At 40.6% G+C, this 69,166-nt stretch overlaps 7 protein-coding genes and 1 non-coding gene across 14 annotated transcripts in view; all 8 read left to right on the top strand.

Annotated features, from left to right (window-relative positions):
- The window catches only part of LOC117489314, a 1,878-nt gene extending 1 nt beyond the window's left edge, over nt 1–1,877 (top strand). The window contains exons 1-5 of the mRNA XM_034138522.1: nt 1–59; nt 133–188; nt 273–350; nt 1,133–1,725; nt 1,807–1,877. The exon at nt 1–59 is cut by the window's left edge and continues 1 nt beyond it. Of these exons, the coding sequence (XP_033994413.1) occupies nt 34–59; nt 133–188; nt 273–350; nt 1,133–1,725; nt 1,807–1,818 (765 nt within the window). The 5' untranslated portion in view covers nt 1–33 and the 3' untranslated portion in view covers nt 1,819–1,877. The remainder of the gene's footprint in view (nt 60–132; nt 189–272; nt 351–1,132; nt 1,726–1,806) is intronic.
- Nucleotides 1,878–4,838: 2,961 nt separating this feature from the next.
- On the top strand, nt 4,839–6,440 carry LOC117489290. Its single transcript, XM_034138500.1, has 5 exons — nt 4,839–4,944; nt 5,018–5,073; nt 5,158–5,484; nt 5,636–6,288; nt 6,370–6,440. The coding sequence occupies exons 1-5, from the start codon at nt 4,919–4,921 to the stop codon at nt 6,379–6,381; spliced, it is 1,074 nt and encodes a 357-aa protein (XP_033994391.1). The 5' UTR covers nt 4,839–4,918; the 3' UTR covers nt 6,382–6,440.
- A 2,553-nt stretch (nt 6,441–8,993) lies between these two features.
- On the top strand, nt 8,994–12,464 carry LOC117489301. The gene is made up of 6 exons (XM_034138511.1): nt 8,994–9,008; nt 10,934–10,982; nt 11,056–11,111; nt 11,196–11,522; nt 11,674–12,311; nt 12,393–12,464. The coding sequence occupies exons 2-6, from the start codon at nt 10,957–10,959 to the stop codon at nt 12,402–12,404; spliced, it is 1,059 nt and encodes a 352-aa protein (XP_033994402.1). The 5' UTR covers nt 8,994–9,008; nt 10,934–10,956; the 3' UTR covers nt 12,405–12,464.
- Nucleotides 12,465–13,999: 1,535 nt separating this feature from the next.
- Nucleotides 14,000–15,636, top strand: LOC117489323. Its single transcript, XM_034138534.1, has 5 exons — nt 14,000–14,137; nt 14,211–14,266; nt 14,352–14,678; nt 14,830–15,483; nt 15,565–15,636. Exons 1-4 carry the CDS (start codon nt 14,112–14,114, stop codon nt 15,294–15,296), a joined length of 876 nt encoding a protein of 291 aa, XP_033994425.1. The 5' UTR covers nt 14,000–14,111; the 3' UTR covers nt 15,297–15,483; nt 15,565–15,636.
- A 1,461-nt stretch (nt 15,637–17,097) lies between these two features.
- Nucleotides 17,098–17,169, top strand: trnaw-cca. The gene has a single exon. It is a non-coding gene; the product is annotated as a tRNA-Trp (tRNA).
- Nucleotides 17,170–29,420: 12,251 nt separating this feature from the next.
- On the top strand, nt 29,421–34,240 carry smtnl1 (smoothelin-like 1). Its single transcript, XM_034136186.1, has 5 exons — nt 29,421–29,685; nt 30,964–31,604; nt 31,696–31,810; nt 31,938–32,089; nt 33,102–34,240. The coding sequence occupies exons 1-5, from the start codon at nt 29,602–29,604 to the stop codon at nt 33,484–33,486; spliced, it is 1,377 nt and encodes a 458-aa protein (XP_033992077.1). The 5' UTR covers nt 29,421–29,601; the 3' UTR covers nt 33,487–34,240.
- Nucleotides 34,241–34,824: 584 nt separating this feature from the next.
- LOC117487534 (zinc finger protein 287-like) lies at nt 34,825–39,372 on the top strand. Its single transcript, XM_034136173.1, has 4 exons — nt 34,825–35,227; nt 36,311–36,417; nt 36,502–36,574; nt 37,414–39,372. The coding sequence occupies exons 1-4, from the start codon at nt 34,933–34,935 to the stop codon at nt 38,178–38,180; spliced, it is 1,242 nt and encodes a 413-aa protein (XP_033992064.1). The 5' UTR covers nt 34,825–34,932; the 3' UTR covers nt 38,181–39,372.
- A 702-nt stretch (nt 39,373–40,074) lies between these two features.
- LOC117487490 (catenin delta-1-like) lies at nt 40,075–61,686 on the top strand. 7 transcript variants are annotated; one of them, XM_034136119.1, is made up of 22 exons: nt 40,075–40,373; nt 45,801–45,922; nt 47,567–47,730; nt 50,119–50,187; nt 50,300–50,419; nt 50,614–50,876; nt 51,068–51,349; nt 51,717–51,957; nt 52,167–52,389; nt 52,873–53,065; nt 53,177–53,294; nt 53,383–53,536; nt 53,752–53,769; nt 54,099–54,170; nt 54,394–54,521; nt 54,729–54,879; nt 55,240–55,432; nt 57,335–57,531; nt 57,625–57,666; nt 57,766–57,833; nt 58,586–58,687; nt 59,988–61,686. In XM_034136119.1, exons 3-21 carry the CDS (start codon nt 47,572–47,574, stop codon nt 58,643–58,645), a joined length of 2,751 nt encoding a protein of 916 aa, XP_033992010.1. In that variant the 5' UTR covers nt 40,075–40,373; nt 45,801–45,922; nt 47,567–47,571; the 3' UTR covers nt 58,646–58,687; nt 59,988–61,686. The 7 variants fall into 7 exon arrangements, with proteins under 7 accessions (XP_033992010.1, XP_033992048.1, XP_033992053.1 ...); XM_034136126.1 differs by lacking the exon at nt 40,075–40,373 and adding an exon at nt 45,322–45,601; XM_034136157.1 differs by lacking the exon at nt 47,567–47,730.
- The last annotated feature ends 7,480 nt before the right edge of the window (nt 61,687–69,166 follow it).

Genomic DNA, 69,166 nt, shown 5'->3' with positions numbered 1-69,166 from the left:
CCTTTGCCAGGTTCTCCAGTGAATGCCTTCATCATGATGACTTCACGGTTTGTTGCAGGGTAAGTATCTGCCGTGCTTTAAGTTGACTTGTTACTCATACAAATGTGTTCATACTATTCCAAATTATTTCAGGGCTTCCCTCTTTGCGATGCTGATTGTGAGCATGTGCTTCCTTCCTGTTCAGCAAGGTGATGTGTCTTTGACTTTGGTAAAATGTTTGTTTTTTCAGTTGAATTAGCTTCCTAGTAAACTTGTTTTTCTCTTGTACCTAGGCTCTTATCCTGGGCACTATGGTGGAAGTAAACCCAACACGGCTCCTAATGTTGGCTTGTACCGGCAAGGGCCCTCTGGTCAGTTTTCACCTGAGGCTGTTGAGTATTACAATGTGCCCGCTGAAGGGATCTACCAATCACCTTATCAGGCTGTACCACAGCAGAAGCCCAGTGTCCCTCAGCTAACTGTTCAAAGACAACCAGAACCTGCTGTTGGCCCTGGTTCTTTTGGACCAGTTAATTCAGGTTACAGGGTAACTTCAGCAAGGCAAAACCCTGACAACTCTGCTCAACCAGAAGATGCTTATCAACCTGCCCCTCAAGGCAATGATCTCATGCTTAAAGGTAGGGTAGGTAAGTTTGAGAAACCGGCTCGAGATACACTTTTTGTTATATTCCATATGCTCTTAACATCCCGATAGCAATGAATATCTTAAGTGCTTTGACAAAAAATCCATAAAATGTCATCTGTGGAAGCCGTAATACTGTAAAAAGTACGACCAATCATTTTAGCCGGCCCGGCTAAAATAACTGGATGGCCTACCTGCCTGTCAGCCTTCCATCTGTGCACAAACTTATCTCGTGCCCTCATTGGTCATGTGCATGTTCGTGTGTGTTGGAGGAGGGGCTCTATAAGGAAGTGGCAGATTTTCTCCAGTTGTGTATTTTCAAATTCTAGCGATCTCGAGCCGGTTTCTCAAACTTACCTACCCTACCTTTAATGTTATGTTCTTTAACTGCCAAATCAGTTTGCAATTGCGCAATCAAAAACAAAAATCATCCCTGGCAAATCTTGTCCTCACTCTTTTCTTGACTACAAATTCATGTGAGTTTCAAACTTCTCTACATTTCTGTTTCAGAAGTTTCCAGTCAACCAGAAAACGTGAGTCCTCCTGGATCATTTTACCAGGCAGGGGAGTTGTCCACTTATTCCCAAATCTTAGAGCAGGGTAACTCTGAGCAGGAGACGGAGGACCTAGTGCCTCCTCCAGGACCTTTTCCTCCAGGACCTTTTCCTCTAGGACCTTCTCAACCTCCACCTCCTAGGTCAGAGTCTGCGGGACAAGGATATGCTAGACCAAGCTTAACCAGCGAACCTCGACCAGAAGCCAACACGGGTGGAGTTGAGGTCCCTTATCGGTTCTACGACTTCTTCTTCCTGAACGGACAGTACCCCCAAGGCACAGTCAGTTTTTCCAGCGACAACTACGAGCAAGGAAGAGACAGCTTTCAAGATGTTCACTATCTGAGCGACTATTTTCCCAATAACCCTGCACCCGTACAGGGGAGCCAGGCCGCTGCTGCTGCACCCGTCCAGAACTTTTACGCACCCAGGATACCTGTGAAGAGTCCTTTGATGGCTGGTTCTGGACGGGATGGTGCAAAGGCTGCTTCCCGTAGAGGCTTCAGGCAGCCAATCCGCAACCAGGCCCCTGGCTACAACTTTGGTTATGTATGTTCCCAAAATGTGTTGGCATATTACTAACTGCATGTTTCTAACTTGTACTAAACTTGGTATTTTCCTGTCTTTCAGGGTGGATACTAGTGACGTGGATGTCTACAGCATGAACAAAGATATCTGCTAAATAAATATTTTTTAAATTACTTTGGCTTCAAGGTTGATACTCTTGACTTGGGAACTCTCTTGCCGAAGGAGAAACCCAATTGTAAGATGGTTTAAAACCTCCTGTGAAATCACTTTAATATAATTTGGGATTGTTTTGGGTATTTTTATTGTTCTCTATTCACCATTTATTTGCAATTTCCATTGGCAAAAGGTGGTAGATGGTACACTATTTATAAAAAAACAAACACATGTATATCAGTGGGCTGAGTACTACAAAAGGGTTAAAAAAAACATTATCTTTTTTTTTGATGGCCCAAGATAAGAGGTACTTTATACCAAATTGTGGAAATGTTTGCGTTGTAGCAGCGTTACAAAAAACAATGCATTGCACAGAAGTAGAAATAAACAATACTAGAATGGCATTAAAAAGTAGAAAATATACAGTAGACTGTGAAGATAAATCTATAAACCCAGATGGCTTAAGAGTAACTTCTGCCTGATCAAAGGCAGTCAAACCTGCGACTTCTGTTGACGTATCGGGTGGTTATAGTTTCTTTGAGCTCTCTATTCACCATGCTGTAGATTAAGTCAGGGGTTCCCAACCTTTATTGTGCCAAGGACCGGCAGATACATTAAAAAAAAAAGATCGCGGACCGGTTGTCAATTTGAACTGATTTTAATATTTACTCACCGGCAGGTAGCAACAGAGGCTAATTGTATGTAACAGCCTGAACAAATACTAGAACAATATCCATCCAAAACATATTAACAAAGTTTAAAAAAGAACCGGTGTCATTTTTTGGTTTTTCGGAAAACCAAAAAACCGACGTTCAGTTTTTAAACCAAAACGGGAAAACATAAATTAACGTTTTGGTTTTTGTTTGTATGATTTACGGATAATCCAGTGAATGCTGGGAAAACGAGGAGAAGCCGCATTATGAACACTGGCATTTGTTTTCAGAAGATATTATGATAGTGTCGTTCGTTCCGGTGCACTCCGACAGCATTTAGCACTACATCGAGATTAAGATTAAACTAATTTATTTTGGGATTTTTAGCCATATGTGTGTAAATTACTGTTCATAAACATTTGAAAACAAATGCCGGTGTCGGACAAACAGACCGAACACACAGAGCTGAGCTGAGCAGAACACATACACACACACATCATGCGCCTTGGTGACTGACTGGACATCTCCTTCATAAAACTAATAAAAGGGGGAGTAATCGGGCAGTTCGATGTGTGTAGAGGTGTGTGTGGTTAACACGTAGCAGCCTGCAGTCACTCTTAAACTGTTCTGATGAAGTTAAACACAGCGAAGGCGGTGCGTAAAAAGGCACAGCTCTTTACCCACTGGTGCTGCACTTCTCAGAGGCGGAGTATACGTCCCGCTGCCTCCTGATGCTGCAGCCATTTCATGAAGTGAAGGTGTTCCTTCTATAAAACAGCTGCGGGCAGCAGATACCATGAGAGTCCCGAACATTAATTCATAGATCAAGGCAGACTGGTTTACTCTTCTGTTTTGTCAATCCGGTGCTTAAACAAATAGCTCTACACCCCTAGCCGACATGTCCTTAAAATGAAGTCAGAGTTTGAAATATATCTCAAATAATGTATGCACCACCATTTCCCCACCCATAAACATAACAGTCTGCAATCAAACGGTTGTCTCCTGTGCGCTCCTCTTCCTACTTGGCGCACCGGTAACATTCTCGTGCGCACGAGAGGAGACCTTAGGCTGAGCCGCTGAATCCCTCGGAACATCATAAAAGCCATTTTCAACGGTTTTCTGGTGAAAGATTAACTAGCTACTGGATGAAATAATATGACTGGTGGCATAGGTGCGAAAATTATTATGATAAAATATTTTTATATATTTATAATTCTGCAAATATTACGATAAACTCACAGCTATTTCGCGGCCCGGCAGTAACACCTCCGCGGCCCGGTACGCGGACCGGGGGTTGGGAACCCCTGGATTAGGTGACACATTAAATGCATCCTTTCAATGTTCTTTTACATACAAACATTTCCTCTCCTGCATCCATCCTCTCTGTGTTCCTGCACTGTCGAAGTCTCGCCTCGTATTGAGCCATCAGTGCCTCCTGTTTCTAAAATGAGATTTGCACTTCAAATAATGTCACCCATGATAAGCAACACAGCTCTGCCATCTGCTGGACGCTTAATTCTCAATGTAGCTGTTGGATAATTATTACTGTGCCAAACTTACTCAATCTCCATCTTTAATTTGATGGTCTCAAAAATATATTATATCTCGGGTGTTTTTAGTGTGTCTGTCAGTAGAAAAATGTTATGTCATGGATTCAGTTTTTTGTATTTGAATATGCCAAATGTAATGATATTCATCAAATTATACAGATACAATTTGTGTCAGGTCAACTTTTTTTTAAAGTGCAACAACTGAAGAGGTTGTCAAGTTAAAATGTTATGAAATATATTTTCAATATGAAAATATAGTGTTGGAATTATTCCCTTTATTTGCCCAGATATTTTTCAATTTCTGAAAAATATTATACACCTGCAGGCAACTGGCTATAACATTTTTTTTATAGAAATGTAATTAATCTGATAAGATATTTTTTTTTAAACAAGGACATTTATGTTTAGCATGATATTCAAATAAAAATGAGATACAGTATGTAAAGGCTTAACTCCAAACTACCCCTGCGTTTTTTGTCCAGTGTTTGGTTGACTGAGTCTGTGTTTTCTGGTGAAATTTGGTTGAGGCTTATCAGAGATTTATCAGACTTTTTATTGTTTGTCAATTTATACACTATTTTTTTAAGTCATGTACATTTTGCCCAACTTCTAAGCTGAATAAAATGTAAATGAATAACATTTTGGTGAAAAAGGTGCAGTATAATATCAACCCATTTTCTTCTTGAGCTGTCCTCATTGGCTCCTGTCAGACTGATTGCTGAGGTTTGATCCACCTGCTGAGTTCTTCACCAGCAGCTGTCTGTCATTTACTCGTTAAGGTCTGATTGGTCCGGGCTGGTCTCTGGCAACACTTATAACCGTCCTCCTTTGCCAGGTTCTCCAGTGAATGCCTTCATCATGATGACTTCACGGTTTGTTGCAGGGTAAGTATCTGCCGTGCTTTAAGTTGACTTGTTACTCATACAAATGTGTTCATACTATTCCAAATTATTTCAGGGCTTCCCTCTTTGCGATGCTGATTGTGAGCATGTGCTGCCTTCCTGTTAAGCAAGGTGATGTGTCTTCGACTTTGGTAAAATGTTTGTTTTTTCAGTTGAATTAGCTTCCTAGTAAACTTGTTTTTCTCTTGTACCTAGGCTCTTATCCTGGGGCCTACTATGGTGGAAGTAAACCCAACACGGCTCCTAATGTTGGCTTGTACCAGCAAGGGCCCTCTGGTCAGTTTTCACCTGAGGCTGTTGAGTATTACAATGTGCCCGCTGAAGGGATCTACGAATCACCTTATCAGGCTGTACCACAGCAGAAGCCCAGTGTCCCTCGGCTAACTGCTCAAAGACAACCAGAATCTGCTGTTGGCCCTGGTTCTTTTGGACCGGTTAATTCAGGTTACAGGGGAACTTCAGCAAGGCAAAACCCTGACAACTCTGCTCAACCAGAAGCTGTTTATCAACCTGCCCTTCGAGGTAATGATCTCATGCTTAATGTTATGTCCTTTAACTGCCAAATCAGTTTGCAATTGCGCAATCACAAAAGAAAATCATCCCTGGCAAATCTTGGCCTTTTCTTGACTACAAATTCATGTGAGTTTCAAACTTCTCTACATTTCTGTTTCAGAAGTCAAATGGGCTGTTGAACCTCCCAGGATGCTCTCCGGAGGTGAGGAAGTGTCGACAGGCACCCGTGCCGTTTTCTCCAGTCAACCAGAAAACGTGAGTCCTCCTGGATCATTTTACCAGGCAGGGGAGTTGTCCACTTATTCCCAAATCTTAGAGCAGGGTAACTCTGAGCAGGAGACGGAGGACCTAGTGCCTCCTCCAGGACCTTTTCCTCTAGGACCTTCTCAACCGCCACCTCATAGGTCAGAGTCTGCGGGACAAGGATATGCTAGACCAAGCTTAACCAGCGAACCTCGACCAGAAGCCAACACGGGCGGAGTTGAGGTCCCTTATCGGTTCTACGACTTCTTCTTCCTGAACGGACAGTACCCCCCAGGCACAGTCAGTTTTTCCAGCGACAGCTACGAGCAAGGAAGAGACAGCTTTCAAGACGTTCACTATGTGAGAGACCATTTTCCCAATAACCCTGCACCCGTACAGGGGAGCCAGGCCGCTGCTGCTGCTGCACCCGTCCAGAACTTTTACGCACCCAGGATACCTGTGAAGAGTCCTTTGATGGCTGGTTCTGGACGGGATGGTGCAAAGGCTGCTTCCCCTAGAGGCTTCAGGCAGCCAATCCGCAACCAGGCTCCTGGCTACAACTTTGGTTATGTATGTTCCCAAAATGTGTTGGCATATTAATAACTGCATGTTTCTAACTTGTACTAAACTTGGTATTTTCCTGTCTTTCAGGGTGGATACTAGTGATGTGGATGCCTACAGCATGAACAAAGATATCTGCTAAATAAATATTTTGTTAATTACTCTGGCTTCAAGGTTGATACTCTTGACTTGGGAACTCTCTTGCAGAAGGAGAAACACAATTTTAAGATGGTTTAAAGCCTCCTGTGAAATCACTTTAATATAATTTGGGATTGTTTTTGGTATTTTTATTGCTCTCTATTCACCATACTCTTATTTGCGATTTCCATTGGCAAAAGGTGGTAGATGGTACACTATTTATAAAAAAACAAACACATGTATATCAGTGGGCTGAGTACTACAAAAGGGTTAAAAAAAACATTATCTTTTTTTTTGATGGCCCAAGATAAGAGGTACTTTATACCAAATTGTGGAAATGTTTGCGTTGTAGCAGCATTACAAAAAAACAATGCATTGCACATAAGTAGAAATAAACAATACTAGAATGGCATTAAAAAGTAGAAAATATACAGTAGACTGTGAAGATACATCTATAAACCCAGATGGCTTGAGAGTAACTTCTGCCTGATCAAAGGCAGTCAAACCTGCGACTTCTGTTGACGTATCGGGTGGTTATAGTTTCTTGAGCTTTCTATTCACCATGCTGTGGATTAGACCCTCCAGAAAAACGCGGGCTAAAATCCTTGATTATGCGGGCTAAAATCCTTGATTATGAGATTAAACATGCGGGGTTTTTATGTGATTTTATGCGGTGAAGTTGCGAAATATGCGGAAATATGCTAAATATGCGGGAGGTGGAAAAAAGGTGATTCTTCTCCCACACCCTGTTACTAGGCTACTACTGAATGAAAGTGAGCCCTTTTAAAGAGTTCCTATGATAAACAAGCATACTAGAAGCAAGCTACATCACAAAGTGTTATTTATGTATTTATATATGGGCTATTTTAATCACTCTCTCTCACGGGCCGTCTCCACGGCAGCGTTAAATCTTGAAACGCTTCTGCCCATTCACTTTGAATGGGGTGACGTCACTTTTTTTCGCTTTCGCCGAAATGCATTGTGGGCAGGCGAGCGGAGATTCTCAGGATTTTCAAGATCCGAAGTTGAACAATGTTCAACTTTTGAGGCTGAGGTGGAAGCGTCAGCCAATCAAATCCCGTGTACGCAAATCTGACAGTTCAAGCTCTAGCCAATCAAACGGCGTGTATGCTGGGAGAGAAATACCGCAGGTCATTTCCTCATATTCCAAAAAATGGAGGAGAAATTAGCGGTAGCGAATCAATCACCCGGTGCTTTATGACCAGGGGCCTCATTTATAACGCCTTGCGTAGGATTGACGTAGGAAGGTTGCTTACGTAGTACAAAGCACAAAAATAGGTACATACATTTTCCGCCATTTTCCGATTCACAAAACATTGCGTACCGGCGAGGGAAGTGCGTACGGCACTCCCTACGCCTGTTTCCCTTTATAAATCACAATCGACTCGTAACGCCCATATTTGCCTATACATAGTCAAAGAAACGCCCATTCATTCATTCATTTTGACTGACTCCATGAAGAAGATCGCAGGAAATTACGATAGAACAGCTAAAAAAGACATCTCACACCGTGTCAGATTTTGGTTATTGTGGGGAGGTCGAGATAAATCATATTGTTTGGTGGATGCAGTTTGAACCAGAGTAGCAGCATGGAGGTCGGATCGTCACCAAAATAAATAAATAAGTGGTCCGAAAAAAGTTAATGACAAAAAAAATACACATAACCTTCCTCAGGCAGTGTGTTTGTCCCGGGGACAGGAGACACCCCCTTGATGAGAAACTGTAAGAAATGATCGGGGAATCCCTCCGGAGTGGAGTCATGACGACTGGATCTGAATTATTTTTGTTGTATTTGGTGGTTTGTGTTCCAGCTGTCGATCAGCAACTATATATCCATAATCCACCAGTTAAAGGAAATACAACTAATGGATTGTGTTATATTAGCTGTACAATTTACCACATATGGTGTTCTTAGTTTCCATACCTCCTGTGTTTTACGAGCGACTTATCAAGTCTTGGCAAACGGCATAAAACACGATTAAACGTGATAGTATATAAAACCATGCTCGTATCTACAACCTATAGAAATGCAAAACGGCGTCAGTTTAGACGTAATTCTGTCCTCCTGCTTACCGCATCATTTATGAGAAAACATTTCATAACATTAACACAACATATTCGAGGTGGTTTTAAATAGCATATCCGTATTTATTTATTTCTCCAAGTTATGTTTTTGTGTGCACTGAGGGGTCTCAAACAGGCGTTTGTTTAATCATTTAAAGATTGGCTTTAATCAATGTTTGAAAATGAATTCTTCATATTTGATAAATGAGAGGTAACATTTTATTTATGGTATTATTTCCACATATTTCTCTCCATTCTTCCTTCTGCCAACGGTGTCGCAGTTTCTCGTCTCTCCCGTTTGTGTGCTTAGTGCGTACGCATGGGTTAGAGTTTGCGTGGAGGACAGCACATTTTCTCGTCAAGTTAGTATTTTATAAATCGCAAACATTGCGTAGAAACTGGCGTACGCCATTTTTTGAGCGTATATCCCTTTATAAATGAGGCCCCTGACCTACCGGGATATAAACCGGAGGAGCCAGGCATGGAGGGAGGTGGCAGAGACAGTGGTAGGTTTTCGCCTGTTATGGGGAGTTTATATCCAGTTTACTTCGGGCTTTTTTGCTTCGTATGTCGCGGGCGGGAGATTCATGTGATTGGTTGCTCGCAAAAAATCCTCAAGCTTCAGATACGCCCACCTCCAAGATTTTTTTAACGCTGCCGTGGAGACGGCCCGTCTCACACACACACACACACACACACACACACACACACACACACACTCTTCTCCGCCTCATTCTGTTTTAATTTACTCGTTCGTTATCTGACCAGCTTCAATCTTGTAGGCTACTCACCTCGTTTCTTTGGAGGTTGATGCCTCGGTGAACCTGAGTTGTTTGACTTTCTTGTCCGCAGCAGCAGAAAGCATTTTAGAATGTTTGAATGAATCAAAGTGGGTCGTCACCGTCGATTTTCTCTTATGCTCCAACACACAGTTGCACGGGGTGCAGAATAGTTTCCCCCCACTTTCGTGCAAGACATCGGGGTACTGCTTTGCCCGGTCTTTAGCAGAAATGTTCGTAGGCAAATGAGATGGATTCGATTTTTTCATCTTGGTCAGAGCCGTATAATAGTATAATAGTATATACTAATAATAATAGTATATAATAATCTATATGGCGCTGATCTTGTTGTTTTCTCTCGTGTGAGTTCCACACATTCATTCTACGGTGTTGTTTACCTGCGCGAGCTGATGACATCACTACTTCACGTTAACTTTTTTTTCCCTCAACTTTGTGTGGAAAAATGCGGGGATTATGCGACCTTTTAATAAATATGCGCCCTTTTAAAAATATGCGCCATTTTGCTGATTATGCGGTAAATTATGCGATCGCATAATCGCGTTTTTCTGGAGGGTCTAGTGGATTAGGTGACACATTAAATGCATCCTTTCAATGTTCTTTTACATACAAACATTTCCTCTCCTGCATCCATCCTCTCTGTGTTCCTGCACTGTCGAAGTCTCTCCTCGTATTGAGCCATCAGTGCCTCCTTATGTTTCTAAAATTAGATTTGCACTTCAAATAACGTCACCCATGATAAGCAACACAGCTCTGCCATCTGCTGGACGCTTAATTCTCAATGTAGCTGTTGGATAATTATTACTGTGCCAAACTTACTCATTCTCCATCTTTGCTTTGATGGTCTCAAAAATATATTATATCTCGGGTGTTTTTAGTGTGTCTGTCAGTAGAAAAATGTTATGTCATGGATTCAGTTTTTTGTATTTGAATATGCCAAATGTAATGATATTCATCAAATTATACAGATACAATTTGTGTCAGGTCAACTTTTTTTTAAAGTGCAACAACTGAAGAGGTTGTCAAGTTAAAATGTTATGAAATATATTTTCAATATGAAAATATAGTGTTGGAATTATTCCCTTTATTTGCCCAGATATTTTTCAATTTCTGAAAAATATTATACACCTGCAGGCAACTGGCTATAACATTTTTTTTATAGAAATGTAATTAATCTGATAAGATATTTTTTTAAAACAAGGAAATGTATGTTTAGCATGATATTAAAATTAAAGAGATACAGTATGTAAAGGCTGAACTACCCCTGCGTTTTTTGTCCAGTGTTTGGTTGACTGAGTCTGTGTTTTCTGGTGAAATTTGGTTGAGACTTATCAGAGATTTATCAGACTTTTTATTGTTTGTCAATTTATACACTATTTTTTTAAGTCATGTACATTTTGCCCAACTTCTAAGCTGAATACAATGTAAATGAATAACATTTTGGTGAAAAAGGTGCAGTATAATATCAACCCATTTTCTTCTTGAGCTGTCCTCATTGGCTCCTGTCAGACTGATTGCTGAGGTTTGATCCACCTGCTGAGTCCTTCACCAGCAGCTGTCCGTCATTTACTCGTTAAGGTCTGATTGGTCCGGGCTGGTCTCTGCCAACACTTATAACCGTCCTCCTTTGCCAGGTTCTCCAGTGAATGCCTTCATCATGATGACTTCACGGTTTGTTGCAGGGTAAGTATCTGCCGTGCTTTAAGTTGACTTGTTACTCATACAAATGTGTTCATACTATTCCAAATTATTTCAGGGCTTCCCTCTTTGCGATGCTGATTGTGAGCATGTGCTGCCTTCCTGTTAAGCAAGGTGATGTGTCTTCGACTTTGGTAAAATGTTTGTTTTTTCAGTTGAATTAGCTTCCTAGTAAACTTGTTTTTCTCTTGTACCTAGGCTCTTATCCTGGGGCCTACTATGGTGGAAGTAAACCCAACACGGCTCCTAATGTTGGCTTGTACCAGCAAGGGCCCTCTGGTCAGTTTTCACCTGAGGCTGTTGAGTATTACAATGTGCCCGCTGAAGGGATCTACGAATCACCTTATCAGGCTGTACCACAGCAGAAGCCCAGTGTCCCTCGGCTAACTGCTCAAAGACAACCAGAACCTGCTGTTGGCCCTGGTTCTTTTGGACCGGTTAATTCAGGTTACAGGGGAACTTCAGCAAGGCAAAACCCTGACAACTCTGCTCAACCAGAAGCTGTTTATCAACCTGCCCTTCGAGGTAATGATCTCATGCTTAATGTTATGTCCTTTAACTGCCAAATCAGTTTGCAATTGCGCAATCACAAAAAAAAATCATCCCTGGCAAATCTTGGCCTTTTCTTGACTACAAATTCATGTGAGTTTCAAACTTCTCTACATTTCTGTTTCAGAAGTCAAATGGGCTGTTGAACCTCCCAGGATGCTCTCCGGCGGTGAGGAAGTGTCGACAGGCACCCGTGCCGTTTTCTCCAGTCAACCAGAAAACGTGAGTCCTCCTGGATCATTTTACCAGGCAGGGGAGTTGTCCACTTATTCCCAAATCTTAGAGCAGGGTAACTCTGAGCAGGAGACGGAGGACCTAGTGCCTCCTCTAGGACCTTCTCAACCTCCACCTCATAGGTCAGAGTCTGCGGGACAAGGATATGCTAGACCAAGCTTAACCAGCGAACCTCGACCAGAAGCCAACACGGGCGGAGTTGAGGTCCCTTATCGGTTCTATGACTTCTTCTTCCTGAACGGACAGTACCCCCCAGGCACAGTCAGTTTTTCCAGTGACAGCTACGAGCAAGGAAGAGACAGCTTTCAAGACGTTCACTATGTGAGAGACCATTTTCCCAATAACCCTGCACCCGTACAGGGGAGCCAGGCCGCTGCTGCTGCTGCACCCGTCCAGAACTTTTACGCACCCAGGATACCTGTGAAGAGTCCTTTGATGGCTGGTTCTGGACGGGATGGTGCAAAGGCTGCTTCCCGTAGAGGCTTCAGGCAGCCAATCCGCAACCAGGCTCCTGGCTACAACTTTGGTTATGTATGTTCCCAAAATGTGTTGGCATATTAATAACTGCATGTTTCTAACTTGTACTAAACTTGGTATTTTCCTGTCTTTCAGGGTGGATACTAGTGATGTGGATGCCTACAGAATGAACAAAGATATCTGCTAAATAAATATTTTGTTAATTACTCTGGCTTCAAGGTTGATACTCTTGACTTGGGAACTCTCTTGCAGAAGGAGAAACACAATTTTAAGATGGTTTAAAGCCTCCTGTGAAATCACTTTAATATAATTTGGGATTGTTTTGGGTATTTTTATTGCTCTCTATTCACCATACTCTTATTTGTGATTTCCATTGGCAAAAGGTGGTAGATGGTACACTATTTATAAAAAAACAAACACATGTATATCAGTGGGCTGAGTACTACAAAAGGGTTAAAAAAAACATTATCTTTTTTTTGATGGCCCAAGATAAGAGGTACTTTATACCAAATTGTGGAAATGTTTGCGTTGTAGCAGCGTTACAAAAAACAATGCATTGCACATAAGTAGAAATAAACAATACTAGAATGGCATTAAAAAGTAGAAAATATACAGTAGACTGTGAAGATACATCTATAAACCCAGATGGCTTGAGAGTAACTTCTGCCTGATCAAAGGCAGTCAAACCCGCGACTTCTGTTGACGTATCGGGTGGTTATAGTTTCTTGAGCTTTCTATTCACCATGCTGTGGATTAGGTGACACATTAAATGCATCCTTTCAATGTTCTTTTACATACAAACATTTCCCCTCCTGCATCCATCCTCTCTGTGTTCCTGCACTGTCGAAGTCTCGCCTCGTATTGAGCCATCAGTGCCTCCTTATGTTTCTAAAATGAGATTTGCACTTCAAATAACGTCACCCATGATAAGCAACACAGCTCTGCCATCTGCTGGACGCTTAATTCTCAATGTAGCTGTTGGATAATTATTACTGTGCCAAACTTACTCATTCTCCATCTTTGCTTTGATGGTCTAAAAAATATATTATATCTCGGGTGTTTTTAGTGTGTCTGTCAGTAGAAAAATGTTGTGTCATGGATTCAGTATTTTGTATTTGAATATGCCAAATGTAATGATATTCATCAAATTATACAGATACAATTTGTGTCAGGTCAACTTTTTTTTAAAGTGCAACAACTGAAGAGGTTGTCAAGTTAAAATGTTATGAAATATATTTTCAATATGAAAATATAGTGTTGGAATTATTCCCTTTATTTGCCCAGATATTTTTCAATTTCTGAAAAATATTATACACCTGCAGGCAACTGGCTATACATTTTTTTTTATAGAAATGTAATTAATCTGATAAGATATTTTTTTTTAAACAGGGACATTTATGTTTAGCATGATATTCAAATAAAAATGAGATACAGTATGTAAAGGCTTAACTCCAAACTACCCCTGCGTTTTTTGTCCAGTGTTTGGTTGACTGAGTCTGTGTTTTCTGGTGAAATTTGGTTGAGACTTATCAGAGATTTATCAGACTTTTTATTGTTTGTCAATTTATACACTTTTTTTTAAGTCATGTACATTTTGCCCAACTTCTAAGCTTAATAAAATGTAAATGAATAACATTTTGGTGAAAAAGGTGCAGTATAATATCAACCCATTTTCTTCTTGAGCTGTCCTCATTGGCTCCTGTCAGACTGATTGCTGAGGTTTGATCCACCTGCTGAGTCCTTCACCAGCAGCTGTCCGTCATTTACTCGTTAAGGTCTGATTGGTCCGGGCTGGTCTCTGGCAACACTTATAACCGTCCTCCTTTGCCAGGTTCTCCAGTGAATGCCTTCATCATGATGACTTCACGGTTTGTTGCAGGGTAAGTATCTGCCGTGCTTTAAGTTGACTTGTTACTCATACAAATGTGTTCATACTATTCCAAATTATTTCAGGGCTTCCCTCTTTGCGATGCTGATTGTGAGCATGTGCTGCCTTCCTGTTAAGCAAGGTGATGTGTCTTCGACTTTGGTAAAATGTTTGTTTTTTTCAGTTGAATTAGCTTCCTAGTAAACTTGTTTTTCTCTTGTACCTAGGCTCTTATCCTGGGGCCTACTATGGTGGAAGTAAACCCAACACGGCTCCTAATGTTGGCTTGTACCAGCAAGGGCCCTCTGGTCAGTTTTCACCTGAGGCTGTTGAGTATTACAATGTGCCCGCTGAAGGGATCTACCAATCACCTTATCAGGCTGTACCACAGCAGAAGCCCAGTGTCCCTCAGCTAACTGCTCAAAGACAACCAGAACCTGCTGTTGGCCCTGGTTCTTTTGGACCGGTTAATTCAGGTTACAGGGGAACTTCAGCAAGGCAAAACCCTGACAACTCTGCTCAACCAGAAGCTGTTTATCAACCTGCCCTTCGAGGTAATGATCTCATGCTTAATGTTATGTCCTTTAACTGCCAAATCAGTTTGCAATTGCACAATCACAAAAAAAAATCATCCCTGGCAAATCTTGGCCTTTTCTTGACTACAAATTCATGTGAGTTTCAAACTTCTCTACATTTCTGTTTCAGAAGTCAAATGGGCTGTTGAACCTCCCAGGATGCTCTCCGGAGGTGAGGAAGTGTCGACAGGCACCCGTGCCGTTTTCTCCAGTCAACCAGAAAACGTGAGTCCTCCTGGATCATTTTACCAGGCAGGGGAGTTGTCCACTTATTCCCAAATCTTAGAGCAGGGTAACTCTGAGCAGGAGACGGAGGACCTAGTGCCTCCTCCAGGACCTTTTCCTCTAGGACCTTCTCAACCTCCACCTCATAGGTCAGAGTCTGCGGGACAAGGATATGCTAGACCAAGCTTAACCAGCGAACCTCGACCAGAAGCCAACACGGGCGGAGTTGAGGTCCCTTATCGGTTCTACGACTTCTTCTTCCTGAACGGACAGTACCCCCCCAGGCACAGTCAGTTTTTCCAGCGACAGCTACGAGCAAGGAAGAGACAGCTTTCAAGACGTTCACTATGTGAGAGACCATTTTCCCAATAACCCTGCACCCGTACAGGGGAGCCAGGCCGCTGCTGCTGCTGCACCCGTCCAGAACTTTTACGCACCCAGGATACCTGTGAAGAGTCCTTTGATGGCTGGTTCTGGACGGGATGGTGCAAAGGCTGCTTCCCCTAGAGGCTTCAGGCAGCCAATCCGCAACCAGGCCCCTGGCTACAACTTTGGTTATGTATGTTCCCAAAATGTGTTGGCATATTACTAACTGCATGTTTCTAACTTGTACTAAACTTGGTATTTTCCTGTCTTTCAGGGTGGATACTAGTGACGTGGATGCCCACAGCATGAACAAAGATATCTGCTAAATAAATATTTTGTTAATTACTCTGGCTTCAAGGTTGATACTCTTGACTTGGGAACTCTCTTGCAGAAGGAGAAACACAATTGTAAGATGGTTTAAAGCCTCCTGTGAAATCACTTGATATAATTTGGGATTGTTTTGGGTATTTTTATTGCTCTCTATTCACTATACTCTTATTTGCGATTTCCATTGGCAAAAGGTGGTAGATGGTACACTATTTATAAAAAAAAAAGTATATCAGTGGGCTGAGTACTACAAAAGGGTTTAAAAAAAAAAAAAAAACATATTTTTTTGCTGGCCCAAGATAATATGAGGTACTTTATACCAAATTGGGGAAATGTTTGTGTTGCAGCAGCATTACAAAAAACAATACATTGCACATAAGTAGAAATAAACAATACTAGAATGGCATTAAAAAGTAGACTGTGAAGATACATCTATAAACCCAGATGGCTGAGAGTAACTTCTGCCTGATCGAAGGCAGTCAAACCTGCGACTGTTGACGTATCGGGTGGTTATAGTTTCTTTGAGCTCTCTATTCACCATGCTGTGGATTTAGGTGACACATTAAAAAAACTTTTACTTTAAGTAGCCTATATTTTGATGTCAATACTTTTGCACTTTTACTTTAGTAACATTTTAATGCAGGACTTTTACTTGTAACAGAGTAAAGGCTATTCCTACATTTTAGGTACTTTTACTTAAGCACAAGATTTGAGTAGGCTACTTCTCCCATTTCTGTTCTTGACACAGTAACGTGTCCACTGGCACAGCTACAGACTTAGGCAACTGCTAGTGGGCAGATGCCACTGCTTGCTCTGGCAGATGCCACTACTCTGTGGCAGGTACTTCCGGCATCTGACACAGATGCCACTACTTACCGGGGCCGTTTCTCGAGTAAACCTGCTGCAGAGCCACTATTTCGAGAAGCTGCCGGACCGAGAGACGAGCATAAGTTTCACTTTCCTTTTTTATTTCAATTCCAACTTTGGTCATGAATATGTTTCTCTGTTGTACACGTTCATAAAGCATAAAACAGCATCAGAGCACGGTGCAGAGTCTCGAGATGAGTTTACAGTAGTCCGTCGTTCTTATTATACATCCATGTTGTAGTCCGCTGTATAGAAAACCATAGTTTCCCCACAGCCGCAGACGCACTTTTATGACGTCTGCTGGCGCATCATATTCACGTCGGATAGTGAAAGTGCAGTCGGATTCTCTAAAGTAGCCTACCGCAGTCTCTTCTAAGTCCTTTTGAATTCTCCTATCCACTATCCCTTAACCCCGTGACGTTTCAGACAGAGGTCAAGGGACAGACATTGTGGCGCAACTGTATGGTGCGTCTGACTTCGGATCGGAAAAGTATGTGATCAAATCACGTTATGGCCACATTTTTATATTATGTGTCACTCAAAAAATCCGTTTGTGATATATACATAGTGATTAGCAGGGATAGTACACCTCTACAAAATACATCTTTCACTTGACTCTGTGGCGCAACGGTAGCGCGTCTGACTCCAGATCAGAAGGTTGCGTGTTCAAATCACGTCAGGGTCAGTTTTTAAGTTCCGTGAAATAACATAAAAACCGTTCACTCAAGCAGAAAATGGCAGAATTTATATTTGTATCTAAAGATAGGGTAGGTAAGAATGGAGAAACCAGCTCGAGTAAGCCAGAATAGAGAGGCGAAGTCCCTCCCCTTCCGGTTGAGCTCCATGGGACCTTATTTCGGAAAAGTTATGCATTGAAGTCAATGGAGAGAGAAAGATTATCTTTCGATCCCGTTTGAATTGTGCCACGAATTACACATATGATGTTTGTCAATTTAAAAGATAATTTTACAGGTCAAAAAAATTAAAATGTGTCGTAAAACTGTGAAGTAACACTTTTTTTGTGTGAAACCGCTCAATGAACTACATCTCCCGTCTCGCACCACACACCAAGACGGCCGTCACGTTGGCACATTTAACCTCTTTCTTTCAGAATGAGGCGAAAAGTATTAAAAGAGGTGAAAATCACTACAAGTCTGGGCATGTTGAGAGCTGTACATACACAGTTAGTCGGTTCTGTAAGAGCCAGCATGCTGGACCGGGATTCTGGGATTTGTAGTCTTTCTAGTTGCGTATTTTTCATAGTCTTATATTTCAACAGTTTTACGACAAACTGTGACTTTTTTGACATGGAAATTATTTTTTAAGATTGACAAACATCATATGTGTAATTCATGGCACAATTCAAACGGGATCAAAAGATAGGTTTTCTCTCCCCATTGACTTCAATACATCATTTTTCCGAAATAAGGTCCCATGGGTCGGAAGTAGATGGGCGGGACTTCGCCTCTCTATAAGGGCACAGGAGATACGTTTGTGCACGAGATGCAAGGCTGACAGGCAGGTAGGCCATCCAATTATCTGCCGCGGGCCGAGGCAGATAATTGGACTTGATTTTTACAGCGCCACGGCTTCCACAGATGAAATATTTGTATATATTTATTGTCAAAGCATTTAATTTATTCATTGCTATCGGGATGTTAAGAGCATTCCATGGAATATAACAAAAAGTGTTTCTGAAGTGAATTACCTACCCTACCTTTAAATCAACTAATCCCTCAAATTTAGGCTAGCTACTATTAGGACGGAACATGACATAAGTATAAATTAATAAATGTATGAATAAATACAGGAATAAATAAATACGGAAATAAATACAGGAATAAATAAATATAAGAATAAATAAATTAGGAAATAAATACTAGAATAAATTCATAAATACATGTGGAAATAAATACAGGAATAAATAAACACTAGAATAAATGTATAAATAAAAATATATAAGTTGAAAAACAGAACATGTATTTCTACATTTATTTTTACTAACATTAATATATTTATGAATGTCTGTGTTTGTGCGTGTTTCACACAGTGTTGTTCTGCTTGGTAGCCTTGTATTCTGTGGATACGACAACATTTATAACAATTGTACTTTCAATTGCTCTGAAAGTTGTGCATGTTTCTTTAACAATATCTTTGAGTTGCTATAATATTTAGTTTCACTTCCTCTGACCAGTCCCCCTTTTATTTGGAAGCTTTGTGTCAAGGTGTACACTGTGCGAGGAGAAACATAGTAGGAGACTCTTCTCTCTTCAATACATATTTTAAAAGCTTATAGCATCGGGAATCTCTGTCGTATTCATGTTCAACCTTAAAGCCCCCTGAGACAAAAGTACAATTTGTGATATTGGGCTGAATAAAAACACTTTGATTTACTTTTATTGATGTATTTGGCGCAATAAGTACACTTCACTTCAGAGCCCCTCAAGAGCCAGATATAAATGTTTATTAGAGTCAAAAATGGTGTTGCTATCAAAGGTTTTGCTCCTACCTAAAACTCAGTAACAGGATAGTAAGGGATGGGATTTCTAACAGGTTTGAGATTTTTGATTTTGAAGCTCTTCTCAACTAAAGCAGTGAGATAAAGCACACATTTAACAAGCAGCAAACTACACACTGGGATAAATCAACATGATGACTGCAAGGCTGGGATTGAACCCACCACCTTCTGACTCAAAGACAACAGCTCTTCCCCTTAGCTACAGCCTAATTACGGGCTGTTGTTCAGAAATGATCAAGTGATGGCCATCTGTCCCAATCGAGATAACCGTTTTGTTGTTTGAATGGAGGTTTTTTTAAATGGGAAAAAAACCCTGAAGTTTGGTAAAGTTGGAAAGGTTAAGGCTTAATTCCATTGTTTATTTTATTTTTTTATTGAGTCAGGCACAATGAGTTTACATTTATACAGTCAATATTTTTCCCTTCCCCCCCCTCCCCTCCCCTCCCGGTCCTAGCTAGTAAAGTAAATAAATAAATAGATACATATATAGGTAAAGATAAAGTAATGTAAAAGATAATATTAAAAGAAAATGAATAGATAAGGAAATAAAGAATAATAACAATAATACTACCCATATACTCACATATGTATACCCACATATACACATACACATATATATACATGTGCATACCTACACACATATACACATACACATACATACACGTACATACATACATGTATATAAAGACAGAAACAGGGAGGCTGTGCCGCAGTGGACTAGTGCGTTGGTGCTCGGATCAGGGGAGCACAGGTTCAAACCCCACTGCAGTCAGCATGTCGTTGTGTCCCTGGGCAAGACACTTCAGCCCAAATTGCTCCTGTGGGGATTGTCCACAGTATTGAGTATGTAAGTCGCTTTAGATAAAAGCGTCTAACAAGTAGCATGTAATGTAATGTAAAAACTCAAAAAAACACATACATTCATAGTTCCCCCCTTTCTTCTTCATTTAGTGTCTTAAGTTCAGCTATGTAGGCTATCATAGAGCCCCAGACAGATTTAAATAGTTTTGAAGAGCCCCTCAGTTATATTTAATCTTCTCCAAGTTCAGGTACATCATTAGATCTTTGAGCCATAGAGATGCTTTAGGTGGTATCGAAGATTTCCATTCTAGGAGTATTCTTCTACGTGCTAAAATAGATGCAAAGGCTATACTGTCTTTAGTTTTCCTCCTCATCATTCGGTGGCCACACTGTAAAAATATACACCGTGAATTCACAATAAATACCTGGCCAAATTTTGCATGACTTTCACAGTAAGATTCACAGCAATTTACTGTGAATGTCTTCACAGTAATGTATTGTAATTTCACACCCATGATATTACAATACATTGCTGTGAATGTCTTCACAGCAATGTATTGTAATTTCACACCCATGATATTACAATGCATTGTTGTAAAGGTAAAACTGTATACTGTAACTTCACAGCTTCAATGACTAAGGAATTACTGTGATATTACAGTATGTTACTGGGGAATTACATCATTTTGTTGTACATGCATTACAACAAGGGCCTGTACTTTTACATTTCTATTGTGAAAGCAATGCAGGAGTTGCCAGTAATTTACTGTGAATTTACAATGTGTACTGTGAAAGTAATGCAAAAGAGTTGCCAGTAATTTACTGTGAATTTACAACGTGTACTGTGAAAGTAATGCAGATGAGTAGCCAGCAATTTACTGTCAATTTACAATGATAGACGTGCATAACTGTAGTCCCCAGCTCCGGTACTTCCTGGAGGAAGCTCATACAATGGTTTCCTGTCAAATACTATTGGATGACGTGACTAATCACGTCATCCACATACAGCAAGCAAAAATGCACAAAAAGCATCTCACCCGTGAGTCCAGTTGGGTCAAATCAAATAGGCTGCACTGTAAAAAAGAAAACTGCCAAACAAAAACCCTTAAATTAAAGTAAAATACTTTCACTGAAATAAAGTGCTAAAGCAATTAATAAACAGGAATTGTCCTTAAAGATTTTACAGGAAAACACTGTAGTGTTACAGATGTTTCCTCTCTTTTCAAAATCCATTGTCTTAAAATGTTACATTCAAATACCTTAAATAAAGTTCTGATGAGAAAAACTGTTTTTTACATTTTTTTTATTAGATTTTTATGATCAAACACAAAAGTAAATGCAGAACCTAAAGTTCTACAGGTAGAATACTGTTATTTTACAGCTTTTTTCTAACATTTTCCAATCAAAGACGTTCAATAAAAAGACAGCACAAAATGTTCTGTAGGGAACAATTACTATAAAAATGTTAAAACTTAAAATATAAAAATATTTGTAGAATTATACAACCATTAATGAATACAGCATTTAATATTTAAACATCTACTTATAAACAGTATAAACAAAAAGTAAGTTTAATTTTTTAAGATTACTTTGAAACATTCTCAACTGAAAATAACAGAAATTACAAAATGGCGACATATGTTCACATTGTCCATTTGAAGGAGCAGTGTGCAGGATTTAGTACGTCTAACAATGGTAGGTTCCAACCAATGGATAACTTGTTCACTCACCCTCCTATCCCAAGTTTGTAGGAGAATGTATATTGGCTGCAAAAAACTTGAGGCCCAATCATGTTTCCTCTGTCCATTCTGCGCTACTGTAGATGTGGCAGTGCAACCTAGAGGACAAAAAGACAACAATTAGTAAACCATAATGATGAATGTTATTATCAGCAGCTGCCAATAGATCCCCCATCTTTTATGATGGACCTTTGAAGCAGGGTTGGAAACTTAAACACACTATTGATTGTAAAACAGTTCTTGATAGCATCCCAAGGGAATTGATCAAATGCTAAACCCCTTCCAGAAAAAACAACTTTCTAATACCTTAGAAACTACAACTAGGCGCTGGCACGAATGCAATGCTTCAGCTTCCTACAACTTTAAAGCTGTGTGGGTGTGGCTCTATGAAGAGTTGTTCATATTTTTCTCATTCATTTCATAAGGGGGGAACATAGTCTAACAACAGTTAGCTTTTGTTAATGTTACCTCGAGGCAAACTTGTGAGACTTGTTTCTGAAATCCCTTTCTCTTAAAGTGAATAAATAAAAAAACAAACAATGGAGCTTACCCTAAAACTAACCACTGGATTGCTTGTCTAACATGACCTAGTCCATAAATGAGGTAAGGGTGGGAACAATCAAACGCACTCTCGCAGGCACTGCGTGTTAGCGAAGTACAACTGGGATTTCGAAGAGGAAGATATGCTTGGTCAATTCTTAATAAAAAAGAAAAACCAACAAATTGAGCACTTGAGTTTTCATTAGCAGCGCTTAGCTACAGCTGCGGAGCTTCGGTCAATACCGCTAACAGTCTATTTCCTTAAAATGGTACATATCGCTGAATCTATATTTTCATCTTCAGTTGATGAAATCTGCATAATGTCCCTGTACAATAAGATTCGAGCATTTTGTAATCCAGTGAGGAAATTCAAGACCAGTAAATATTGATTGATTAAACAACACTGAATAAAATTGTAGGGTTTTCTTCAAACTCAGACTCTCTGCTGCGGCTGTACCTCAAAAGACAAAACAATTGTCTGATGATCTTTGTTGAAAAAGGTCTGATTGTCCTGTACATGTACAATGTGGGGTATTTTTAAATACTTTACTAAACCACATTGAATATTATGTTAGATACAAGTTATTACTCACATATCAAAGTCTTTTCATCTGCAAGATGGAAGAATAGCTGGGTGCTGCCTGGAGAAACTGATGAGGGACACAGGCTGGCGTCAGCAGCTTTCCACACAGCCATCACATCTTCTCTTCCATAGTCTTTACTGTCCACTGGTGCTCTGTCAAAAGAGTGAACATTACAGCTGTCATGTTAACCCTTTGTTACACAACATACAACCAACATGCGTCAAAAGTGACCCGAATTAGTTTTAATTGTAAATATCTTTGCAATAAATTACTTTAATCATTCAGGATTCCAGGTATTCCTCAATTAACTTGTTTTGGATCAACACCAAATTTTAATCTTTCCTTTCTTACTTTTTGAATACAAATCATGTTTGTATCACTACACTTCACAACATGGGTCAAAAATGATCCGTATTATTTTGCTATGTTATTTCATGCATGGCTGAGTGTTTCTTTACTATACATTTTCAAATCTATACCTTTAGTCATTAATATTGAAAGTATTAATTAAATGCCTTGTTTTTGATTACCACAAATCATTATTTTCATTCTCCCGTTCTTAAATGATGAACTAAAATAGTTTAGGCCAAGTGTGATAAAAATGCAAAAAAAAATACATACTATAATTTTAGCAGTGATTTGGACCAAGCATGTATGATGTAGTAATACAAAAACTATTTTAGTTCACAGTGTGACATTAGCTAGTCATGTTAGCTTGTAATATATAGAGCAGAGCTAACTAGCAAGTTAGCTAAACGTTAGCGGTTAGCCGTTTATGCTATGCTAGTTGTAACTAGAACATAACTATAACTATAACTGAACATTAACTAACTGGATACCACTGTAAGAAAGCTGTGAAACTTTACAATAAACTTGGCGACAACACTGTGACACCCTGCTGCATGTTTATGTGTAATTCTCCCGTGTTGGAGATGAGGGTGGTGCAGCAGCACTGCAATAAGCTGTAAACTAACGTTAGCTGCCACCTGTTAAGCCCGGTTTCCCGGGCGCAACATCTTGCAAGAAACAGCATCTCAGGGCTTCTTAACATTTAACAACCTATTACTCATAACGGGAAGAAACTCAGCTAACCAGAAGAAGAAACGTAACCTTAAATAAAAAATAAAACATTCACAAACTAAGGATATTCTAAATACATGTTTAACTCCATTACAGTCGCAGGACTCACCAGATCTCAAGTCTTCTGTTCTTTGTTGACGACGTGCCGATGCTCATATTTAACGTGTAGATGTAAAACGATCCCGATATTAGAAATACAGGAGACCCGCTCAAACTGACGTGGATGTTTCAAATGTGAACGACAGGCGCAGACAGTTCTCATTGGCAGGTTTCTTCGATGACGTTTATATTAACCAATCAGGAGTGTTGTGGACTCATTCCAAACATGCCTGACTTGTCTGCCGTGTTTGGCTGAATTCTATTTCAAGTGCCGTAGCTCTGGCTGTCGGCCAGAATCCGAAAACCATACATTATACTGCATGTAAGACTATAACTAACCCTTATTACTGTATATTGACCAATGGGAAAAAAAACACAGCAACATAACACATAAATAAAACAAGGATAACTGTGACTTATTGTTGAGTAAATAACAGTGTGTGTTTTAAACCTTGGTCCTTCCTGCAGAGATTTCTCCACTTTCTATGATTTTTTTTTTTTTTTAATGATATTGTCAACTGTAGATGTTTACAATATAGTAAGTTAGGAATTTCATGAAAACATATTTATTTACTTTTGTTTCAACATTGGATATTTTGTGTTTGTGGTGGATTCAATCGAATATTGAGAAAATGATTTACGTAAAAATGTTTGACAATGTTTTTTTACAGTTTCATGTGTAGGTACCTTAAAATGACAAAGAAATATCTTAAAGTCTTATAATAGTAATACACTTTTATATTACGAGGAGTTACATATTTAATTGCAGATAATAATTTTTATTTTACATACATCTGCATGTATTTTCTGAAAGTGCAAAAATACTGTAAATATGATATAGTACATTTACTTTAAAAAAAAATGAAATAAATGTTATTTGTTGTTGTCAAAATACTTAAAATAATGTTTTGGGTTGTTAATTTATAGTTCATATCTATAATTTTATGGGATTTTGCAAGTTATTTAAAAAAACATAATTACTATAAAAAAATAATTATTTCCTGTAAAATTAGGATCTTTTTTTACAGTGTATAGAATGTCTCAGTTCAAATCTTCCAGACGGTTTGAGAAGTAGGCTATGCTGCAGGACACACGCCGGTTAGAATAGTCTATTCTGCACATGTGCAATGCTGCACAATTCAAATTTTACAGTAATGGGTTGTGCTATTACAGATGATTTTGAGTACAGTGCTTTACTGTGAAATAATAGTTAAATAATGTCAAATCCAATTTTACTGTAGTTTTATAGATATTTTGTTGTGATATTACAGGGGCTTTTTATTACAATATTTCTCTGTAATATGATACTTATTACCGGCAGTGGCTCAGTCAGTAGGGGCTTGGACTGGGAGCCGTAGGGTCGCTGGTTCAAGTCCCCGACCAGACCTAAATATGGAGTGTGGACTTCTACTTGGAGAGGTCCCAGTTCACCTCCTGCCCTGCCGTGGTGCCCTTGAGCAAGGCACCGGACACCCCCCTTCCCCCCCCACTCCCATTGCTCCCCGGGCGCTGTACAATAGCTGCCCACTGCTCCTAGTACTAGACTCCTTGTACTAGGATGGGTTAAAAGCAGAGGCCAAATTTCACTGTGTGTGCTGTGTGCTCTGCATGTGTGACCATTAAAGAGGGTTTCATCCCTCCCTATTCTATTCTAATACTCTTAAATGCTGTGAAATCCTTGCAATGTTTACAATGTTGTTGTGATATTACAGAGGATTTTGATTGCAGTATTTTATTGTGAAATAATAGTTAAATGCTGTGAAATCCAAGGATACAGTCCTTTTTACATGTATTTGTTGGGATATTACAGGGGGCCTTGATTACAATATGTCACTGTAAAATAATACTGTTAAATGTAGTGAAATGCTGGTAAATTTTTACAGTGCAGGTAGTACTCCAAAAATGGCAGTTTCTGCACATGGTGTCAATACCACGTCCAAGGCCTCAGCGAGGTGTTTGAAAATGCTTGTCCAGTATCCTTGTATAGGTGAGGACAAGACCAAAACATAATGAGTCATGTTTGCTGGTGACGTGTGACATCTGTTACAGGTATCCGTGACATTTGGGTATATTTTGGAGGGTTTAGAGTTGGTGTAATAGATACGGTGGACAACTTTTAGTTGTATAAGATTGAGCCTGGCACAGGACGTACTATTGTTCACTCTCGCTAATGCGCCATCCCAGACCTCATCATCTATTGCTTGGACTAGTTCCTCTTCCCAATCTTGTTTGATTTTACCAAGAGATGTTTCTGTGAGACGGGAGACGGAATTGTAAATTCTTGAAATTAAACCTTTTTCGGTTGTTAGAGTGTCCAGAATTGAGTCAATTATTGAATCCGGAGGGATATTGGGGAAGGAAGGGTTATTTAGTTTAACCCAGTTACGGACCTGGAAGTAGCGAAATAGATGAGTGTATTTGTTTAATTTGTTGGGAAGCCGACTGGCTCTTAATTTGGTGTGCTAGGAGACGACCCGCCTTCTCCCCATGTTCATACTGAAATCCACGCGATCTTAAAAGCAATTTCTCAGTCTCTTGAAAGTCGCGTTGAAAGTAAATTGTATTCCATCTGAAGATTTTGCCTTTCTTTATCTAGTTCAGGGGATGGAAATGTTGAGAGTTTGCTATCTAGTTTTGCTATACTGCCCAAAAGTTCTAACTGCTTTTGCTTTTTCAATTTGTTTTGCCTTGCAGAGTAAGAGATGGTCTCTCCTCGGATCACAGCTTTTAACGTCTCCCACAAAAGAGATGGTGATATCCCATCAGACATATTGGTTATAAGGAAATCATCAATAGCTTTAGAGATTGTTTCACAGAATCGATCATCGTTTAACAGTGTACAGTTCAGTCTCCAGGGGGGACGTGTCTTTTGTAACAGTGTGAATGAGAGGTCAAGTATCAATGGGGCGTGGTCTGATATCACTATGGGTGAGTATTCTATGCTTTTGACAGCGGGAAGAAAATAGTTATCGATAATAAAAAATAGTCGATTCTCGAGAATGTTTTGTGAACCAAGGAGTAGAAAGAAAACTGTTTTGCTTTGGGGTAGAGAAAACGCCATGGGTCCACACATGGGTCATAAATAATGAGATGAGAGGGGGAGTCCCGTTTTGGACTAGATTTGTCTCAACGTGGGTCCATTGTACAGTTGAGATCACCGCCCAAAATCAAATGGTGGGAGTTTAGGTTGGGTAATAATGATATCACCTTTCCCATGAATGCTTCATCATCCCAGTTGGGCGCATATAGATTGGCGACAACAACATTGACATTATTGAGGGAACCAGAGACTATCACAAAGCAACCTTGAGGATCCGCTATAACCTTAGTCGGGCTGAACTGTATTTTTTTATGCATCACAATAGCTGCGCCTCTTGCTCTACTACTAAAATTGGAATGAAAGGTTTGGCCAACCCATGATGCCTTTAACCTATGGTGGTCCTTGGTGGTCAGATGAGTTTCTTGTAAAAAAGGCAATTTCAGTTTTAAGGTGTTTTAAGTGGGAACAAATTCCATTGTTTCTAAAGGACATATTAAAGACACCTGACTCCAGATGCCCTGGTAGCCTTGTGTTTCTGAACAGATATAAGAAATTGGACTGTCACTTCTTGTGATGAGTTTCAACAAATGTTTTTACAATATCTCCTCTGACAAGTCCTCTCCTCCTCATGTCAAAGTGTACAATAGTTTATATGTAGGAAAATAAAGGAAATGTTTGCGTTGCAGCAGCATAAAAAACACAAGGCAATGTACATGAGATGAACAAGGATGCTGCAACTTTGATCCATTTAGACCAAGAAGGAGCAGACAACAGTAATGGTTGTTCACCACAACAGATTACAAGATGAAGCATAAAAGGCAGCCTCTGTTGTGTGCATGTAACACACGCACGCACGCACGCACACACACACACACACACACACACACACACACACACACACACACACACACACACACACACACACACACACACACACACACACACACACCACACACAGATGATGGTCATTAGATGAGTGAGTAGAGTATGGCAGGCATGAGGCACATTAGTCAAACTAAAGACAATAATTTGAGATGAACCCTGACAACAATGGTAATCACCCAGCAGCTTTAGTTTTACCATTTGACTCCACCCACGGACACACACGCGCGCACACACACACACACACACACACACACACACACACACACACACACACACACACACACACACACACACACACACACACACACACACACAAAAAGAGCAACAGATGCGTAGTTGTGTTTTGTTGACTGAGCAAGAGGGAGGGGAACAGATACACAAGAAGGCCGTGACATATTTATAGCCCCCAAGACTAAAACACGAGGGAGGAGGAGAAGAAGGATGAGGGGGTAGGAGGAGATAATGACAGACAGAGTGGGAATAAAGATAGACAGTTATTTTTAACACCATCTGTTTTGTGTTGAATGAGAAGATACACAGTTCAGATTGGATGCCAACTTGAAAAGGTGGACTAGATAGTTTAACCATGTATCTATTTCATATCACATTTTGTCAAGAACTACAATGTGTGACAGAGGGCTTCAATTAGTACATTCAAATAAAAAGTTGAGAAAGTTGAGACATGTGAAGTTATTTATAACTATCAAACTATTAATTATAATATATTTAATGAAGACAAAAACCAAGAAATGAGTACAAAGTGATGGAAGATATTGTGATTTTCAGTTGAGCACTTTTGGACAAGTGATGAATGACTTGTTTAATATATAATCTTAGCTTGAGGCATACGTAATTGTAATATTACCAAAGAGCGTGTGTAGTTTCTGTTCTTTTATGAACTCCTTCGTTGCTGATTTACTGTAGGAATTACAGTAAAAGTGCTGTGCTGTAAGCATGGCAGACTGAGGGAGAAGAGTACTCATTTTTTGTTTGCTTAGATGAGAATATTGATACTTGGAAGCTGCATCCAAAAGATAGTCAGCTTAGCTTAGCTTAGCTTAGCATGTTGGGGTAAGTGGAACAAAAATCGCTAGTTATGTTCTTGGAAATAAATATTAATTTGTATCACAAATATAAGAGGTTCTGGTTTGCAGATTGTGTTACTTAGCCAGAGCCGTGCTAGCTGTTTCCCTTGTTCCAGTCTTTAGGCTAAGCTAAGTTAACCAATCGGGGTTGAAGTTTAATTTTTACCATACATATGAGAGTGGTCTCAATCCTCTCATTTAACTCTTGGCAATCAGGTGAAAACATGTATGTATCAAAATCAACATTTTATTTTAATAGCAACAATTAAGGGACAGCTTATATTTCTGTGAGCATGTTTAATGGACTGCATGCACCCGCATGTGTTTAAAATGTGTACAACCACGGTTTCCACAGCAGACGCAGCTGTCTGGCCCATTGGACTGTGCCTATGTCACTGTGGCTCTATTTTTGGACTACGTGTTGTTCAAAAGGTCAGATAAAGAAGCTAAGGCATCCTCACAAAGCAGTGGGTGGGGGTATCTGGTGAAAGAGGGTGAAGGCGGATATCCACAAACCAACCCACACATCACAAACACAGGGGCAGTGCTGACAGAGACGGAGAGAAAGGGAGACAGGGAAGCAAAGTGGAGCATTGAGAAGCAGAGAGGGAGAGACATTGAGCAATGAAGAGGATTCAACTTTGACTGAATTAAAAACGTTTCTATAAAGAGTCCTGGGGCATTAGTTGAAAAGAAAGTCTGATTTGACCTTTGATCCAGTCATTAAACTGACATTTCTGGACATCATGGATGGAGAATCGCCCAGCCAGGAGACATCTGGGTATACAGATCCAACCAGCCAGACCGACACCAACAACAACAACAACCAGGTTTGGTGTTTTTTTCATGTCATATTAAATTGCAGCGTAAAGGTTTTCATGTTCTGTGAAATCCACGATGTGACAATCCGTACCAGGAATAGGCAGTGAGTGTATTTGTGACTGTGGCAGGTGGTACGTTAGGACAGCAGGACAGTTGAAGTGGTTCTGGCTCCTGGCTCACATGTAACACACAGATACACACAAGTTATGTAAAGTAATGCACATGCACACACACAAACCTCCGATGAGGCCTGACCCGGGGTGACCGTTCCTGGAGTGCCAATATACAAGATATACAGTATTTTAAATAAGATTAAATTAATCTCTAAACAGAAAATTCTGTATGCTACATTTCATTGAGATGAGATCTGAAAACCTTGAAGATTCCATGCAGTGTTAAGAAATGATTGTATGACCTACAATACACTGATGACACATTTCCTTCATAAAAACGAGTTAAAGCACTAATTCAATAGGAAGCAACCTGACATTTACATGTATTAATAAGTTGTTTGTTTCATTTCTCATATGGAAGAAGTTGACCTGTATTATAGGTGATTTAAAAAGTACAAAAGACAAACTTTCCATCTGACAGTCCAACCACTTATTAAAATAAGTGAGATACTCAACAAGTCCCAGAGTAAAGCTTCAGGTCTCACATTACATTATGCTCTTTGGCTCAGGGACTATGTCATCCCTCAAGTAAAGTTTGAAAAGTAATTTTAGCGCATGCGACATAATGGTACCTTACAATCTGAAGTCATGCTTAAATCCATCTTGCAGACCAGGATAACAATATTGTATTAAGCTTCCACCCATGCATGTCCTTTATTTGAGCAAACGTTATTTTAAATTGTTTTGAGATACAGCTCTACTTTCCCCATGGTGCTAGTAAGTTCTGAGTTTCCGATTTATTTTGTCTAAAGTAGGTTAACACTCTTTGCTTTTAAAGTCATTTAAAAGACCTAATGATGATAAGAGGATATACTAAATAGGAAAGAAGCACAATTACAAGATAAAGTGACATGAGTTTTAAGATGGAAATTGATTACATACATTATATAAAGTTATATAAAGATATAAGCCTTTTTCTATGTATTGCATATGACACCCTAATTGGTCAGACCTCCTCTTGGTCAAATCTGAACAATGTTAACAATATTTTTTGGTAAGTATGGCAAGTGTGAGATGTTAAATAAATGTGTGTAGATACACACACATGCATTGTAGCTTGTAACTGCTTTCAGATGGATGACTAAACTCTATTTTATGCTGCTTGTCCTGCAGACAGATGAGCCACAGCTGGAGGAGAGTAAAGACCCAGGGAGAGAGCCTCCAGCAGGGGAGACAGTGGAAGGTCAGGGGGTAATGGAGGTGGGGGAGAAGGGGGCAGAGGAATCAGTACCAGAGCAGGGAGAGGAAGAGGAACCCAGAGATCCAGACAATCCCCAGATTCCTCCATTAAAGAATGTCGAAGGGGATGCTGAAGACGCTGAGGACAAAGTCTCCGCTGATGCTGACGTTAAGGATCCTGAAACAACAAGTGAAAAAAAAGATGGGGAGGAAGAGAGGACGGAAGATGAGAAAGGTGAGAAAGTGAAAGAGGACAAACCATGCGAGAAAGAGAGAGATGGAGAGGAGATGACACACCAAACCAAAGAGAAAAAGACGACAGAGCAAAAGGCAAAAGAAGCAAAGAAGGATGTGAAAGAAAAAGCAGCAAAAGGGGCAGAGAAGAAAAAACAAGTCGAGGCAGATGTAGAAACAACAGACAGCGGAAAAATGAAGGAGGTAGAAAAGCAAGGGAAGCCAAAAAGAAAAAGTGCTCCTCCCTCTTCTTCTGTCTCTCGACCAAGACAGACCGCGCGCTCAATTAGAGCAGCCGCTAAAAATGACATCATTGCCAAATTCCAGCAAGGTGCTCCAGAGTAAGTCATGGTACGATACCCAGTGCACCAAATAAGTGACAGTAAATATGGTCTTATAAAGGTTTCATGTGCAATATTGTGACTTCTTTAGGACACCAACACCCCCCAACTTCAAAGTTCAGAGGTCATCTTCAGGTTTGGCTACAGGAAACACAATCAAACAGAAGATGCTTCAGTGGTGTCGCAGCAAGACTCGCAACTATGAGGTGGGTTCAACACACAATCTTCACCACCAAATTTCAAGGTTTGTCGGCTAGATTTGGGACCAGAGAACTTGCAAAATAATATCATTAAGCTTTGATGTGTTTATCTTCCTGTCCTTTGACCTTTTAGGGTGTCAACATAGAGAACTTCTCATCCTCCTGGTGTGACGGGATGGCGTTCTGTGCTCTGATCCATCGATACTTTCCTGAAGCTTTTGACTTCAGCACCCTGAATCCAAAGCAGAGGAAGAAAAACTTCACACTCGCCTTTCAAACTGCAGAGTATGGAGCTTTTAATTCTCTACCCTTATGGTCAGATGTTGACCAGATGAGTGCTTATTACACATGGGATCAAATGAGGACTGGATCCTTCTTCCCCCAATTTGTCAAATTCCTGAAAGAGAATAGTTTCATTAGGCGCGTTCACACCGGAGTACTTTTCCCCATACTTTTCCCGTTTAGTTCCGTTAGTACCCCTTATGTCGCGTTCACACCAAAAAGAGTACTTAGTGCCGGGAACTTTTCCCCCTATTTGTAGTGCCTGCTGAGAGGTGGTACTCTCCTGGGGGAAAAAAGTGCCCCAGTTCTGATTGGCTGGGCGAATTGCAAACCACGCCCCGTAAAACTCTGAAATGTTTTGTAGAGCCGCCATTTTATTATCCTCGCATTAGCATTATTAGCATTAGCATTAGCCCAGTGCACCAACGCAGAGAGACTAACTTATGGCAACACAAAAGAAAACATGGGAGCGGTGGAGATGAGGAGGTGTCGGCGTTCTGGCGATTTACTCGGAAGGCTTCAGTAGAAGCTGCTGGGAGTCCCAGCAGCTTCTACTGAAGCCAGTCCCCAACTCCAGGGACTTCCGGCCGGGGACTTCGGGTGGCAGTATACGCCGTGAAGTTGTTTGCGGCCTGCCAGTAAACCCAAAGCAGAAGAAGACGAAGTGACGTCAGCGGCTCATTTGCGTAATCTTCCCTCAGGGAACTTATTCCGGTGTGAACACGATCGGCTCTTAGTTCCATAGGGGAACTAAGTGCTGGGAACTAAGTACGTCAAAGTACTTGGTGTGAATGTAAGTTGGGTTTAATGTAGCTTTGAGTGCAATATCCCATGTGAAAGTCTTTCTCAAAGGTGGCTGCTTCTCACCAAGGAGTTTACTAACACAAACTAAGAATACTAACAAAAAATCTGTTAGAATATCAGGAGTCTCTTTTTGAACCATACCACTGCTTTGTCTCACCTCAGTGCTCTCCTTTCCTCCCCTCTGTCCTCCTGTCCCATCCTTCCCCGGCAGGTCCCTGGCCGACTGCTGCCCTCTGTTGGAAGTGGAGGACATGATGTTGATGGGTAAACACCCGGACCCCATGTGTGTTTTCACATATGTCCAGTCCCTCTGCCACAACCTCTCCAAAATAGAGAAAGAGAGGAAGGACAAGGAGGAAAAGGAAAAGGAGGATAAAGACACCAATAATGACAATGAGGGAGGGGAGAAGGAGAAAGGAGAGATGTCCCCAGAGAAAGACGGGGGAGAGTCACCTGCTGAGAACAGTATGATGGAGAGCCAAGAGAAGAAACAGGAAGAAATTACAGAGACAGAGGGTGCTCAGGAGGAAGATAAAGCACCAAACAAATGTGAGAACGATGGAGATGGTGAAGTGGTAGTCGAAGGAGACTCCTAAAAAAACACTGACAGCGAACAGAAAGACTGGAGACCAAAGGATTGTTGACGGTTGTTTGACTTCAATGATTATGTCTTAGTTTGATGTTGGATTAACTACGGGCACTGTGTTATTAGATGTATGTTTGAAAGTGCACTATGCTTATGCTTTGTTTTTGTTCCACGTGTTTTGACCACATAAATCAGAAAAGTTCAGTTCCTCTATTTGCTGTGTGTCTATAGACATATTTATTAAATGATGGACTTGTGAAAATTGAAATATTCTAATTGCAGGAATATGTGATGCAATATATTCCTGATGTCAAGAAAAATGGGTATTCATTATGACAAAGATATAATGAAGGACAGGTTGTCTTTTCTGCCAGAAAGTATTTTGTGCTACAAAAGAAATTGACAATTTTTAAAGGCCCTAATGAGAAGTCTTAAATAGCCTATTTAATGAAAGTCGGTGAGAAATTGATAAATGTATAAGGCTGAAAAGCTTACTTAAAAAGAGTAAATAACACTTAATTATAAATTGCGACCTTTGTAGAGTATGAGCCAGTTGAATTTGCTCTTTTTAAAATTTGTTTATCAGTAATAAAGCTGTGATTGTATGTTGTTTAAGGGTTGGATCCAAGGTCTATACAGAACACAGTTGTCCTAACATTAGAACACATATACAGAGATGGGAGAAGTACTATTGTACTTGGTCCATTTCAGAATAATATATATTATATGTTTTGATTACAATTATTGATGCATTAAAGTGTTATCAAAGCTGATAAAGGTACAGCTAGTCCCAATAACTTTGTATACTGCAGGGTAGCTTGTGAATTTACTCCAGGTGTAACTAAAGTCTTATTTGATTATATTTCACATCATTAATCCAAATCTGTAAAGTGGGCTAACTGAAGTATTAAATAAATGTAGTGGAGTAAAAGTACACGATTTACCCCTGAATTGTAGTGGAGTAGAAGCATGAAGTAGCATTAAATAGAAATACTCAAATCAAGTACAAGTAGGCCTACCCAGGGCACCAAATCATAATCTCGCCTATAGGGCACCAAATCATAATCTCGCCTATAGGGCACCAAAATGTCTAGGGCCGGCCCTGCAAGTACCTCAAAATTGATGTAGGCCTACTACAGTACTTCAGAAAATGTACTTAGTTACTTTACACCTGCGCTCATATATTTCTCGATTAGGCAATAAATCAAAAATAATTGATTGTGCTTTTAATTACAAGGTGAATTGTTGAACATTTATTTTTTATCAATAAAGCATATACACGGACCATAACAAATAGCCAGGAAAACGTGAACCAAAACTGCCCCTGCTTCCCATGGATTACGGTAATCAGCGCCATGCTACCGGAAGAGCCATTGTGTTGTCGCTTTTGTGAGCTAACACAGCCACTGAGTTGCGCTTCTTTCCAACATAATTCACGGCGGCAGCAAAGTGAAACATGTCTGCAAGCATGCCGCCGGGCAGCATGAATTTAGAGTCGCAGCTTTTGTCCATAATGGATGTGCTGGTGAAAGCGGCGGTGGCAGAAATCAGTCAGCTGTTCTCGGAGAACTCGTCGTCTCTCCGGCTGCATCTCAGCCAGAGCCTGAGGGAGAACGAAGCGCTGAGGATGAGGATGAAGGTGACCCGGAGTGAGCTCTTCTCCCTCCGGCTGCAGACCAGGACCAACCGGCCGGTCAGCCGCTTCTCCCCGATCCGAGGATACACCCCCAAACCCCGGGCTAAATCCCACGGTAACTCTAAATACTTTCTACTCGAGTAACAAGTTGTCTCCTCCTGCAGGTTTCAATGTAAAATTTGCTTTTGTTAAATTCAGATTCAAACCAATATATTATTTGATTTTTTAATTAAAAAGTGCTTTGATATTTCTCCCAGCCTACAATTATAAAATGTCAACAACTGCTCATTACCACCTCACGTGACAGTCCACATCAACAAGGGTTGCCCTAAAGTGGGTCTCTTAATATAAGCCTCATCTCATTCACTGTGCATGACATGTTTAACTGTATTATGACTGGTTTAAATTGTGTATATTTATGGCAAATTGAAGATATCACTTTTTTTTTAATTTATTTGGCTTACAAGCATGGATGGATTACTGAATACCGAGAACAGACTAGGGGACCAATGTGTCCGGAGCCCCACTGGCCTTGAACTACAAAATGTAATTGAAAGTTTAATGTACCGAATAGGAACAGGCCCAAAATGACCACAAAGAAACATAAAACAACTACAGAGAGACGCAAACCGACTACAGAGAGACTAAAATAACTACAAAGAGATGAAAAGCAGCTGCACAGAGACACAAAGAGACTAACAACTATGAATAGGATCAAAACAACCACAATGAGACACAAAGCAATTTCAAAGCAACTCGAAATTAGCACAAAAAGACACAAAACCACAGAGAAATGTTTAACAATAACAACGTGAAACAAAACGACTACAATAAGAGACTAAACAACTATAAAGTCTGTGTTTTTTTGCACCAATGTAGTAGATGTAGTGAGGCCTTTTTGCTCATCTGTGACCAGGGGCCCTTTTGTTTCGTAATCCGGCTTCGTTATGGTGCACAAGCAGAACATACAATAATAAAGATGGCACACAACATGGCTTAAGCACAATTAAAGGGTACCTAGTTTAGAAATAACTTTGGCATGTATTTTTGTAATAACAACATTGAAACATAGATACACCGTTTAAATATACTTTTTCAAAACACACAACAATACATTATTCAATATCTCATACGTGATATGCATGTTAAGAAGGCTTGTATTAATATTTTTGTTATTGGTCTTTTATTCCCCTTTTAGTGGTTACTAAGCCACCAATGCCACAAAAGATGGAAGCTGTTGTGGAAACTTCTACTGTTGCTCTTCAATCAGAGAACGAGCCTTCCTTCCCTGCCCCTCAAGTCGAGGTTAGTACACTTCAAAGAATTCCAGAAAATAATAGTTTTGTTTGATTTTGATTTTGTTCATGCATATGTATTATTTTTGGTTAGTGTGCAGTGGAGACACCAGATGTCATCCTGATCAAAGATGAAGAAGACGTGGGAGGATGTGTGCGAGTTGGAGGTGAGTTGTTATCAGATGTGAGAGTAAGGCAGTAGCTACAGAAAAAATACTTAGATGGTATTGCTAGTTTTACAAATTAAATATTGGATGGACTTTTCTGGAGATTTGTTGAAATAAATATTTATGAAGGAAACCTTTTAGCATACATAGTATTCCGCACCTCAACTGGAACTACTTGATGTTTGGACCGTTATATTTGACCTCTATTCATCCTTATTGTTTTAAACTAATATTAATCATTATATGTATCTATCAATATAATGCACCATCCCAAGCAGATGCAAATGCAATTTTGTTGTGTTTGTATAGTGACTATAACGTTTGTTTATGTTGAGTCTTAAATTAACATGTGTCTGGCACTGCTGAAAGAAAACAGCCTTCAGTATCCTGCCTCAGAAGTTTTTTTGAAAGAGTTTTGATATTGACTTAAAATCTTACAATCTACCTTTTTTATTTATGTTCAAACACTGTACACTTTGTCAAGTCAGATCATCATCACTTGAACTTTTAATTATTTTACTTAATGCATGCTTTAAAATATTCAAAGCATGTGTCAGGTTGGATATTTGTTGATGGGTTAATGAGTAAGCTTTCAAGGTGATTTATTACAACACAGTGTGCATTGTGGCATGATGAGTGGCATGATTCAGCCATGACTCATACGTGGCTGATTCTGTTCTAGAGGAAGGGAATTTTGGGTAGACTTTACTCATTGTTTTTAACCTATAGTGGGTATTTAACATCACACTTTGCTTTGTTGAAGCTACTTTAGGTTCTTGATGCAATGATTTGTATACACAAACTGATTCATGATGTATTTTTGTGACTTGACCTTTTAGGTCAGGATGACTTTGGAAACCACAGTACGCAGGGTGGTGTTTCTACAGAGACTCCGAAATTGGACTCCTGCCTGACGGATGATAATGAGGATCTGAGAATCGTGAGTGTTCACGGACGAGGGGAAGGGCCTCTGCAGGAGGAGAGTGACACCCTCTTCACTGCCTCTGAACTCCAGGCTTTTATCTCACTGTCTCCCCACCACAACGTCCACCATGACAGTCTCCTGAATTTCACCACAGGTGCCAGCGACAGAGTCCCGATGAGAGGGATGCAGGAAAACAGAAACCTTCAACTGGCTTCAACAGCATTGAATCCTGCTTTAGAAACACAAATAATAGGAGGTGATGTTCTTGTGGGCCAGCCCAGTCATGTTAGCCAGTTCACCCAGCAGCCAAACATCTACCCTCACGGCATCAACAAATCTCTGGACTGTACATTCTGTGGTGAGCGCTTCCTCCGCCGTGAAGACCTGATTTTGCATAGAGCAAGTCACACTGGAGAGCCGCCAGTTCTTTGTACCTTTTGCGGCAAATCATTCTTCTCCAAGACCACGCTGAGCATCCACATGCGCATTCACACTGGGGAGAAGCCGTACGCTTGTAATCAATGTGGGAAGCGCTTCACGCAGAATGGCAGCCTGAAGATCCACCTGAGGACTCACTCTGGAGAGAAGCCATACACGTGCAACCAGTGCACAGCCAGCTTCAACAACCCCAGCAACCTGCGCAGACACATGATCACACACATCAGTAATGGGCTGATCTGACAATGAAAGATACAAAGGCTTAAAGACTTAACAAGACATTTTATATTTTTAAAGAAGTTACTTTTACTGACTGTGCTGCATTGTGTTCGTGTGCTTTTGTTTCTATTTTTGTCACAGCCAAAATAAGTTATAGTGGGTCTAATGCACTCCATAAACTACAGATACACTAATGTGTTGTCAGCTTCCCAGTAAAATAAATAGATTTGTATTAATCTTTTTTTATACCATCTGAAAATCAGACAAATATATGACTCTTTCATAATTCAAGGAGTAAGTAGTGCCTTCATTTTAATCAAATTGATAAATACTTTAAAATGTTTTACCTTGTCGTAGCCAACTCTGCAAATTATACAACTATAGCTTAATGCTATAAGTAATCATTCAATGTGGAAGATACGCTCATTATTAAAGACTCACGCATTTGCTATGTTAAATAATATTACACCACAAATGCCTGTAAACTGTAGTGGAAACCATGTGAACAACCGTGATTTGGACATTGGATAACAATGTACTTTATATTGTAGTATATATTGTGATATAGTAAATACTCAAGAAAAATTGTTTATCTATAATCCAATGAATTCAACGATATATTAAAAATATTCACTAGAAGGTATCACACTGATGCAGAAGCCCTGTCTGTCTATAAGACAGTTCTGCTCATTTATCTGCAAATGTTACAGATACTAAAGATACTAAAGGGGTCACATTTGTTTTATGTTCTGGAAAAATCCAGTTATGATCAGGTTATGAATTATGATATGATTCACACATTTCTGTTTATATTGCCATAGCGCCAAACCCTAGGTACAACAGAGCATGTTATGATGCTAATTTATTGTTGACAGTTATGAAAGTCATACAGTGGACAAAGAATCCCAAATACATTGAGTAATCATTTGATTTGGAATAATCAAACTCAACATTATAATTTATTATCAAAAATGTGTTTCTTACTGTAAGCTTAATATCTGTTAAAGGAAGAGAGACATTTACATGTGTTTTATTTTGTTCTATGTGTGTGTATAATTTAAAAAGCAAACTACCTCCACTTTTATCTCTGTTTCAGCTCTCTTCTCTGCTTTTGCACTTCCCAGAGGGTTAAAGACTGGTCATTAATACTTTAACTGTGGTTTCTGTTTGTGGATTTGTAATCTGCATATGCAATTATAAATAAATACGGATTTGTTTAACAGCTTTTAATGTCCGACAAGAAACCTTTCATTTTGCCCCTCTAGGGTGCAGCATTGTTTGTGTTCCCAGTGATCATTGTGACTCAGGTTTACTCATACTGTGGCACTGTGGGGGACTCGTAAGGAAACTGGGGGAAATTCCTTGCATTGTTCCTCTTTCCACCCTGCCCACTAAATCATTGTTTATCAGCATCCATCTGTTTGGCTTTTGGTTCACCATAACTTCTGTAAAGTCAGAAATATATCAAACACTAATAGGCAGGACTAAAAGTTCAATAATTACTGTAATATCAAGAGGAAACGTAAAGTTTGACACTAAAGTTAGAGTTAGGAGGGATTCCTAAATAGTTTGGTGGTCAAGCATTATACCAATAAATCAAGTGATTGCAGAGGCTGTTTACCATTAAACTATTTACTGACCGGGCACATGCAGAGGATGTGATGGTAACTGGTGGTGGTTTAATGTGCCCAAAAGTGTTTTCATGTTGATGCGAAATGCGTTTTTTGAACTTCCCTAAGAAATGCAGCTTCCTCTCAGGCTATTGTTCTTGGGCAATCAATGAAATGACATCAGTGTGTGTGCGTGTAAATGTGAGGGAGAGGGGAGCGACAGGCGGAAATAAATGGGAGGAGAGAGGAGGTGGTGGGAGGAAGCCTATTTTATCTACTAGTGCAGCAGAATTTAAATCCCCCTTCTCGTCTTTTATATTCACATGCTTGCTCATGCAAGTTCGTGTGAGCGTTATCTATATTCCCAGTATACTGAATAACTGCGCCCTTCTGGAAACGTGTGACAAACACCTGTATGAGAAGAGGAATTCTACTTGCGCCGTATTTACGGTAAAGCCGATTGTTGATCCCGCCCTCTCTTTGATAGAAAACTCGGCGATGTCGCTTCGTCTTTAAAGAGCTTGACCCAGAACCCAGGGAAGGAGGGGAAAAAACACAAAAAACGGAATAGTCTGTAAGGGGTCCGCAGAGGTTTTCCACAAGCAAGGTGAGTTAATTCATAAATGTTACCAGATGGTTGATACAGCGGCGGGCGAGTGTTTCTTTTCTGTTTTTCACAGATAGTGGGTGCACTGCAGCGTTGGCAAGGAGTGGTCACATCATCGACAGATCAGCAACACGACTCTCCTAGATAGCGTTAGCTCACGATGCTAACGATGCTAACGTGAAAAGTTCATACCGAGGCCCACGTTACCGTAGCCTACCGTGCACACTGTTACACCTGATTCACAAGAGACCTAGATACCACTGAAGGAAATTGAGAATACCGTCTAAATTAGCTTCAAATGCCCCTTTAGCCAAACACACGCTAACTTGCGGCTAATCTGTGTTTGCTAAGCTAACGCTAGCCTCTCAGTATGTAGGTTATTGTGATGCTAACGTAGCTAGACAGCCAAACCAGGTCACACGGGAGCGGAGTGGAGAGCTTTCTGGCTAACGGCTGAATTATTTTCCCCAAACATTAACATTTATCTGGGCATTAGCGGATTCACAAAAATTAGCCAACGCTCAAATATCCAGGTCTTTGTTCGTTAGAGTAATTTTATACCCACGTCTTATTGTGGTTTAGCCAACGCGCTGTTCTTTGCTCATGCCCTACCTTGTTATATTACGTTAGCAAATCAATTACGACAGTCTGTGGGGTTTTGCTAACTAGATCAGGGGAATGCTAACAGTTATTTGGACTTACAACAGGGAATATAGTGGCATGACAACGTGACGGCCAGGCGGGTTTACAGCACTGAAGTAGAGCTCGTCTTTACATCGGAAGCAGACCGTTTTATCAGTTTAAGCAGATAAGTAGATTTCCACAACTAGACGCTTATCGTTGGTAAGGAGGCCCAAAAGAGAAGAGTGTATTTTAAGCAATGATAAACTGTAAGTGTATTTAGCATTGAGTAGTTTAACTACAATGTAAGGTACTTTTAACTTATCCTCCACTCCATGTTTACATAAAGTGAGGTTTACACGGCTACATGTATTTTGCAAGATACTACAAATTATAATAAACTATTTATAAAAAAAAAAAAAATTCTAACTACCTAGCAGTATTTTATAAATCGAAATAACCTCCACCTTCTCCAGCAGCAAACATTAAAGTGAGTGAACAACTATTATACAATAATGTGCATTATTCTGAAATGGGCCATTCTGCATGCTGTTTACTACGTACATTTACATTTCTAGTGCATTTATCCTTTTCCTTTAGCAGCATTTATTTTACTTGTATCGTAATACATATTCCAAGTAAAGTTATTTATTGGAAACCTAACAACTTGTTTGACAGCGCATTTAAATGTTAAGCCTGTTTTGTGTATTTGAGTGTGTGTGTAAGGGTGGTGGTCCTCAGTAGTAGGAGTCTATCACTCATGGGCTTGGCTTTTAAGTTTGTCCTTGTGAACCTGTTGGGTGGGTCATGTGTGGACTTGTTGTGGTAGGAAAATGCCTGGGTGGGGATAACTGTCAGCTTCAGTGTGAACAAATAAACTAGCTGTTTCTCTTGTAAACATGTGCTACATGCAGGTACACATTTCAGTGTAAATTAGTGTATTCTCTACTGTCTTTACGTTGTATTGTGGTTTATGTTGTGTACAGCATGTGTGTAGGGATCACTGGGCCAGGGCTCTAGTTAATTCAAAGTGATGCAGGTCCCACCACTAATAACACCATGTGTGACTCTGATCACACAGGTATCAGCCCTTCTCGACTACTTGTCTCGAAGTCGTTGTTTGATTGTTGATGTATGCTCCAACGCCGACTGTAATTGTGTCTGCTCCCTTTAGGTGTGCAGGTTAATCCACAAAGGGCCTAGCCTGTGTGTTTGTCTATGTACGTGCGTGCACGTTAACGTCATGTGTGTATGTGTTGGGAGGTAAGTGGATTAGCTGGCTAAAGCTTCAATCCCATTACAAACCACGCTCAGTTTAAACCAGCTCCGGTGGCATCCCACTGAGCTATCAGCGAACAGCGTGTCTGTGACCTCGAGATGCACGAACAGTTGTGCTCTTTGACAGTGAATGTGTTGTTTCAGTGGGAGTTTTTGCTGATGATGGCAGGTGTAGGGGCTTATTGAAGTAACCAGAGTTTCATTAACTTAACAAAGACTGCATTGTTGGTTACGTGTGCATATGATCTCGGATGTCTTCTGACAGGGTTGAGTGATTCATGCTGACTGATGGCCACAAAATCAGATGTAGATATGTGACTCGTGTTGTGTCGGGGCTCGATCAGATGTTTGAAGCGTATGTGTATGTAGTTGACCTTAAGGCATCATGCTTGACATTTTTGACCATTTGTTGGCGTCATTTTTTTGACAGCGAAATGTTCGTCTTTCACTGTGTTTTTGTTTGCTGCTCATGATACATTTAACATGTGGATTGAAGGAAGGCTTATGATCTTTATGTATAACATGGTTCGATCCATTTCTTTACCTGAAATAAACTTTTGTGATCTTGAAAATATCTAGGACAGAAAGCAAATCAGTATGGTTTTTAATATTTATTTTTGTTATTCTTTATTACAATTGGAAAAAAAACTTGTTTGTCTTTGATAAACAGCCTAAAACCTACAGATAATCAATTATTGTACAGGGAGTGAAAAAAACCAAACCTTTTCATATCCGAGACTTTAAAACCAGCCAATATTTCAACGTTTTAGCTTCAATCGTATGACTTATCAGTTATCAAAATAGATTTTACCTGCTAGTTGACCAATACATCTTATTTCCGGTATGAATATTCAGAAATTAGGGAACAACCTAAATATAATAACTTTAATTAAAAGATTATGAAAATGAGCTCATACTGCCAAATTCACATGGATACTTTATGAGAAGTCATGATAGCAGAACTGAAAACTTTGGATGGAGAACAATATAAGCAAAATGGGAAATGGTTTGTGGTCTTGTGATCAGCATATTGAGCATAGGGAATTTTCACAGCAAAAACTTCCTTTTAACCATCAGAAGGTGGTTAATTAAAGTGTACTTCCTATAGGCTCTTGTGGTATTGCATAGAAGCAGGTCTGTTGAGGAAGATGGTCTCTGGTGAGCTTAAGTGGCCGCATCGTCCCTTTACTCATCTCTGATGTCCAATCCATAACATCCTGTTTCTCAGGAAGTGGGTTAGAGGGGAAAGGGGAGGGAGTGGTAATGGGACGGCTCTGATTGTTTTCATTGTTCAACGAAACTAACCGCTGACTTTCAAGGCCAAACTTACAGCTGTGAGAGGGGAAGACGTGTGGAGAACAAAAGTCAAGAGCGACATTAACTTGACCCCGGACAGTCACATTCAAACAGATGCAATGGCACTCAAATGTTTCAAATGCTAATTATTGCTCTCCATCTCTTTTCACACATGCCTTTATGCTCTCAGTTGCACAAACTTCTTATTGTTTCAAAAACCTCCCAGACTGACAGCTGCAAATTCTCTCCTCTGACTGTGGCTAAAACACACACACTTACAATCACATTCCCCAGTACAGTTGCCAAGAAATATCAATCACAGTTTATCATTCATCTTGCATGAATGACAGTTGCACTCATTAGTGAAACACGATAGTGGTTAGCCTGTATATGATGATTATTTGTTCCAACTGAGATTACATGAGGAGCGAGGCAGTCTGTGTTTACATGTGGCATAACATTAAGGAAAGATCTCAGCTGAAATGCATTTAAATAGTTTATTCCTTTGGGTAATTGCGACCAGTGAACTTGACTCGACAAAACTTTATCGGTCAACACAGAACACTAAAGGTTATTAGCCAGTGTCCTGCTTAGGTTGCTTTACAGCGGATGAGTGGGAGGGCTGCTTTGCTGAATTGGCAGGAGACAATGGTAGGAATGCAAGATTAGCTTTTATCTTTTATTCAGCTCTCCTTTCCTTATCTCTACCCCCCCTCTTACGCTCCAGTTTACACTCCTGTGTATTTCACTGCCTGTCTTTCTCCTTGCTTGATTTGTTTGCAGCTCTTGGCCTCTTCATCTCTGTCTGTCTCTCTGTAGGGTATAATATCAGCCCTGTCCTGGCTATGACCATATATAGGCATTTGTGGCTCAGGACTGCGGTGTGTGATTTGCTCAGGTGGGAGGTTATAGCTCTGGGGCACCACAGCCACTACGCAAAGGATAGTGGGAGTGTGTGTATGTGTGACATCATGTCTTCCTGTCAGTCAGACTTAGCCCGCATGCAAATCCTGGTTTTGGTTCTGACAAATTCCTTTGTCTTGCGAAATAAACTGCAGCCACTCCTTGTTTCCTCAAGCCTTCCTACTTTCCTCCCTTTTTTCCCACACTGGGAACACCCCAAGAGAAACCACAAGTAATATAAGTGTGGGAATGTTTTCTTTGTCATTAATTTGACCGACATACAGGATCAGACGCAGCCTCTCCCTGCTTCATTTTACAAGCCAAATGGTGTCGTAATAGTCTGTCTTATCAGTTAAACAGTGCGATCACCATGTCTGTCTTCTTAATTCGTTTGCACAATCTGATGCAGGTGAAACTGTGAGTCATTCGTCACCATCTCTACATAATCTTATTACACCTATGCTTGTTAACACTACCTGTCGTGCACACAAACACCTGTTGCCTGAAATATAAATGCAGGTCCTTGTTTGCAGCCCAAATGTCTCTGTACCAGATTGTCAGAAGAGTACATCTGTGCATGTTTGGGAGACAGAGAGAGCCATTTAGAAACTGAAATTCAGTCGCCCCTCCTCTACCTTGTCCAACCGGTCATGCAGGTGTGTGGGTGGCAATGCCTGTGTTTATTCACCTTTCAAACCAGGGCCGAGGAGGAGCCAGGGTGCTACAGCAAAGAGTGTATCAACAGATAAGAGGATCTGAGTCTCCACTTGTTTGGCTCCGGTATAACAATGTATTTTTCTCCGAGCCCAGCCAAGATAACAAAGAGACGTAGGGGGAGGGATAAAAGGCAGTTGAGTTGAGCGAACACGAGTAGCGGACTGAAAGAGCTAGGCCAGAAGTAGATGAAAAGAGGAAAGGCTGGGTACTTTAAAAAAATGCAAGGTTAAGAAGGAGAATAAAAGATCGAGTCGATAAGAAAACATATGGTTCTTGAAGAATGTTCCTATCTCTAAAATCCTTTTTCTCTTTATGCTGACGGTCGATGTTCTCTGGCCCAGACAAAGCTGCAGGTTTGGTCAACTTCCCACAGCCTGCTGCCGTACGCAGGCCAGATGTTGAGTAAATACAGGGTGTGTCTAAAGGCTGAAGCTACTGTATGCCTCTGTCTCGTGCTGTGTTTTTTTTTCTGCTCACAAAGCAAACACTCCTATTGACACACTTGTACGGTATTCTCACCAAGTTGCTGTTTTTCCACCCGAGGTGCTTTCAATCTCAAACAGTTCTCTCTTTCTCCCTTTTTCCCCTCTTCCCTCCCCTTTCTCTCTGCAGTCCATTCCTCCTGTTTCTGGGCTTGGTGGTTCGTTGACCATCTACTCATGAGCAACTAGAGCTCAACCTCTGACCTTGGTGTGATCTCTCACCTCTACTACCAAACCACGCCCAAGGTGAAGGTGTGTATTTCAGATCTTCTCTGCAATGAGCTTTGATAGTATGTTTGTGCTTAACTCTCCTTGGAAATAAATGTTGTGTTTTTGGCGTGAGGCTCCAAAATATATTGTTGCTCCTCTTTATGTTGAACAGGCCTTGTCCTCTTTGTGTTTTTTACCCTGAAGGTCTCTATCATTATAAATTGGCGCTTGAATGGTTCAATTTATGATGTAGGACCATGGTGATTCCTTAACATCCTCCCAATGCTATGGAAACCACAATTATCGCATATAAATGTCATAAAATAAACATGTACATAAAGGCGAGACACCTTATTTCTCATAAAAGGAACGTGAGGTTTTGTTTATAGTCTTCTGTCAATATGCCAACAGTGTTTTGCTTTGCAAAGTCAACACACTGCAGAGGATTTATCCCCAAAATCTCTTTGTCTGCCGTTTGTAAGACGGTATTTAATGTTGTGTATGAGAGGGTGAAAAGCCTAGAGGACGCCTCCATAAATGCCCTAAGTGGCAATAGCTTTATTGATCTGCATGTTGGGGATGGTGGTATTGATCAATGTAATGTTGCAATTACTCTCTCCATATTATCTTGTTCAATTTGTTGCTTGAAATATTAATGATCAATGCAATAACCAGGGTTCAAAGACTCCCTCCACCATCACTACCCCCCTGCTACAGCTTTTGTCCCGTACAGTGTCTACTGTCTGACGTGAAATGTACAGTATCATGTGTCCTGTGATTTATGCTTTTAATAGTACCAGTTGAGAAGTCTATTATTATTCTACTTTATTTTATGTTCACATAGTGCCACTCTGAAATTATTTCATTGTTGGCAGTTATTCTTTCAACACATCTTGTAATGTAGGTTTATTCGGTGCTGACATGCTCATGTAACCGTATCCCTAACGGCAGCATGACATTTGAGCAAGTCAACCTCCTTTTTACGTCTGTGTGCTGGGAAAAGCTTGAATGAATGAGTCATTGCACTATGACAAGTTTTCAAAGGAACAGACTTTGAACACAAGAACACAAGCGTAGTCTGGGAAGGTTTCCTGCCTGAGGTTTAGCCAGAAACCCGCCTTTACTGTTGGTGTGTAATTATTAATCACTGTGTTTGAAGCATTGTGAAATCCCTCGATGACCGTTCCAAGAAAACATCTCGATCTCAGTCACCAAACAAATCTGATTTATCAGATTGTGTAATAGTAGGAATACACAAAATGTGATCATCACAACACAAATCTTTTTCATCTAATTGCAGAAAACATCTGTAATCGTGAGGGCCCACTAGCAGATGCAGACATAAAATGCAATGCTTTATAAAATATACACATTCTCTGGGCATAATAAGAAAAACAACTTCAACTCAGATAACATGTAAACATGCCATATTTATAAAATCTTCACATATTATAATTTGTATCTGCCAATACCAATGTCATACCACTATTATCGGGCATCCTTAGTTGATAGCCCTTCCTATTTTTTTTATCAGCCCAAAACAATCCAGCAGCTGCCGAATCTTGCTATACTTTCTTTGGAGAGGTGTGTCTGTGTTTCCATAGCCACCCTCTCCCTGTGCTGTAGTCGGTACCAGGCTTTATGGACGTGAGTAACGCCCCCCCTCTCTCCCATGGGGCCGTGTAGTGTGTATGGAGCAGTGTGAGAGCGCAGCGGCTCTGCTGGAGTCGGTCAGGGAGCAGGAGGTGCAGTTTGAACAGCTGACCCGGGCGCTGGAGGATGAGAGGAGGAGAGTGGGCCTCCCCGCCACCAGCCCCTCGACCCTGGGTCGCCCCCTCCCTCACACACAGGTAACACTCCCCAACAAACATCGCCACCCAGAGTCTCTCATTGACATCTGCATCCCCCATTTTTTTTCACTCAACTTCCAATCAATGGATCATCACTTGCTCCATCCAATCCTCCAAATGTTCTCCATCCATCATTCATCCCTTCTCCGCCTGCCTCGTTTCCACCAGCGCCCGGCCACTCTGTGTCTGTGTGTGTGTGTGAGTCATGATGAAACGTCTCGACTGTAGTCCGTCTGTCTCTCAGCCCCCATCTGCAAACACATCCCTGCGCATCGTTCCACTTCTTTTAACATGCCTGAGATGGCCACCCTCACATTTCCGGCATGCCTTCGCTGTCACTCACCGGATGACAAACACAAATACACTTTTCAGCGGCCCCTGCTGAGGAATGTCAGTTATTCTCCGCTCTGCTCCAGCATGTTGTGTTATCACGTGTGGTCATCTATCGTGCATGTGTCGCATACTCCTGCATCCCTCGTGGTTTCTCATTCAACCTGAAGGATTTTGTTTCTTTCCTTTTTTAAATGTTTTAATCAAGCTATTTAACTGCTTCTGTTGTTCTTGCTAAAGACTGAGTATTCTTGTTTGCATGAAATCATATAATTGTTGGTTGAACATCAATGATATTGCAAAATCCTTGATGAAGTTGTGTAATAAAATGACTAGTGCTTATCGTGTTTGTATGGTTGCGCAAAGGAATGATATGCATTGACTGGGCTTGATGTAATTCATATGCTGTTTATTTTCTCAATTGTATTTTTTATTTTTTTTTCAAGTTCCTAGAGTTATTTTACTTTGAAATGGTCCTACCGTATCCTTCTTCCATTGTATTTATCAAAACGCTTGACAATCACAGACTTATAAACTTCAGTTGGGTGTCTGTAGGCTTGTGAAGCGCAATTAAAGAAGACCCATTATCATTAACAAAGACGGGCAGGCAGTTTAAGCACTTTGTTTTTTTGCATTTGACATACAGAGTAAACTAGTTTAAACTCTATTCCTAAATATTTGTCTTCCTTAAGGGCTCTGTGACATAGATTAGATATCATGTTGTGTCTCTTTGAATCCTTGGAAGTTTTAGATTAGTGTGCTGCAACTGGAAGATGAAGGCTAAAGATACACTATCTTAGTTTTTGGCCTTGACGAGAAGAAGAGTTTGTAAATGAGCAGGTATTATAGGAAGGTCCAGCTGTAGAGGAAGTGTCCTTTTCTGCTATAAAGGTACACTTCACATTGCTTGTTAATAACAACCCTGCCTCCTTGTGGACATTATGTAAAGTGCAGTATGACATACTGCAAATAAAAAGAGAAAGTCAGTGTTTGATAAGGTTCATAACCTAGTTTTTAATTGTAATAGTCTGTAGTGTCAATGCAACCGTACACAGTAAACCCTGGTTTTTGAGACACGGTTATGGTCAGAGTTCAGTAGCGGCAGAAAAAATGCATACATATATGTTAATTTCCATTTGTATTGAAGAGAGACTTCTATATAACTCTGCACAAACACTTCCCCAAAGGCAACATGTCACAACGGGCTGAACATAGAAGGAAAAAGCATCAATTAAGCAATGAAATGCAACATAAAAGTTGTGCATTAAGTGTGTTTCATTCAGTTTCTCCTTGACCATATTAAACATTCAAATCACTGAAACATTTATCTGTTGGTTGGAAATGTGTAAAGCAGTGAATGGTAAACTGGGAAGAAACGCACTTTCTTCTTCTCATACACAATGTGACAGTGTACCGCTAAAAGTATCTCGACAGCTCCTGCATTTGTGAGCTTTAGTTATGCATTATGTGCAACAATCTACATACCGTGTGTACTGGACCGTGATTGTAAGGCAAAAATACACAAACCTTTACAGTCATGACCGTCGGTAGTATGAAAGAAATGCTGAAACTGAAAGTAACCCAGGGTAGTAACACAGTCTTTTCCCTGCTGGGGATAGATTTTCAAAGTATCCCCCATTGCATTGTTCACATGTAGTTCAGCTGGAGGCTGTTGCTGATAGCTGAGGCGGTCGTATTGCATGAGTGTTACTCAGGGTTAGGTAGAAAGCCTCCAAGTTATACAGTGTGACAGTCATTGGTTATGTAACGGAATACAGCAGGATGAAGTAGGGTGTGAGGATGAGTGGCTGTACTCCAAAATGTCCTCCCTCATGTCTGGCAGTGATTCACAGACCATAAACATGCAGGGACAGTTTGGTCAGCAGTGAATGTGCTTCAGCAGCAGTAATATCATCTGGGAGGTTGTAAGAAAGTAGACGGCATTAGCTACTGTGAATCATGCCTTGACCTCACTTTTTTATGGTGTCTCAGCTAAACTGTAAGATATTTCTTTATTTCTTATTTTAATTTCACATGTGTCTTTCTCTTTCTTACCAGAACGGGCGTTTAGGTGATGCAGACATAGAACGACTCAAACTGATTGACTCGTACATAAACGGCACACAGGTTTGTGTTTTTGTGTAGTTTTTCATGAAAATGTATATTTGTCTTTATTTATAGCAGTAAGAGCGAGTGACTTAAAAGAGCCAATGATTAAAATGAACTTTTGCATATACAGTACAGAATGGTGGACCCTGCACACGGCGCGCTCGACGAGAGCTACACACCAGAAGACGACTCACAGGAAGTGCACTCAGTCTTTTCTGACGAGGGAACCACACGGCGGCAGGATAATGGCGTAAGTGGTTATAAAACTATCACCGTGCGGTCATCAGGCTTTGCCTACAAAGGCTTGTGTGGATCAAGTTCACAAAATGTAACCCTTTTTTATTGCGGCTGAATTTGTTATTTTGAGAGACCCCAAGTGGCATGGCATATCAGATTGTGCAATTAAACATACTTTGATACAGTTCTCATGTTGCTCTCCTGCAGATGAAGAAGCCAATCTCACGCACAGTCCTGCCCTCTGACTCCATGTCGATTGACGGGGGCTTGTCGGTGTCTGGGATGGGGGGTTACAGCGCCACACTGGACCGCTCCTACAGGCAGGCTGTCCCGTCAGACTACCCCACGGCCACAGTGCCCAGAAACTACCACTACGCCCCTGTAGGGGGATATGACGACTACCGGGGGGGCCCGCCATCAGAGGCATACACCAGCCTGAGCAGGGGCTCGCACATGGACGAGCGCTACAGGTATAAGACCCCTGAACATGGTGCTCTGAATGATTTATTTGTTCGGGAATTATTTCCTTCAAGCCATACAGTACATTTACTTTATTTTATGAGTGGACACAAAGCATATTTCCCTGTTGTTGTTCTTCATCAAAAACACGGTTAATAAATACAGTCTCACTTAACCACTCCTCACCCCATTCTTCCCCCAGGCCAGTTGACGGCTACCGGACCCTGGACTCAGGCTACCGGGCCCCCAGCCGCCAGCAGCTGGACCCGTACGCAGCGCAGCCCCAGGTGAGCCGGGGGATGAGGGCCCTGGGCTCGGCGCTGGAGGTGCGATACGGCCACGGCCACTACGGCCTGGAGGACGACCAGCGCAGCGTGGGATATGATGACTACGGCATGGGGCCCCCACCCATGCACCCCGGGGGCTACGGCACCATGCCAGGCCTGGGTCGCGGCCCCGCTGCTATGGACAGAAGAAGACTGAGGTAAAACACAAAAGCAAAACCTGATTGTTTTATAATCACACCATGTATGTGAGTAATATGAGGCAAGCTCTACTTTAGACCTACCTTTTACTATTGCTTGTAATGCTTTTTTTTTTAAATGTTATAGTCAAAATTAAATGTTAGTTTGTTCTTGTAAGTTTGATATTTCTTTCCCATTTTTGTTTTATTGTTTAACTCAGTAATCTACTGCCGGTTTGCTTTTATTTCAATGCTTTAACCTGTAAAGAAAGTAAGAAATGTGCTAAAAGTGCCTTGCCTTGCTTTGAGTTAATGTTAAACTCCGAATATGTTTCTAGAAACTCGCCTAACAAATGTGTCTCTGTTTATTCCTGTCTGCTACATGCAGGAGCTGTGAGGATACTTTGGACGGTGACGTCGTTGGAGTTGACCCCTATGCCTGGGGCGTTCCCATGACGATGGAGAGGGGCAGCATGGCTTCACTGGACAGCACGCTGAGGAAGGGTCCGCCTGGTACATGGAGACAGCCGGAGCTGCCGGAGGTCATCGCCATGTTGAACTTCCGCCTGGACCCCGTCAAGATCAACGCTGCCGCATTCCTGCAGCACCTCACATTCAAAAATGATAAGGTGAGCAAGAAATGCCTGTTATTTGATCTGAGGAAAAACCCATGGATGACTCGGTGCTTAAATCTAATAAATGTGTGGCAACCTCTGATAAGTCACTTAACCAATGGTCTGTTTAAAAAAATAAAAATAATGGAATACTGTTTTTTGCATTGTGTCTATATGGCAAATCCTTGATGGCAGCTTGATTTATATTGCTTGTGTGTGTCTAGGTTAAGTCAGAGGTGCGGCGCCTGAAGGGCATCCCATCCTTGGTGTCGCTGCTCGATCACCCCACTAAGGATGTGCACCACTCGGCCTGTGGAGCACTAAAGAACATTTCATTTGGGAGGGACCAAGAGAACAAGATCGCCATCAAGAACTGCGATGGAGTGCCCGCTCTGGTCCGGTTACTGAGGAAAACCCACGACCAGGACCTCACTGACACTATCACAGGTATCATGTGACGCTAGAGTAGATCAATTGTGTTTTTTATTATTGACTTTGTTATGAGTTGTAGCAAGGAGTTATTCAAGGGAAAACATAAGATGAATATGTTATTTAATCAAACATGGATGAGACATAAGGTTTTATCATGACTACAGCTATTGATTATTATAGCAATGAGTATTTTACCGATTATTCAAACATGTTATCGGATAAGAAAATGTATTGCAAAGCAATAATAAACATGAGCAAGAGAATATAAGAAAAGTCGCTTTAAGTGAATTAATTGGTTTTCCTATTGGCACTAACCCATTTCGTGCCATTTTATACTCTGGGTTTAAAAAAAAAAGTGTTTTCTGAAATGTATAATATGGAGTTTTTTAAGGAATGAGTTTAGCCCTAAGTCACTTTAGTTATTATTAATTATTTGAAGGGCCACGTACTCTTTTTTTCATTGCGGTGAGGGTAACAAGGTTTATTATTTCGTCCCAGGCACATTGTGGAACCTCTCGTCCCACGACTCGGTAAAGATGGAGATCGTGGACCACGCCCTGCACGCCCTCGCCGACGAGGTGGTCGTTCCTCACTCCGGCTGGGAGCGAGCGAGCCACGGTGGGGAGGAGAGCTGCAAGCCTCGCCATCTGGAGTGGGAGACCGCCCTGACCAACACTGCCGGCTGCCTTAGGTATGCAAAGGGTTCAATGGATTAAAAGCCAACAAAGTCAAAGAAGAAAAATAGCTATTTTGAATGGAAAGCATGCAATTATGTGCTTAAAATTCTCCCTCTGTCCGGCAGGAATGTGAGTTCAGAACGCAGCGAGGCCCGGCGAAAATTGCGGGAATGCACAGGATTGGTGGATTCTCTTATGTATGTTGTCCAGTCACAGATAAACCGCAAAGATGTGGATAACAAGGTACCCGTTCACTTCAGTTTTGACAGATTTTCCCGCCCCCTGCTCTCTACTTCTGTCTCCATTTTGATCTTCTCTTCTCGCCCTGCAGTTGGTGGAGAACTGTGTCTGCCTCCTGAGGAATCTTTCCTACCACGTTCATCGTGAAGTTCCTGGCTGCGAACGTTACGCTGAGACCGCGCCCGTTAACCAGGGGCCGGTCCCTGCCAACAAAGGGGGCTGCTTCGGCTCTCGAAAGGGCAAAGGTCAGTGTGAGACAGCTGCGTGTTGCATTGTGTCCATTTGGTGTTGAAAAAGTGGTTGCGTTGCTGGTGGCTTTGAGCTTGTTGGTGGTGGAAGCACCTGTGGCTGTTTTTCAAACTCTACAACTCTTTCCCCCCTACTCCTCCTCTTCCTCCTTCCTCCCCATCTTTCTTCCTGCCCTCCTTCACTTCACCTCCTCTCTCTTTGCTGTATTTAGATGAGTGGTTTTCAAAAGGTAAGATTCTCCTCTTGGTGTTGGCAAACTTTTGAAAGTATTGACCACTCTGTCATCACTCATTTCACTTATGGAAAATAGTACTTGTTAGAGTATTGAGAATGTCGAATAAATAGGATTTCACATCCCGTTCATAAGCATGATCACCTGATGTCACGTAAACAACGTTGCATGTTCACAGTGCTTGTTCCACTGGTTGCATGGTTGTATTTCCCATACTAATGAGCCAGAGTAAAGGAATGAGGATAACTGAATGCTATCTCAACCAGCTGCACACAAAATCAATATTTCATGTTCTCCCTTTTTTTTTTAAATCTAACTTCTTGCAGCAGGAAAGAAGGATGGAGATGATGGGAGCGGAGATGTGGTCGACATTCCAAAGAGGACAACACCTGCCAAAGGTATCGTTTCTCTTTCCCTTCAAAGCATTTTATAATTGATCAGATAAATAAGGGATCATTCTTTAAGATAATACAAGTCTCATCCCAAAATGTGTGTTTACAGATAAACACTTTGGGCTGGTAGGAATATTGTTTGGAAAAAGGCTTATATGTGGTCAGCACTAATGTTGCATTTTTTCAAATTTGAAATCCAAACCAACACCCCTCTCTCTGTTGGTGTCAGGTTACGAGCTGTTGTATCAACCAGAGGTGGTCCGTGTTTACACATCGCTGCTCAGAGAGAGCAAGAACCCCTCGGTGCTCGAGGCTGCTGCTGGGGCCATCCAGAACCTGTGTGCCGGCCGGTGGACTGTAAGTATCTTTCGTTTTTTCAGCAAACTGAATCAATGCTCTAGGGATTTTTTTTTTTGTTGCATTTTAGAGTAACACAGAAAAGTAATCTGATTGTTTTTGTTCTGTCGAAGCAAATATGATTAGTTAGTTGTAGGAAAGGTCCATGAAGTTACTGGAATGTGTGCTGTCAATGTAAAAGATATTCATTTCTCCATGTGTTTTCAGTATGGTCGCTACATCAGGGCCACAGTGCGTCTGGAGAAGGGTCTCCCCATGATAGCGGAGCTGCTGGCTCATGGCAACGACCGCGTGGTGCGGGCAATGTCCGGAGCTCTGAGGAACCTCTCCATCGACAACCGCAACTGCCAACTGCTCGGTACGGATGTGTATTGTGCTACCAAATGAGTTACAAAATACTCTGTTGTTCTAATAGAATATAGCTTGCACTTCTCTTTTGTCCTCCAACCTTGAAGTTTGTATTGCCCCTTGTTCTGTGGGCAAAAGCTGTGCTTAAAACATACTTATTTCAGGCATCTCATCGAAGACCATTGACTTTGAGAGGAGGAAAACAGAAGTGCAAACATGCCGACTCATTTGTGTTTCAGGACTTCCTGCAGCATTTTGTTTATATGTATTCCTACTACTATAAACGATGTGTGACTTTGTTTTCGGCCTTTGATTTTGGATGTTTGCATTGGTATTACTTTTTTCTCACCTCGCTGCATGTGTTCTTTAGGTTTGCACGCCGTGCCTCACCTCGTGGCCAACCTGCCCGGAGGCCAGAGTCAGTCGGGGCGAACTCTATCGGAGGAGACGGTGGTGTCTGTACTGAGCACGCTCACTGAGGTGCTAGGCAACAGTGTGGATGCAGCAAAGACTCTCCGAACCTCACAGGGCATCGAGAGGCTGGTGCTCATCAACAAGGACGGGTGAGTGTGGGTGTTTCTCAATCGCGAGTAAAGCTGCTGCAGAGCCACTATTTCAAGCATACTACGTCATCGAGTGCCGCCGAAGTACTGTTCCAATCTCCAGCATACTTGGAAATCGACCGAGCCCGGCGTACTTCGTTCGGAGACATTTCGAGGCTGCACATGTGTAGACTCCGCGGTCTTAAAATCCCCACAATGCTTTGCGCACGGACCAATTTCCCCAAATCTGTGGCGGAAAATGTAAGGCGGGGCTCTCATATGACGCACACTTGCTAGCCTGTTCCACTCTTTGTTTTCCGAATGCCAGGAAGTATTCTTGCCTCGCTTCTGAAGCAAGATGCTCGACAGACATGTGCTACCAAGCAAGCGTACTCGCGATTGAGAAACACCCAGTGTCTGTAAATAAGCTAAGAATAGAGTAAGTAGAAAATGGAGCATTCAGGATGCAGCTTATTGCAAACCCAACATTTAATCTTTAATATACAACGATGCTTTTATGATGGCAAGACAGATACTTGAGCAGTGTATAACAAAATCAATTTCCATACCTTACTGTTATTGCAAACAAATATTTGAATGATTCTTTAACAAAGCTGAGACTTGAAAAAAAAACTGTTTTTTTTTTTCCAGCTTTCCAACTGTGTTGACTGATTAGATCAGGGGAGGGGAACCTTTTTCCTCTCAAGGGCCATTTCAATTTTTACAACATCCTCCGAGGGCCGTACAAAATATTGAACTCAACCTGCTTAAAAAAACAAAGATCACAGCCCATTCTTTTCGCCTTTCTTTCATGCTGTGCAAAGAAAAAGCAACCTCTTAATCCAGATATCTTACCATGACTCGCGCGCGCATGCACGTGCACGGTTGTGGCATGACCACCAAAACAGAAAGATATGGACACAAGATGTGTGCAAATGTATTTAGTTTCCTATCCATGTGAACATGATTTAAGTGGGGGGTGACCTAACCTCCTCTAGGGGGGTCCGGGGGCATGCTCCCCCGGGAAGATTTTTTTTTAAATGTTGAAGTTAAAAGCATCAATCTGGTGCACTTTGAGAGCTAAATTAAGAGATCTATGGATACATCTCTCAACAGCCATATGAAACAGAACTGTAAACAGATTTTCTTTTTCTTTATGGATATTTTACAAATCACTCCTTTCAAACTTTATTCTTGTTTATTACAAATTTGTTTTACTGTCATATAGTATTTTATACCAGTTTTTCCTTTATTCTCATATTTTTGTATAACTATAAGGATCATATAGAGATATGCCTCACTGCACATTTACGTGGTTGTAGAAAAAGCTTCTTATATTCGTTAGCATAGCTAGCTAACCAGATGCTAATAACAGCAAAGTTATTGACTGTATGATCAGTATGACAGATGAACAGATCGCCACTGGGCTTTCAACTAAAGACACAGCCACGCAAAAACTGGGGCATGTGTACGGCTCCTTGTGGGTACTGCAATGTTTGAAGTGTCGGAGCGGCGTTCTTGTGCTCTCTGTCAGCACTACACCCCTGTCAGTCGAGACATATACCACGTGATGACAGGTTAGGCTCGTGTTGTGTTCAAGAACCCTGACCTTGGCCAGGAAAAACAGGCACTTTTTTGCGGCCTACATTTTTTTTTTTTTGCTTGTGTTTATAAATTACCTCGAGGGCCGTATCAAATGGTCTCGCGGTCCGTATACGGCCCGGAGGCCGGAGGTTCCCCACCCCTGGATTAGATAATAGCCTCAGTCAAAGATGGATTTGAATAAAATGATTTGTTGATCACACATTTCCGAAGTTAAATAGCTCTTTGTGAAAATGCCTGAACTGGCTGTTGAAGACAACTGTGCCAAGATATAAAGCCAACACTTTGCTAAATGTGTGAGTCTCTCTGTGCGTCCTGCAGAAAGCGCTCGGAGCGGGAGGTGCGGGGGGCTGGCCAGGTGCTGCAGCTCGTCTGGGCACACAAGGAGCTCCGCAAGCCTCTGGAGAAGGACGGCTGGAAGAAGACTGACTTCATGGTCAACCTCAGCGCCACCAACGGGCCGAGCACCCGGGCCAACGGCACCTATGAAGACAGCACCATGCCACTGCTGGACAGAGGTCGGTGTTAGGAAATAGTTCATGGTATTCCAAATGTCTTAACTTGAGAAGAAAGTTTAGTTTGATTCGTGACTCTGTTTTGTTTCCTCTTAGGAGAAAAGAGGGACATGATTCCTCTAAATGACCTCGGCCCTGGTTAGTATTTATCATCACTGTTTTTGTCAATAAAAACATCAAGATCATGACGAGATGTTGTATGATTTCCTTCTCATTCTCATCGTTTTGTTTCCTCAGAGGCGTACTCTACACTGGACCAGAGGGAGAGGAGACACACTCTGGATGAAACCACAGACACTTTACCGGTACCTTAAATCTTTCTCACGCAAATACACAATCTGCTCAAGTTGGATTGCTCACTTAACTTCACTAACCCCTAATCTCCTGCACCATTATGAATATTTCCTGACTTTATAGGGATAGTTTGGATGTTTTTGAAGTGGGGTTATGTGAGGTAATTATCCTACATATCCATAGTCAGTACGATCACAGAAACAATGCAATGTATTGCCGTTGAAGGAGGCAGCAGCAGAACATATTTGAGCCGTATTTAAAAAAATAAAAAAAATAAAAAAAAAGGCCTACCTAAAAACAGTTTACCCTATATTTAAAATATTTGACCGCTTTATCTTAGTGCCAGACATTCCTTTTTGATGGGGAACTAAAGCTATATTTGCTCTTTTAAAAGCCAGCAGACTCTTTGGACAGAAATGGTCTGGTTTACGGGTCAGCTAATTCCTAAATTGGTTTGTGGGTTAGTCTGACTTTGCACTAACCAAAATTAACCAAGTTGGCTAAAAAGGTTTCACTGCTGCCCGCATCAGTGCATTGCTTTGCTTGTGTCTATTACATGCGTACTGGAGGTTGTGTAGACCCCCATCTACTGTACACAGACCTTGGATCAGTATCTAACACAAACCCCACTTCAGAACACCCAACCCATTTCCCCTTTAATCTTTCCTTTGGCAGTTGCCTTTAAAAAAAACTCACATTTACTGACATTTTCTTTTCTCACTCACTTCCTCTCCCTTTCTCTTTCTCTCTGGTCGTCTCTCAGCGAGGGGTGTATGGGGGCAGAAAGGGGTCCTTGCCCCTGTTGGACTCCTACGATGGTTAGCCCTCCCACCTCCCCTCTACCCCCTCTGCATGTAACAGCATGGTATGTCCAACTCACCTCTCGTCCTGCATGGACTCTGAGCTCTGTTCCTCTGTCTGATGACACCGGACCCTCAGTGAAACCTGTCTACATGGTGTACTGAAGTAGCTTACTGTCATGTTTTTTAACTTTATGATGCCCCTATGTGACCTGTACATGCTAGTATAGTATGGTGCAAGGTACTCCTTATGCATTGTGGTCCATGCAGTCCTTTTTTAGTTTAAGACTTTAATCCCTTAGAATTCAAACTGTTGTAAGTTCAGTAGTGCCGTCACAATACCAGAACTTGTCGTTGCTACCAAAGCTAGTTTTAGTGTTAGAAATATTACAGTTACACAATGTCAAGAATACATTACTCTTGTGAAAAACATTCCTTAAAACAGCTTTGTAACCGTTGCAACAAATATGTTCACTCTTGTGATCTTTGTCCCAAGTTCTGTTGTTTTTAACTTTGTATAGTACCATCAGTGTTGTTCACATGTTGCTCCATGCCACATGGGTTTATTGAGAACAACATTAATCCAAGTAGACTCTGAACACAGTCAATAATGAACCTTTGTGGCATTGAGCCAGCGTGCAGGGTTGCCTTTCTTTTTATTAACACTATATTTTTCGGATAGCTTTACACCAAAGTGATGTTTAAATAGCCACACCCCTTCAGGTTTATGGTACTATTGCCCTTAATTGAATAGATGTTGCCATTACTCCCAGGACTGAAGAATCTTTCCTCAGTGAGCTCTTGTGGCTCTGCAGGGTATTACAACAACATACAGTATGTGCCAGGAAGATTATTGATTGAAATGGGTAGTAACTTCATGTCAGCTTTAATTTTGTATTATTTAATCTTCTTAATATTGGAGAGGTTACTCTCCAGTAACATCTTTGATTATTTGTTATTTTTCAGAAATTGTAACGCATCTAATTTAATTTGGTTTTCTTTTGAGTTATTCTGATCACAATGTAGTACATGGCTGGTAAGAGATTATTTATACACATTTGAACCAATGCTCCATAGGATGATTGTGTTTTTAATTCAGTGTTTTCATCAGGCAAGGCTTGGATAGCCGACTATGAAACTTGATGTGAATTACAACGAATTAACCAGGGAAAACCAAACTTGAGTTAAACTTGTTTTAATTAAATGTTAGATTGTTAAAGTATTATTGAACACCTGGTTATTGTGATGTGCAGTGTGCCATACGTATACCACATAATGAGTCTCTGTTGTGCCTCCATGTTTATCCTGTAAATGACCAGCTTTAATTTGTCATTCTAATCGACGTAATTTGCTCTGTTCCTCCAGAAAAATTGATAGTGTGCATCACCCAGACGGGGCCGTCCCTGCCCTACCACTGCTACTGAAGAGAGAAGATCCAGATGCACAGTCTCTCCCTCTCGTCTCCCCCCCCCTCCCCTCTTCTCTTTCTCTATCACCACACAGATGGGATCAGAATATAAGGGTTGGCATCCAAAGAAAAGTGGCCGTGTTGCAGGCAAAACGTTTCATGCAACACACCGTACAGAACCATACAACTACTTTTTACAAACACATTCAATTGTAGCAGCAGAAGTATATGACATTTTAAATTATAATTCTCCTGTAAAGGCAATCACCTTTGTTGACAATCATTTAATTTCGGTGTTGTCCTCTTGCTTGTTTTTATTATTTTCTTGCTATCGCCAACATTTTGGTAAATGTTGTCCTGCCAACACCCGCATCCTGATGATGACTTTGTACGTAGAGTAATGTAGGGTATATACTGTATATAAAAAGAAAAATGGGATGACTGCATTAGTTTTGGCTCATTAATTTAAATCGTCCCTTCACTGGGACCGTTGGGAGCTTTGGGCCGACCTGTAGATTGAGAATGTTTATAGGGAGTTATTTTCCTGTCTAGAGTTATTTTCTCTCGGTTGGGATGAGCACAGGTGTAGACCAGAAAAGGGCAGGTGTGTGTATATTTCTCATACAATAAGCCTGTGGCCGTGTGTGTGTGCGTGTGTGGAAATATGGACCTTGGAGTGAGTGTGTTTTGTGTGCGTGTGCACGGACCAGACCCATAAGACCATGTGTTGATAATTCATCTGTTCATGTTGTCTGTTTTTCAAGGTTTGCTTCTACTCCTGTGACAAAGCTTTGTTTGGTTTAATGTACCAGCTGACTCTTCAAACCTTCATTTCCAACTAAAAATGTACAATTTTAGCCGCTGTCTTGGATTTTCAGTCTGGATTTAGCCGACGAGAGCAGTAAAGACTTGACTCTGAAATGACAAGCTGGTAACATCATAAACCACTAAAACATTTTTGACATCCTGCTTCAGAAAACATTCCTTGCTCTACTGTAAAATATTCACGCTATAGACACAACTTACCATACCTAGTTTATTCATTATTTAGAAATGAACAAACGCATCGGGAGGGTCTCTCTGGAATAATGATTTCCTCTTAACATTTCAAAGAAACCACTACTTTCTTATTTGATCAATATATCTGTTCATATTGGCGTTCTTGATGTGCCATTTTACAAAAGAAAACACTTAAATATGGGACACTAATCCCTCCAAGGAGACTCAAGTTTTAACAGACAGATCTGGGAGATATACTGATGTTTAATTTAATTAGGGAGGTGGACAAAAGCACATTTTGGTCTATAATCCATTTGTTTTTACCTTCTTTTTTTTGTATTTTTTCCACTTTTATGTCAGGTTTGTTTGTATTTTATTTCGGGTTTGTATGTATGGGAGTGGTGGGTGAGAGAATTATGCAATGTGTTTTAGTCCCAGTTTCCCCCCTGAGTTCTTGTTAAGGCAAAATAGACCAAACATCTTTGTTTTGTTTCGTTTTTTACTCTCCACACACAGTATATTTGTAATGTTGCCTATCCATGTAAAATGATGATGTACCATTCATACCGGCCTTGGCTCTGAGAAGTTGCTTTTTTCAGTAAAGTATGTAACTGGTAATACTGTTGTTTTTATAAATAAAGATCTTTTCTTAGACAAGATTTTGCACCGTGTGATTTATGTGGCTGTGTGTTGAGGAAGGACTGCTGTGATAAACGTGTCTAATAAAAGAGGAAAGTAATCATATCCCTCACTCTTAAGGCAAACGCACAGACCTGACACTATGAGATATTCATCCTCTAACACCAATGTGCTCCATTAAGGATGCTCTAATTGTGAAGATATCTGTAGTGAAGTCTTTTCTGTCATCACACCTTTTTTTTAACTCACAAACGCATTAATCTAACTATCGTGTTCATGTCTGCGTAAAGCCAATTAACTTTCCAACACCGCAGCACAGTTTAAGAACTGTTGAGTGTCGACGTTCTCGGCTTTGCTGTTGTCTCTGGTTTCACATGCTGGCAGGGAAGAGTGTGTGTTTGTGTGTGTGTTTTCCAGGGTCATGACATGTTGCAGAAACACGCGAGGGTTGTACCACGATGTGAAAGTGTCTTGCTGATTCCAGTTATGCAACACATGTGAAATTCATCCCACCAAGATTGAGAAGCAGCTGCTGGATCACGAGGGCTGTAGTCGCAGGTCAGTGAGAAAGTTTGATGTTAGTCAGGATCCGTGTGTGTGTGACTCAGAAAGAAGCTAATAATCTGTGGGTCATCCCCATTTCCTCGTGGTTTTACCAACAGGTGCTTTTTTATATTCTGCAATTATAACCATTGAAGGTCCTTGAGAAGCTGATCCAGAAGACAAACTTACATTTGATCAATTATTATGTACATTATTTTCTGAGTTATGAAAGTATTTAATCCATGACTATATGGTTTCTAATGAGACTTCACATATATTTCAAGATTTGTTTCTGTCTCTGCAATTTTGATCAATTTCAAAAGGAAGGATTTGGTTTTACAAAATGTTTGGAAACAAAGAATCATGGCTGGGTCAATCAATGTCGTTGCCCTTCAATTACCTTTGAGGAATATAAACATGGGTATTCCCTTTGTCCCACTTTTTTCAAATAATGAGAAGAGAAGTTCAAAAATATGACCAAGCATTCATTACTTTCTTCACTTGACACCTTTTAACACTTGATACAATGGACACATTTTCTTTTCTATTCTGGATGTATAAGATCATATTTGAGAATATTTTTTGTGTTCACAGAAAATGGATTGCTGAGCTGCAACAAGTAGATCATACAACCCAATAATTGATATGTTTTCTTCACATCTAGTTTGGAGATTAGGAACAATAACAAATACCTCCTGAAATGTAGAGTACATGTGAGTATTGCTTTAACCTCTTAAGCCCTGAGCCTGTTTTTCAGGTCTCAGGCTCGAAAATGACATTCCCAGAACAAATTACCATATCTTCCCTTCTAAAAGGGTTAAATTAATAATCTTTATTCTCAAAGTAATGATAAACCTGTGAGTTGGATGTAGAAAAGTCAGAATCAATATAGATGTTTTTCATTTTAAAGAAAATTCAGATTTTACATAGTAAAAAACTGTAAATTATAGTGTCCGTCCAAAAATTCTTTTTTACTTATAGTGAAAACTACCCTTGGATGATGGGTTAGTAGACTAAAAGCTTTAGGAATCCAAAGTACAACATATAATAAGTACCCTGTATCAAGATTGATGCAAAACAACTGCAATTTGACCTTTTTAGAGAGATTTAGCCAAAAAACCCCACTTCTGGGGTCATTTGGGTGGATTTGAGCTATCTCTGGCCCCCCTTGGTCGATTTTGATGAATGAAATCTCTTTATAACCGCTAGAGCCAATGGAATCGAGGGAAAGTTATATACACACGAAAACGTTAACAAATAAGGAGTGAGAGTGACGCGTTACCAAAACCGGAAGCTGCATACACTCTGGTGGCTACCATTAGCAGCTAACTTTTCCGCTCCGATTTTTACATAAAAATTGAATTATGGATTATAAATAATTTTTTAAAAGGTACAGGTACATTATCAACCTATGGATCAACAGTTGTAGCATTTTTTCTTTTCGTTTTAATGCCATTGAACACGTCTTTTGACCTAATTGACAGCTACGGTGAGACGATCTGCCGTAAATGCTCCGTAAAGGTACGTGTTGTGATGTCTGTGTTTGCTTCCCCTGTCGCAAGTTCGGATCGCTCAGTGATGATACTATACCTAAATAATCTGTGGAGTCTCAGCTTTAATCGGATATATTGTATGTGCAGCTACGATAAGTAATAAGAGTATCTTATCTTTATCTTGAATTGTGTGCCGCAGTGCGTTAGAATTTTTTCGCTCAGGGGTCATTTAGACGCTGCTTATGAGACTTGTGTTTTGTTTTGGTAAAAATTGTTCATATCTTCAGTTAGCTGAGATTCTTCCCGTTAATCTGGTGCTACACATTAATAGTTTCATAAATGTTAAGAAGCCCTGAGACAATGTCTCGAAAAAAAAACGGTGGGAGGGGTCCAATGGGGGGACCGCCGTGCTTAAGAGGTTAAGACAAACATTTCAACATATCCTTTAGGTTTCACACTCGGCCTATACAGTGTACTTCGAAAATTGTGTTATTAATTTCTTGCATTGTTAAGAATGTTTTCCCCATTGATGTTGGGAAATATATTTCTATATAGGCTAAATAAAAATAGTATAGAGGCAAGGGTACATTGCTGGGACTCATGAACCCAGTAAATCTAAAACCGTCGCTCCGGCCCTCATAAGATGTGTAAAGTCTATAGGTTATGTCCTATAGATGCACCTGCCACAGTGTAGTTTTATTAGAGCTGCAGTAAACTGCAGAGCAACATTAATGGTTTAGTCCTTTAGTTCCTTAAACCACAGCTGAGTGTGTGCAAATGTCAGTGTTAGTCATTGAATGTGTGTAATGTCGGTAAGTAACACACACTCATGCACGCACCTTCCTTACATTTCAGACGACCAAACCCTGCAAACCCCCCCCCCCCCCCAATTCCTCCCTCTCTCTCTCCCTCGCTCTGTCATTAGGTGTCATATCTATTTAGGGCTCCCCCGCTGTTCTGCATTTACTCTCGATTTCTCTCTCAGGCGAGCTAAGAAGCAGCAACATTCAACTCCAGCTCACCAGATCTTTCGAGTAAAACTGTGGGGTGGAAAAGACCAGTAGGATTTTATCTCATGTTCACAGAGGAATCATTTGTCTGGAGGAATGTAGCACCAGATTCATCGGCGGAACCAGAGTCTGCTTTCGGGAAACCTCTCCACTGGAGATTATGTGACACCTGATGTGTGCAGGACAGCAATTTCAAAGATCTCAGTGTAAGAGCAAAGGAACTGCTCAGTATTGACTTGTAACTCATGGGGTCCCTCGATGTCCCCAGTCCGTCCTCTTCAAACTTGGATGGCGAGTCCCCCGATTGTACCCTGGCCCCGGACTCCTCTCGCCACACCTCTCACACGGGGAAGCAGACCCAGCTGGGGGGCCTGGGCTACGGGGTCATGGTGGCCTGGGACCACCTCAGGCCCTTCATCCCCTTCTTCCTCATCAGCTTCATGGTCGTGGCCCTCGTCTACCTGATGCAGGCCATCATCTTTGGAGGGCCCTTCAAGGACCCTCTGTTCTTTGTGAAGTTCAACGAGCGTTGGCCCCGGCCCGCTCCATACCAACAGAACCCTCCAAAACCAACCAAGTTTTTCAGTCCGGTCCCTTCCTCGTCCTTCGAGCAAGTCCTCTTTGAAAGTCACAGAGACAACGAGACAATGTGAACTCAAAAACTGGAGGACATTTTTTATTTCTTCGTGGATATGAGCACCAAAGACTCTCCTGGGATTGCAGGTCTCAGTGCTAATGAAGCACACAGACTGAAACTTTGACTATGTTTATGAACAATTATAAACAATCTATTTATGGACAACTTTTACAAATCTACATTGTAAAGTGATGTACAAAGGTAGCTAAATAAGACAGAGTTTCAGAATAAAGCAGTTTGGTATATACAAAAACTAAATAGTGTATTAAAAAAAGGTTAGGAATAGTACAAATGAAAATAAAATGAAGGTGGATCAAAGGCAAATGAAATCCAAGTCAAATGTATATACTGGAAGGCATTTCTTTTAATTAGTTGTACTTTGTAGGTTGTTTTTAATGTTAACCTACTTGTCCTATTTACCCCAGAACTACTTACTAGGGTTGGTCCTTTCTCCTTGTGATGTTGGGCCATGATAATATAATGACCCTTTCAACATAGAAAAAGTCCACATTGCTGCAAACTATCTGTCTCTGTAATTCCTTTGTGAAGTATTTTTTAATTAGAAACTGCAGCTGCCTGATCGGTCCAGTAAAGCACCAGGTGCATCATGTTTGGCCTGTTTTTCTGTCAGTGACCGTGGGTGTTGCTGCTTGAGGAAAGTTAATGAGGTTTAAGCAGTCTGTGGTGGACACATGTGAATCTTTCAAAGATACAGACTAAAGCCACCTTGGCTTGGAGGGAAATACGTACAGTAAAGATATTCAAAGATACTAACTGGATGTGACTAAAACTGCTCAGCAAAAGTATATATAATTGCCAACTGTTTTTGATATTCAATGATTCGTTTAAAGTAATTTTTCATGCAGAAATGCTGTTTTTAGTCTCAAATGTGAACATTTCCTGCTTTTTTGTTAAATGTCATATTAAGCTGCATATTTATAGATTTTAGAATAAAAAAACAAAGCATTATTATTTATCTTTCACTATTTTCTGATATATTTTCTAGACCAAGCTGTTAATCGTTTAATCTTAAAAAAACTAAGAGACAGATTAATCAATACTTAAATGAAGGGTTACTTGCAGCCCTATATGCAAGGACTGAGGATTGTGTTTCCTGCAAACTAAGCTGTTTGATAAACTAATGTACATATTGTAAAACCTGTTAAGATGCCTTTGACACTGTTTCATCATATACGTTTACACCACAGTCTCTGGTTTACACTAATGCCCCAACAGGGAGGAGGGGGTTGACAGGCCGACATATAGCTGGATAAAAATAACACCTTGTTAATTTGTTTATTTGTCATACACAGGGACAGGGTGTCCAAGGTGCATGGTCATTAAAATTGTTGTCCCCAAATAATAGCTGGGTGGTAACATTTAACACAGGATAATGTTTAATGGTTTTTCAGTCTATCAGTTTCTATCATTTATAGTGTGTTACCCTTTATATATACAGTCTATGGTGTTACCCCACACCTAATCAAAACTAAAAGTCCTTACAGAGTTAACTATTTTATAATAACATTTTCTTTCAAATGTTTCACTCTATTTTACAGAACATTTATATATTCAGCTATTAAGTGAAAAGTAGACCACAATCTGATTGAAGATGTTGCCCTTGGTAAACTTTAATTTAATTACTTTTGTACTGCTGTGTAGCTAATAATAATAATAATAATAATAAATTCGATTTGTAAAGCACCTTTCATTGCTAACAGCAATCCCAAGGTGGAGGCATAATAAAAACAAACAAAAGAAACAAAAGTTTAATCAAAAGCTTTTTTTTTAAATAAAGGTTTTTAGGCCTTTCTTGAAGGCGTCAGTGGTCTGTGGAGTCCTCAGGTGGTCTGGGAGGGAATTCCACAGACGAGGAGCAGCTGCACAGAAAGCCCGATCCCCCATTGTGCGGAGTTTGGTCCTCGACAAAATGGCATCCAATGTAATAAAAAAAGTCAATCAAAGAACTAGATTCCTATACCGGATCTCCTCTCTGGTAAACAAAAACACCCTGAAAACTCTGGCAGGAGCACTCATTCAAGGGTACTATGACTATGCTTGCACGTCATGGTACCATAGCACCTCCAAGGCGCTAAAAACAAAACTTCAAACATCGCAAAATAAACTGGTCAGACTACTGCTTGACCTTTCATCTAGAACCCACCTCACCTCTGCCCACTTTGACAACCTAGGATGGCTTAGAGTAGACGACAGAGTACAGCTACTTGCAATGGGCCTGGTCTACAAGATCCACTACACCTCTATGGTACCCATGTACATGTCAAAATTCTTCCCAAAGGTCAAGGAATACCATGATCATAACACCAGAGGGAGCTCCACAAATCATGTAAAACCCAGATTTGGCACAAAAAAAGGGGAATACACGTTTCGCAATTATGCCACATCAAGGTGGAACGCTCTTCCCACAACTGTAAAGGAAAGTAAAACTATACTTACCTTCAAAACCTCTCTTAAAGAGCACCTTCGGGGGAAAGCATTGCAAAACTGGCCGCGGTAATGGTACAAATCTCAACCTGTCGTACAATGGACAGCTTCCCCCCCCCCATCTATGTATATACTCGCATTTTAGACTCTGTTACTAACTGTATATCTGTAGACTTGGTATGTCTTAAATGTCCGGTTAGGATGTATTAGAACGAAATCTAAAATGAAAATTGTAAATAATCCATCTGTATGTAAAAAACCACCTGTATGTAAATTGTAAATAAGCCATCTGTATGTCATATATGTCTTATATGTCTTAAATGATATGATGAATTGGAAATGGGGGACCCTGATGTAAACAAGACGAAAGTCTTTCTCTGGTCTGCATCCCCTTAACAATTGTATGTTTTGAGCTGTACTGTACTGTACCCAATATACAAGCTGTTAATAAACTTTTCAATCAATCAATCAATTCAATCAATCAATTCAAGCCGATGGTTGGTTGTGGACTGGACCTGGTTTGGTGTGCCAACTGCCAACTAAAATAGCTTCTGTTTTGGAGCTATTGGCTTGACTTATATCGTAACATTTTATCATCATTTATTAGTCGATTTATAATATATTGGATTCAAAATGTAAAGTAACTGAAGGTTAACAAATATTGTGGAGCATTACAAAAACATTAGCCTTTAAATTGTAGTGTAGTAGAAAAATAAAGCAGCATGAAATGGACATAGGCCTACTTGCTTATAAGAGACAATAACAACATTATGTTTAAAAACAGAGCAGTTAAGTTTCCTAACACAAGAACTACTAACAGTGTGTGCTAATAAAAGTGCAGGTAATGTAAGGTGGTTAAAAATAAATTAGTCAAAACAGTACAGCAACAATGATTACTAAAACAAGAAGAACATAAAAAAGTACAGTTCCTTGAAACTGAACCTGCAGTACTTCAGTCATTTTACTGAAGTACAGCCCCTTCCGTTAAAAGAATATTGTCACTGATCACAGAAATGCAAAATGCTAACGCTTTTATGCGAAAATGGAAGGACTAGAAGTGAATCATCTTGTGTTTAATGTTGTGTCTCTGTACTCTCTGACACTTCCGCCCCCTGGTGGCGGAGCGACACACGACAGTGCACGTTGATGACCACGCTGACCCGTATAGACCTTCTTATTATACATCCATGGTATAGACCTCCCCAAAAAAGAAAAAAACAACTAAACAATATAATGTTTGTTAATCTCACTCTGATACATCGATATTTTAGACGAATGTTAGTTAATATTTGACGTCGGACATAATTTTTAAAGAACATTGATAGGTAAGTGAATCCGACATGTGTCACCTGTGCACGTTTCTGTTTACA

Source organism: Trematomus bernacchii, unplaced genomic scaffold (assembly GCF_902827165.1).
Source record: "Trematomus bernacchii unplaced genomic scaffold, fTreBer1.1, whole genome shotgun sequence".
Lineage (NCBI taxonomy): Eukaryota > Metazoa > Chordata > Actinopteri > Perciformes > Nototheniidae > Trematomus > Trematomus bernacchii.
The sequence above is the reverse complement of the archived record's forward strand: the minus strand, read 5'-3'. Positions and strand labels throughout refer to the sequence as shown.

Excerpts from the sequence above, each read along its gene's own strand:
- LOC117489290 (XM_034138500.1), top strand. The coding sequence starts at position 4,919 with ATGATGACTTCACGGTTTGTTGCAGG. Across the intron at positions 4,945-5,017 it reads ACTTCACGGTTTGTTGCAGG|GGCTTCCCTCTTTGCGATGC; the intron begins GTAAGTATCTGC and ends AAATTATTTCAG. Across the intron at positions 5,074-5,157 it reads CTGCCTTCCTGTTAAGCAAG|GCTCTTATCCTGGGGCCTAC; the intron begins GTGATGTGTCTT and ends TCTTGTACCTAG.
- LOC117489301 (XM_034138511.1), top strand. The coding sequence starts at position 10,957 with ATGATGACTTCACGGTTTGTTGCAGG. Across the intron at positions 10,983-11,055 it reads ACTTCACGGTTTGTTGCAGG|GGCTTCCCTCTTTGCGATGC; the intron begins GTAAGTATCTGC and ends AAATTATTTCAG. Across the intron at positions 11,112-11,195 it reads CTGCCTTCCTGTTAAGCAAG|GCTCTTATCCTGGGGCCTAC; the intron begins GTGATGTGTCTT and ends TCTTGTACCTAG.
- LOC117489323 (XM_034138534.1), top strand. The coding sequence starts at position 14,112 with ATGATGACTTCACGGTTTGTTGCAGG. Across the intron at positions 14,138-14,210 it reads ACTTCACGGTTTGTTGCAGG|GGCTTCCCTCTTTGCGATGC; the intron begins GTAAGTATCTGC and ends AAATTATTTCAG. Across the intron at positions 14,679-14,829 it reads TTATCAACCTGCCCTTCGAG|AAGTCAAATGGGCTGTTGAA; the intron begins GTAATGATCTCA and ends TTTCTGTTTCAG.
- smtnl1 (XM_034136186.1), top strand. The coding sequence starts at position 29,602 with ATGGATGGAGAATCGCCCAGCCAGGAGACATCTGGGTATACAGATCCA. Across the intron at positions 31,811-31,937 it reads GCAAGACTCGCAACTATGAG|GGTGTCAACATAGAGAACTT; the intron begins GTGGGTTCAACA and ends TTGACCTTTTAG. Across the intron at positions 32,090-33,101 it reads CTCGCCTTTCAAACTGCAGA|GTCCCTGGCCGACTGCTGCC; the intron begins GTATGGAGCTTT and ends CTTCCCCGGCAG.
- LOC117487534 (XM_034136173.1), top strand. The coding sequence starts at position 34,933 with ATGTCTGCAAGCATGCCGCCGGGCAGCATGAATTTAGAGTCGCAGCTT. Across the intron at positions 36,418-36,501 it reads TCCCTGCCCCTCAAGTCGAG|TGTGCAGTGGAGACACCAGA; the intron begins GTTAGTACACTT and ends ATTTTTGGTTAG. Across the intron at positions 36,575-37,413 it reads AGGATGTGTGCGAGTTGGAG|GTCAGGATGACTTTGGAAAC; the intron begins GTGAGTTGTTAT and ends TTGACCTTTTAG.
- LOC117487490 (XM_034136119.1), top strand. The coding sequence starts at position 47,572 with ATGGAGCAGTGTGAGAGCGCAGCGGCTCTGCTGGAGTCGGTCAGGGAG. Across the intron at positions 51,350-51,716 it reads ATGGACAGAAGAAGACTGAG|GAGCTGTGAGGATACTTTGG; the intron begins GTAAAACACAAA and ends TGCTACATGCAG. Across the intron at positions 54,522-54,728 it reads TGTGTGCCGGCCGGTGGACT|TATGGTCGCTACATCAGGGC; the intron begins GTAAGTATCTTT and ends ATGTGTTTTCAG.